The sequence below is a fragment of the Miscanthus floridulus genome, chromosome 9, assembly GCF_019320115.1.
Source record: "Miscanthus floridulus cultivar M001 chromosome 9, ASM1932011v1, whole genome shotgun sequence".
Classification (NCBI taxonomy): domain Eukaryota; kingdom Viridiplantae; phylum Streptophyta; class Magnoliopsida; order Poales; family Poaceae; genus Miscanthus; species Miscanthus floridulus.
In genome coordinates, this window is record NC_089588.1 from 3,655,712 (window position 1) to 3,716,659 (window position 60,948).

The 60,948-nt window shown below is 46.4% G+C and overlaps 1 protein-coding gene and 1 pseudogene across 1 annotated transcript; one reads left to right on the plus strand and one right to left on the minus strand.

The window, feature by feature from the left end:
- The first annotated feature begins 36,921 nt into the window (after nt 1-36,921).
- Nucleotides 36,922-38,999, plus strand: LOC136479077 (scarecrow-like protein 3). The gene is made up of 2 exons (XM_066477057.1): nt 36,922-37,347; nt 37,938-38,999. The coding sequence occupies exons 1-2, from the start codon at nt 36,922-36,924 to the stop codon at nt 38,997-38,999; spliced, it is 1,488 nt and encodes a 495-aa protein (XP_066333154.1).
- A 20,096-nt stretch (nt 39,000-59,095) lies between these two features.
- On the minus strand, nt 59,096-60,487 carry LOC136479078 (metacaspase-9-like; annotated as a pseudogene).
- Nucleotides 60,488-60,948: the final 461 nt, after the last annotated feature.

Consider the following 60,948-nt stretch of genomic DNA (forward strand, 5'->3'; position numbering starts at 1 on the left):
ACCCTCTTCCGAAGTCTTGTACTGTACAAACTCATCCCAATAGGGCCTCTGCTTTGAGATCGGGCCTGGGACAGTAAAATCTGGTGCTATGTTCTTCTTGACATACGTCGTGTATAGGTGTTTCTTCCAAGTCTGAAACTGGGTGGCCATCTTCTTCATTGCCCAATCCCTAACTCGCTCCTTCAATTCATCACCATCTATTATATCATCATAACCATCTGTTTGGAGCGTGAAATGTACCAAGACATCTTTCCAAATTAACGCCTTGTCACGATCGGAGACAAAACTGATATGAGGAGCATTGGTCTTCTTCTTCCATTAACGGGTACTAATCGGGAGCTGGTCCCGTACAAGGTAACCACAGTGGTGCACAAATTTCATTTTATTCGGCCCCCCGGTTCTCCTGTATCCACATTGAACTCCGAGATGATGAAGCGGCCCTCCAATGGCTTTTTGGGACCTCAAACATTTTTACTCTTCGTTGTAGTTGTTGATGTCGATCCAGAGGGCTACAAAACATAAACATTATTTTTAATGTCATGAGCACACATAAGACATATGATAATATATATAGCTAATAATAAAAAATATATACTTGGCCAATATGTTGTTGCTCATTTTGTTCAAGAGCTAAGTACTGACTCCCGTCATCTGCATCCTCTTGCACGTTATTTTTAGCACCATCATCGCCGGCAACTTGAGTGCCAGTGTTGATCAAATTCATCATCAACTCCTCCTCATCCATGTTTCTCGGGTTGGCCATCTAGCTTCAAAAAACAAAACCAATATATAGTACGTCAAATCTTTGCTTACATGCGTAAAATCTACGAACAATATGCATTATTAAATCTTGCCCCTCGGTCACGGACGCAATTCGCCACACTAGGGCGAACTGCGTCGGTACTAGGGCGAATTAGGGCTATACATAAATGGCCGAGGGCAAATTGCGTCGGTGACTAGGGCGAACCACGTCGGTGACATCAACAGCGCGGTTCGCCCTGGTGTGATTGTTTAGCATTAACGATAACGATAATACGAATGTTGATCAACTAGGCCACGAGAAAGGGCGGTGTGACAAGAGTAGCGGTGCTCCACTCCACCGTATATATGTCTGTACACATGGGTGAACGAGGGCGGCGGTGCTCCGCCGTATACATAGAAACGCATGGGCAAACGAGGGCGGCGGTGCTCCACGACGTATATATACATGCATATGAATACAAATGACGTATAAACCATGTGAACCATGTAGTCATTCATCATATGAGAAAATTCTATGCTGATAATGTAAGTATAAGTCATTATGAAATGTAAGTATATGTGTCTTATTGCTAATATAACCAGAGAGAATTACTCCCGAAGAGGTTCACAACAACATGCCAAAAATGATCGAACGAGGGCAGCGGAACCGGCCTAAACCCTAGGGCGAACGAGGGCGGCGGTGCTCCGCCGTATAAACCCTAAACCCTAGGACGAACGAGGGCGGCGGTGCTCCGCCGTATACATAGAAACGCAATAATGATAAACTAACATATATGCAATAATGTACCCCATTGGCTAAAAAGTACCTTATATTGTTTAGTCAAAATTAAATTGTTTTAAGTTTGATCAAATTTATAAAAAAAATACTTTGCTATTTATGATATCAAATTAGTATCATTCAGTTTATTATCATGTAATATAATTTCACAGTATAATCTATTTAGTATGATAAGTGATGATATTTTTCTCTATATGAACTTGGTCAAAATTATCATAGTTTTTTTAACTGAAATCATGGAGCATTGCTTCCCAGCACTTTATTAACCATAAACAAAATACAAGAAAGTTAGCGAAGTGCTAACTATTTCGACCAAACCTATAAGATCTTTCTTTTTATGATGGACATCACTGTTTTTTATGTTCATTGAAGTGAAATCTTCAATGATCAACTGCAGTCTGATCAAATGTGTTTGATCGGCGCGCGGATCCGAGATCGTGCAAGCTAGCACAGCGTGCTCCTCATCATGATCGATCTGTTGGTCACGGTGTAGCCTGGAGATGGAACGGAGCAAACAGCTAGCGTACCTTGGGAATGGAGGAGAGGAAGCCGCGCGCGTGCGTTGGCGGCCTTGTCGTCGCGCCGTGTCAACGCGGCGAGGGTACGTACGGTACCGGTGTGACCGCGCGTCTAGCGGGGGCGGCCGGGCAGTAGTGGCGCCGCGAGGTCGTCGGCGCGCGGGGTGGCGTGGGGACCGCGGACGCGCGCGTGGCGGTGGCGGTGACCGACGTCGGGCGGGGTGGCGGCGGCGTCCTCGGTGTGGCGGGCCGAGTGGCGTGGGCACAGGGGAGAGGAATCGGCGAAGAACGCAAGGAAGAAGATGGCAGTGGTATATATATTCCACGCCCCTTTACTCCCGGTGCCATCCCCCCACCGGGAGTAAAGGTCCTTTACTCTCGGTGCGTGTTACCAACCGGGAGTAAAGGTATACCTTTACTCCCGGTTGGTAACACGCACCGGGAGTAAAGGTTTACCTTTACTCCCGGTTGGTAACACGCACCAGGAGTAAAGGGTTTTTTTGGCGGGCCACGAAACTGCAGCCCACCTTTACTCCTGGGTGGGCTTCCCACCCGGGAGTAAAGGTGGCCTGCAGTTTCGTTTCCCGCCTGTTTTAAGCAATAGTCTTGTTAAATACAATAGAAATGCAATAGTTTTTGTTAAATACATAGTAAATTAAATAAAAGGCATAAAATTATTTTGTTAAAAATATGAATTTTCTTTTTGTTTATTGCACATAGGAAAAATCTATAACCTAACTTTTTTTATTTTTTGTTAGAATTATAAAACATAATGTAACTAATATTTATTATTTCGTTAATGCAAAAATATAGTGTTTAATTAAAATTATTAAAACTATTGGTTTTGGACAGGAAATTTGTTTTTACATCATTTTAACGTTAATATTTTAATTTTTCATCACTCAGTATCCTAATTTACCTTTTTGAGAGAGAAATCCCACCAAATCAAACATTGATTTAATTTGAAACATGACATAATAAACATCTGAATTCACAATTATTACATAATATCTCAAACACACACTATATTAAATCACTATATCATCAAGTGGGCACAGCAGTGAACTTCTTCTTTACGTATGTCCCTTGGTTATGATCGCTTCGTAACCATGGAGTGTCCTCATCATTTACCAAGATGCTAGGGTCTTTGTTCACTTTGAAGGGCGGAATTCGGTCATCCTTTTCATATTCTTCTGACATGTCCGACTTGTCCTCAATTCCCACGATGACTCTTTTCCCTGAAAGAACTATGTGGCGCTTTGGCTCTTTGGTTGAGTCATTATCGTTTTTCCCTCTTTTTGGTTTGGTAGACATATCATTGACATAGAACACCTGATTCACATCCTTGGCAAGGACGAATGGTTCGTCTTTGTACCCAATATTACTAAGGTCTACTGTTGTCATTCCATACTCGTTGTCTATTGTTACCCCACCTCCGGTCACCTTGACCCATTGGCACTTGAACAATGGGATATTCAAAGTAGGTGCATATTCTAGTTCCCATATTTCATCTATGCATCCATAATATGTCTGCTTATTCCCATTCGGGTCTATGGCATCTATGCGGACACCACTGTTTTGGTTGGTACTCCTTTTATCTTGGGCTACTGTGTAGAATATGTTCCCATTTATCTCATACCCTTTGTATGTGATGATATGCCATGATGGTTGCATAGCCAATAAATACAGTTGCTCATGGATGCTCTCATCAACTTGACATTTTTTTCGCAACCAACCGCCGAAAGTTTCCATGTGCTTATGCGTAATCCAAGCTTCAGTCTTCCCTAGAAACTCAGATCGTAAGAGATCCTTGTGTGTCTCAATATACGGATCTACCAAAGAGGAGTTCTGTAGAACTGTGTAGTGCGCTTTATTGAAATAATCATCATCCGTACCAATATATGTTTTCCTCCCTAGTGTCCCCTTTCCGCTTAGTCTCCCCTCATGTCTCGATTCAGGAACACCAATCGAGTCAAGGTCGGGAATAAAGTCAACACAGAACTCAATGACCTCTTCTGTTCCATAGCCCTTGGCGATGCTTTCTTCTGGGCGAGCACGGCTGTGAACATATTTCTTCAGGACTCCCATGAATCTCTCTAAGGGGAACATGTTGTGTAGGAACACAGGACCGAGAGTGAAAATCTCCTTGACTAGGTGAACTAGGAGGTGTGTCATAATATCAAAGAAGGAAGGAGGGAACACCAACTCAAAGCTGACGAGACATTGAACCACATCATTCTATAGTTTAGCTAGATCAGTTGGATCAATTGCCTTCTGAGAAATTGCATTGAGGAATGCACATAGCTTCACGGTGGCTAGACGTACATTTGGAGGTAGAATTCCTCTTAATGCAACTGGAAGTAATTGCGTCATGAGAATGTGACAGTCATGGGACTTTAAGTTACAGAATTTCTTCTCTGGCACATTTATAATACCCTTTATATTCGAGGAGAATCCAGATGGTACCTTGATGTTGTTTAAGCATTCAAACATGATTTCCTTCTCCTCTTTGCTTAGAGTGTAGCTAGCAGGACGTAAGTAATGGCGTCCATCATCTGTCTTCTCTGGATGTAGGTTGTCTCTTTCTCTCAAACAACGCAGGTCCTGTCGTGCTTCAAATGTGTCCTTAGGCTTTCCATACACACCCATAAAGCCTAGCAGGTTCACACAAAGATTCTTCGTCAGGTGCATCATGTCGATCGAGCTACGGACCTCCAGGACTTGCTAATAGGGTAGGTCCCAAAATATGGACTTCTTCTTCCACATGGGTGCGTGACCGTTAGCGTCTTTCGGAATAGGTTGGCTTCCATGTCCTTTTCCAAAGATGACTTTCACATCATTGACCATATCGAGTACATCCTCACTGGTTCGGTTGCGAGGCTTGGTCAGGTGGTCTGCCTTCCCTTTAAAATGCTTGCCTTTCTTTCTTACGGGGTGATTTGCAGGAAGAAATCGACGATGGCCAAGGTACACGACCTTTCGACATTTTTTCAAGAATACACCTCTAATATCACCGAAGCAGTGTGTGCATGCATTATATCCCTTGTTTGACTGTCCTAAAAGATTACTTAGAGCAGGCCAATCATTGATTGTTACGAACAACAATGCTCGCAGATCAAAGTATTCCTGTTTGTACTCATCCCACACACGTACACCTTCTTTATTCCACAAAATGAGAAGTTCGTCAATAAGTGGTCTCAGGTACACATCGATGTCATTGCCAGGTTGCTTCGGGCCTTGGATGAGCACATGCATCATAATGAACTTCCGCTTCATGCATAACCAAGGAGGAATGTTGTAGATACTTAGAGTAACAGGCCAAGTGCTATGACTACTGTTTTGCTCTCCAAAAGGATTGATACCATCTGTACTTAAAGCAAACCTTAAGTTTCTTGCGTCATTTGCAAACTCCGGGAATTCTCTATCGATTGCTCTCCACTGGGACCCATCAGCAGGGTGTCTCAACATATTGTCTACCTTACGGTCTTCTTTGTGCCATCGTAACAATTTTGCATGTTCTTTGTTTCTGAACAGACGTTTCAAGCGTGGTATTATAGGAGCATACCACATAACCTTGGTAGGGATTTTCTTACGCGGATGTTCGCCCTCAACATCACCAGGGTCATCTCGCCTGATCTTATACTGCGACGCATGGCATACCGGGCATGCATCCAATTTCTTGTACTCTTTGCCACGGTACAGGATGCAGTCATTAGGACATGCATGTATCTTCTCTATTTCTAGCCCCATAGGACAGACAACTTGTTTTGCTTCGTAGGTAGTGGCGGGCAATTCATTGTACTTCGGAAGCATCTTCTTTTGGATTTTTAGTAACTCTCCAAATCCCTTGTTAGATACACCATTCTTTGCCTTCCATTGCAGCAATTCTAGTGTGGTTCCCAACTTTTTCTGCCCTGCATCACAAGTTGGGTACAACAATTTCTTGTGATCTTCTAGCATCCGCTCGAACTTGATCTTCTCCTTTTCACTTTCACATTCTCTTTGTGCGTCACGAATGACCTGAGAAAGATCATCAGCCGGCTCATCTTCTGCGGCTACCTCTTCTTCAGCTTCTCCCATTGCAGTATCATTGAAGCACGCACCATCAGGAATAATATCATTGTCGTCCCATTGTTCTTCTTCACCTTCTTCCATTACAACACCGGTTTCTCCGTGCTTTGTCCAACAAATATAGTTTGGCATGAAACCCGACTTGAACAAGTGTGAATGAAGAGTCCTTGAGCAAGGATATTCCACTATATTCTTACATATGGCACATGGACAGCACATGAAACCGTCGCGTTTGTTTGCCTCGGCCGCACGTAACAAAGAATGTACGCCGTCAATGAACTCTTGGGAGCGGCGATCAGCATTATACATCCAATGACGGCTCATCTGCATTACATGACATAAATATCATATTAAAACCTAGATCATAATTAATTATTTATACAACATGCGTGCCACCACAAAAGATACAAATTTATGAAAGAATCGCTACAATGTAGATAATCCTAACTACCACTAAAAGAACTAAAGCTAAAATACATTTCAGGAGCACAAGGATTTCGCGACCAATCTCAACTAAAACAGACAGATCCCCCGATTGTGCAACATCTTTGGGCTTCTTCGGCTGGATCACTGCCTCATTAGCCGCCGTATCTGCCTGTTGTGCAAGATATTTTTGCACGAGTTCAACATACTCTTCCTCCCAGTAGAAGCCTGAACATCGTCCACTGCCATCCCACTGAAATTAAAACAAAAAATTAGAACTTTAATCACAACCATCATGAAAATAGGTATAAACTAACCATAATCATTAAATATGATAAAATAACTCACATTGCGATCCGGACACTTGTAGAAGATACGATCCTTGTTGGGACCCTCCTTCTTCACTCGGTACTCCATCACAATCTTCGTCTCATCACGACACTTGCCGCATGGAATGAGAGGAAGGCTCGGCCTAAGTCGCTTTGGAAACCCATGAGAGGCCGAGGACCCGGAAGCAGTTGCCATCTACTCTCTATACTCATTTTTTAATACACTATAAATTTCTCCTTTTATAAACAAATAAAATTAAGAAACTATAAAATTATCTAGATCTCTAAACAATGACATTTTTAATGGTCATTGTGTTATCGTCTTTTACTGCGGCAGGTAAGTAATTCACATGATATTTCCGCAAATTAACAGAAGAATGGGAGTGTACACACATAACAGACTACTGCGACGATATCGGGACGTGTGAATAAATAACCATCCGTACTAGTTGAACTTGCTTACGTGATCATCTCGGCGAGCATTTCTCCACCGGACGGCACCGTACTTGGTCAAGGAAGAGCTCCGATTCTACGAGGAAGGGAACACGGTCTTCCACGATCGTTGTCGCTCTCCCTCGTAGAATCAAAGCTCCTCCTTAACGTTCGTTACCGTTCGGCAGAGAACATGCTCGCCGACATGAACACGGTCCGCTAGTTCAACTAGTACGGATTTTCTATAATTTTCTAACTATTTTCTAAGTTTTTCATTTCATAGAAAGTTAAAATAAAAAGTACGGTGATTGACAGACTACTGCGACGATATCGGGACATGTGAATAAATAACCATCCGTACTAGTTGAACTTGCTTACGTGATCATCTCGGCGAGCATTTCTCCACCGGACGGCACCGTACTTGGTCAAGGAAGAGCTCCGATTCTACGAGGAAGGGAACACGGTCTTCCACGACCGTTGCCGCTCTCCCTCGTAGAATCAAAGCTCCTCCTTGACGTCCGTTACCGCTCGGCAGAGAACATGGTCGCCGAGATGAACATGGTCCGCAAGTTCAACTAGCTACTTTAACCTTCTTTCATGTAAATATGCAAGCTTGAAGTGATTTTGAGCTCAAATTGCTTACAAATGAAAAAACCCACAATAAAGAACCATATATATATAGTGAACAAAATGAGATAAGACAATGGTGAAAATGAGAGTATGAGATTGGTAACCTTTACAACTGAAGAATCGACGGAGAAATCGAAGAAATCGACGGAGGAATCAAAGAATGGATGGAGGAACAATGGGGGGAGGGAGGAAGCAAGAACACTACTGCAGTGAGCTTCAAAATATGCTGAGCTCGGGCTCGGGGAGGAAGGAGACGGCCGGGATATAAAGGGGAGACCTTTAGTCCCGGTTGGTGGCTCCAACCGGGACTAAAGGTAACTTTCCAACCCCGGGCGCAGCCACGGCCCGGGAGTAGACCTTTACTCCCGGTTGGAGCCACCAACCGGGAGTAAAAGTATACCTTTAGTCCCGGTTGGTGGCTTCAACCGGGACTAAAGGTCCCTGCCACCTCTGTCTGGCGCAGTAGCCATTGGGCAGGGACCTTTAGTCCCGGTTGGAGCCACCAACCGGGACTAAAGATATCTCTAGTCCCGGGCGCAAAAAATTCCGGGACTAGAGCCCATTTTGGTCGAGGATCAAAGGTATGTTCTCTACTAGTGAGTCCACCAGCTGCGGACCGATCGAGTACGGGCTGTCCGGGGTTGGTTGAGATCAGGGATGAAAACGGATCGGATACGGACGGATATCACCGATATTACATTTGTTTTCATATTTTTGTCCGGATTCGGATTCGAATACGGATAGTGTCAACTATATCGGATAGGATACGATTGGATATCGATATCATAAATATGCGATTTGAGTATTCGGATACGGATACGGTATCGGATGTTGGATATCCGGACTCGGATACGAACAGATCTCAACCCCTCTAAGGCCCTGTTTGGTTGGGCTTTTGGCTTTGGCTTTTGGCCCCAAAAGCCAAAAGCCCAACCAAAGGGGCTGCTTTTGGAGGGTGCTTTTTCAGAAGCAGCTGCTTTTCCGTAGTTCATTTTTGAAAGCTGGTTTGACACTGCTTTTGGCTTTTGGCTTTCTGCTTTTCGAAATTGGTGGAATAAAAAGCTCTTCCATAGTTGTTTTCAAGAGAGATAAAGATAAAAGGTATATTTTATACTTGTTTAACCAAACAGCTTTCAGCTTTTCTACAGCTCACAGCCCACAGCAGCTTTTCCACAGCTCACAGCCCACAGCAGCTTTTTCCCACAGCCACAGCTCAACCAAACACACCCTAAACGGATTCGGTTTCGAATACGGTCGGAAAATATCCGTACCGTTTTCATCCCTAGTTGAGATACGATTTGAGAACACACATATAACCATGCATATATATGGCCGGCCAACAACACACATACTGCTGGAGCTAGCTGGATCGGTCGGCCGGTCGATCGGTCGTTGCTGCTACGGCGACTAGATAGCTGGTACTAGTAGGGATGAAAACGATACGGATATTTTCCGACCGTATTCGAAACCGAATCTGTTTAGAGGGGTTGAGATCTGTCCGTATTCGAGTCCGGATATCCAACATCTGATACTGTATCCGTATCTGAATAATCAAATCGCATATTTATGATGTCGATATCCAATCGTAGCCTATCCGACATAGTCGACACTATCCATATTCGAATCTGAATCCGGACAGAAATATGAAAACAAATGTAATATCGGTGATATCCGTTCGTATCCGATCCGTTTTCATCCCTATATACTAGTAGTAGCTCGATCGATCGCTGTGCTTGTGCCTGCTGTGTGGGCTAGCTGTGGCGCGGCCGGCGCGGGACTGTGGCTAAAAGGCGCGTACACTGACTGCGCCGATGCACAGCTGAGACCACCACCACCGCGGCGCCGTAACTGTACATGAGCCCCACCCCGGCGGCCCGGCCACTGCATCGGCCGGCCCACGGTGCTAGTGGTACTATGCGCGAGACTGTACGTTGAAAACATCTCACAATCAAGGCGCGGTCTCCCTCCCTCCTCGTCCCCAGTACTCCCAGACGAGACTGTTGCTGCGATTGGCGGATTGGGGATTCCACTGTTCGGCCGGCCGGTCATCACAGCGCTGTCGCCGGCCGTCGATCGTCCGCTAGCTTCTACCTGATCCGTCCGTCTCCATTATCACCGGCGGGCCGGCGGCGGCCAACGATCGAGCAGCATGTGTGTGTAATAATGTGCTTTATTTCTCTGTTTATTGCTGCATGCGTGCACGGCCGGCCTCTCTGTTGTACAACAGTTCATGTGTGCCTGCTGTTTAGTGGTTACAGGTTACTACTACCCTCTGCTCTCTTCATCATTTCATGCACAGTCGTCGCCTGTACATTGCTTCATTTCCTTCTTTGGGTTACTGTAATCATCCTGATTCCAGCTGAATGTGTGTTTGTGTTGTGCGTGTACAATGCAATGCAAACAAGCAGATCAGATATTCAGATGAATCGAGTTGATTGATCTTCTCTTCTTTTTTTGTCTCCTGCGTTGTGGTCGTCCCCGGGCGCTTCAGGATTGCTGGTAGCCTGGTACCACTGGCTGGCTACTGGTGGATCGGTAAGCATGCATGCATGCACATGCTCCACCAAATAGTTGGCGCGTCACGGAACATTGTATTGTATTGTTTTCAGGAGCAGCGACAACGCATGCATGCATGCATGATGGGTCGTTTTGTGTCCAGTCAGTCAGCTGCCACTGCAATCCTGCGTGCGTGCGCATCCATGGTCCATGCATGCATCTATTTCCTTCAGGTAGTGGAGGAGGAGGAAGACAGTGGTACGTAGGCGCTGTCGTCATCTCCGGGCTTCGGCCATGCATGCACGCCGAGGAGAATCTTTACAGTGATCCAACGTCCCATCACCTCAATTCCGGCCCTGCCCCTGCTGTCTCAACTCTCAACTCTCAAGCAAGCAAGGGCTGTTATATTATTTAATTAATTTGTACATATATTCAATTCCATGCATGGATGGTCTCTGCCTGCCTGCTGTGCCATCTCCATTATGTGCATGCAAAAGCAAGTGTGTGTTTGTGTTGTTGCCAAGCAAAGGACCCACCGGCAGGCAGGCAGGCAGGGGAGTAGTGCCGTAGTACACACCACGGCACAGTACAGTACAGTGCTAGTATCCCATCCCCCAAAACCCAGCTCTGCTGCTGCTGCTGTTGCATGCTATGCTGCTCCCAACAGCTACTTCCCTCACTTTGCACACAAACAGGGCCGCATGGCACGGATGCCGGCCCCTTTTGTTCAAGCATGCATGCCCAAGGAACAACGGGAATGCATATGCATGCATGGATCTCCATACAAAAGCAATATTTACACTTGCGTGTTCCATGGATGCCGGATCGATGAATGGCTATGTCCAGAGCTCTTTTGGCGTATATATGCATATACAAATTTATTTTGAAGCCCGCCCGCCTGCCTGCCTGCCTGCCTGCCTTTTGACCTGCTGACTGACTACCCATACGCATGCATCGGCCATGGCTGGCCTATGAAATGAATGAATTTTTTCTCGAATACCCAAAAGATTTGCGTATCATTGGCCCCGTTCGCTTAGCTGAATTTGGCTGGAAAACACTGTTCCGGCTGAATTGTTACGAGAGAAAAACACCGTTCCAGCTGAAAAAAGAAGCCGAACAAGCTAAAACTTAAGGTCAGCCGAATGAGCCCATTGTATTAAGAAGAATAGTTTGAACAAACATACAACGCGCTTCTAACAAGCGTCGAAGGAGGTCGACCTAACACAGCCAAAGCTGGACCATCCTAGCAAACGACCTCATGTTTCGATATTACATAAAAGGAAACAACCAATATCGACGCAGCTTTGTGACCCAGGAGGTGGCCTTGCGTCTTCGCGGCTGCCTGGACGATGCCTTTCTAACGGCCGGAAAGAGCTCGTCCAGCGCCTCGGCTTCTTGCCATCGAAGAGCCTATCGAAGGTCTCCAACTCCGAAGCGGATGGCACAGATGGACCCTTGGTGTGGCCCATACGCTGCATGATCAACACCTCACTTCGCTTGAAAGCTGGCACTCAAGAGATGCTCTGAGCCGCCAACCGCCTGCTCCGCCACGGCAGCACCGGCTTAGCAGGAGGCTGCTTGGGAGGGTCACGAATCAACAGAGAGTCCCTCTTACGCGTGACATTGTTGATGAAGCTATCGAGGCGTCGTTTGGCAGAGTCGTCGTTGTCCGCAGCCTGGTGGATAGCCCCCGGTGTAAACTGGGAGGGCCATCCACCATGAGGTCGACCGTGTGTGTCTTCGACGAGTCAACTGCCCACTGAATGGGGCGCAGGGGGTGGTATCCGTAGCTCACAGGACACCACCACCGGGTCCACATCCTTCAGCAGGGGCCTCATCCGGAGGCTGGGGGTCGCTGAAATAGACGGGAGGCGCTAGGGAAGGCCACACGTCGATGGGGCTACTGATGAGCGAGGCAACAAACTCCTCAACCATCAGGTCCTCCGAGATGTCGCAATCATGCGTGGCGCCCGGGTATAGCTTGAGTGTTAACGGGTCGAGCTCAACGATGCTCGTCACGTTGGTCGTCCCACCATGCCATGCCTGAGCTCCAGCATTGACCGAGGTGAAGTCAGGTGTCTCTTGGGCGACCCCTATCGACCGCCCGTGACTCTTGGTGGCGACACTCGTTGCCGCAGCGGTGTCGTCCCCCTTCCGTCGGCGCCGTCGTCTCCTACATCTCCGCCATCTCCACCCACCGCCGCCACGTGTGGTCGCACCTGGTACAGGTGTAGCTACAGCCGGCACAGCTCCAGCCGCGCTCGACTTGCCGCCCTAGGTACTCTACCGGTTGCCCAAGATACGTTCTCGGACAGGGCGCCGTTGCTGACCATCTGGGGCACCAACTGTGCCGGGGTTGGAAAGAGGCACCTTCCGCGTGCTGCTTATAGTCCCGCATGAGATGTTGGAACCCCTTGCAACAGAGGCAGCGTGGGCGCAGCGTGCAGGCTGCCACCCTGTGCACGGTGGAGAGACAGTTGATGCTCTTCCTGTGAAGATCCACCGGATAGCGGGTAGGGGGCCGCTGGTTCGCCGATGCAGTGCGGGCAGGGCGTGCCCCTCTAGCACCACTTAATGACCCCTACGTCAAGACCTCACGCCAGCCATCGACAACTGGAGCGGAGATGCGCTGGTGGGCAGAGCCCCGTCCGCGACGTCCGAGGCGCTACCGGGCGGGGACGCGGCCATCCACGGGCCGAGCAGGCAGACTGTGCACCAGCACATGCATAGTGCCAGCACCAGTAGCACTGTCGTGCGTGCCTTCGGCTAGTGAGACCTGCGGTTGCGTCGCCTGTGCACAGTGCCAGCACCAGTAGCACTGTCGTGCGTGCCTTCGACGACGTTGGCTGGCTAGGCTCCCTCAGCCAGGGGGGCACTTGCCCTGCTCAGCAGCATCATTGCCGCCAGAGCCTCCAACGATGAGGCGCGGCTTGGCACGGTCCAGCAAAGGCGATGTCCGGAGCTGCGACCCTGGTGGACTACGTCGAGGTAGGAGGTTGGGGAGCTGACCGGCGACCTCTCCGCGTCGGAGTCGTCAAGGTTCTCATCAGCTCAACAACGAGCCTTGGAACGCCCATCGAGCCATCCCCGGGGTGGAAGGGGGAGGCGAGGGGGATAGAGAGGACGATGGGCTAGGCGCATAGGGGTGGACGAGGAAGGTGTCGAGCCCCGACGCCGAAGTAGTCTGCCATGGCAAGTTGGGTGCCGAGCACTACGTAAGAAACGTTTTTAGGGGCGGCTCGTAATCCTTTGCAGGGGCGGTTTTGCCAGCCGCCCCTATGAAGGGGTGGCTACAAATCGCTGATTTGTAGAGGCGGTTCCCAGACCGCCCCTACAAATCGATTTGTAGGGGCGGCTGGATATTGAGCCACCCCTACAAAACAATTTTCAGAAATCATGAAAAAGGGGCAAAAATAGCAATTTTTTTTAATCCGAGGAGGTCTCCACCGACAGCCACACACACCCACTCTATCGTTGCAACATTTTTTCACGATTTTTGCACACTTTGCGTGGGCCAGGTTTCGAACCCGCAACCTCTCGCTCTCGCGTAAACTCCTCTACCACTGCACCTCACAATCACTTGTGTCTATATTCCATTTTGGTTCCCCACATATTATACAAAACTGAGCATAAATTGATTATTTGAGACCCTAAACTAATTCAAATGAAAAAGTTGTCAACTATAAAGTCTCATAACTTTTTGAGATCTACAACTTTAATTTTGGTAGTTTCTCCATCCGAGGTCACTTATAAAATTTGAATTTCAAAATAGAGAAATTCGAACATAGTTTTCCATGACAAGATGATTTCAAATGAGAAAGTTATCAACTACAAAGTTTCATAACTTTTCAAGATCTACAACTTTCATTTTTACTGTTTGTCCATCCGAGGTCGTTTAAAAATTTCAAATTTCAAATTTTTGAAAATTCAAACATAGTTTTCCTTGACAAGATGATTTTAAATCAAAAAGTTGTCAACTACAAAGTTTCATAACTTTTCGAGATCTACAACTTTTATTTTTGTTGTTTCTCCATCCGATGTTGTTTACAAAATTTAAATTTTAGTGCATAATTTTTAATACTCGGCTATTTATAGGGGCACTTCAATATTGAGCCGCTCCTACTAATCCGATTTGTAGAGGCGGCTAGATATAGAGCCGCCCCTACAAATTAGGCCATTTGTAGGGGCGGCTGATAACACCGGCCACCCCTACAAATTCATTTGTAAGAGCGGCTCATTTGACAACCATTTATAGGGGCGGCTCAATATAGAGCCGCCCCTACAAAGAAAGGAAGGCGTTGCTACAAATTGTTTTTGTAGTAGTAGAGGCATCCTCGTCATCCAGGACGTCCTCGACGAGGACCAGCTCCCCGTCCTCCGATGAGAGGGTGAAGGAGCTTCCGACGCCGTCGAGGCCACCCGGAGGCGGGGCTGAGCTGCCGAGCGTTAGATCTGCGTGCGGGTCGGCCGCGGCGGCCAACTCCGACGCTGCCGCCGACGAGGTAGGAAGGGGAGAGAGGGGAGGCGAGAGAGTGGCAGGCGCTGGCGCCAGGGCGGCAGCCGGCGGGCAGGGGCCAAAGGGGTCTGGGGGCTAGGGAAGCGACTACTGCTGTCTACAGTAGTAGCAACGGAGATAAAAAAGAACACCGGAACACGCACGCGTGGCAAGTACTGTAGATAGAAGTTTGTGTATGTATATATACATGAAATATTTCATGGAATGAAATATATGGACTTGGGGGGTGTACAGTAGCGCACCATACATCGTCAGTAGGCTCGTCACGGATACCATGCATGCTTCCTTCTGCAGTTGGTCTGCGAGACTGAAATTAATAAAGTGCTTTTGTCATGCATGCCGATCGAGCAACTATCAATGGCGCGAGATCCGTCTCACAGGCATAGTCATGTATACAGACTCTCATGTATTGGCCAGCGTACCCTGTTCTCATGTATACTATATGTTTCTCAAAATAAATCAACTGCTAAAGTTCTCCTAATTTCAAATCTTATAAATTTATAGAATTCATAAAATAGAACCAACATTATTTGTGATACAAACTAGTATTTTTAGATTGGATACATCATAAAATATACTTTTGTAGTATACTTTGGTGCCATAGATGTTAATACTCTTTTCTATAAATTTGGTTAAACTTAGGACCTATTTGGAACTGCTCCACCAAATCTGCTCCACAAACTCCACCATAGATCATCTCTAAAAAAATGAGAGCTTCTAGAGAATCCCTTTAGCTCAACTCCACATTTTTTTTCCTGGAGCAGAGTCTGTGGAGTACGTGCACCTATTTGGCTGAAAAACATGGAGCAGCCTGTTTGGGATTCCTCCACAAACTCCATCATAGAGCAGCTCTTACAACTCCACCGTTTTTCTAGAACAGAGTTTATGGACCTACACCTATTTGGCTGAAAAACGTGGAACAGAACAATCCCAAACAAACCCTTAAAATAGTTTGGCTTCGGATAACTCTAAAAGTTGGTTTATTTGGCAATGAAAGGAATATTCATGCATGCCGTCGTCCTCATACCAGTATATATATACTTACTACCTCAGTCCCAAAAAGATTAATTCTAGTTTTAGTCAAAGTTAATTGTCTTAACTTTAACTAAATTTATATAAAATATTGTCAACATATATGACTCCAAAAATAGACTACTAAATACAAATATATTTTATGATGGATATATTAATACTTATTTATTTTTTGTATAATAAATATCATTATATTATATATATATTTAGTTAAATTTAAAATTATTTAATTTAATACTATTCTAGAATCATGTTTTTTTAGGAAGGAGAAAGTGCACAAGGAATCTCTCTACTGCTGCACCCCAGGCCGCACTGCTAGCTATTGTCTTTGTTGCCTACTAGCTCAGGATATTGCACGTTGGATACTTGCAAACCGATTGCCCGTCCAAAGTAAAGAAAGAAATGTCAAGTTTGGAGAATTAATAAACCATTATTTATATAACGATCTACTTTATTAGTACGAAATAAAAGATGCAACTGTCTCAGGAGAATTATGTGGGTGCCAAAAAAATATTTGTATATATATATATATATATATATATATATATATATATATATATATATATATATATATATATATATATATATATATATATATATATATATATATATATATATATACTGCTGCTGGTACTACTAGGAGCTCCTTAGGGGGTGTTTGGTTCTTTAGGGCTCATTTGGCACGGCTCCCGTCGGCTCCGGCTCCGCTACGGTAGCATTACTGTAGCACGGAGCCGGAGGAGCCCGAAATCGTGGCTTCTCTGGCTCCTCCTCTTCCCAATTCATTTTCTGCCTCGATTTTCGAAACGGCTCCTGCTACAGTGTCCAAAACAGTGTCGCTTCAGTGCACGGAGGAGGAGCCGGAGCACCCAGGAGCTACGCCAAAGAGGGCCTTAGTCGCTCCTAAAATTTATGTTACATCGAATGTTTAGATACTAATAAAGAGCATTAAATATAGATTAATTACAAAATCAATTGCATAAATAGAGGCTAATTTGGGAGATGATTTTTTAAGTCTAATTAATCTATCATTATCACATGTTTACTGTAGCACCACGTTGTCAAATCATAGACTAATTAGGCTTAAAAGATTCGTCTCGTAATTTAGTCGTAAGTTGTGTAATTAGTTTTATAATTAGTCTATATTTAATACTTCATGCATGTGTCTAAACATTCGATGACAGGAATTTTAGGAGGATGCGTAGAAACCAAACGCCCCCTAGTCACATCGCACGCTCATCATCATGCGTTCAGCGTTCGTGCAGTAAAGCTGCTAAACTCTCTCATCTCAGCTCTGCCCGATTAACGAACCAATAATTCGGAGCAGAGGTTGCAGCTGATCTGATGCGAGGCAGGCAGGCATCCTGCTGCATCAACCCTGGGCTGCGGCTGGTAGCTAGCTAGCCTGCCTGATAGCCGCTGCTGCAGGCATCAAGCAGGCAGGGCAGGAGAAGAGGAAGTGTCACATCAAGACAGGCATGAGCCCATGACTTTTCCTCCCCTTTGTAGTAGCTCAGGTAGCTAGCTTGCTGCTTTGGCGAGACTTTTCCTCCCCTTTGTGTCAGCTGTCGCCGCGCTCCATCTGCATGCATGCTGCCTGCACCGCCGCTCGTCGGCCATCTCGGCATGCAGCGTCTGCAAGACAGCAAGAAGGGAAGGCACTACTGCTGCTGCTGCTGCTTTTGATATTTAGGCTTTGTGTAGGATCAGCGAAAAGCTCCATGCTTAGGGTAGTAGTTAGTAGTGCTGCTACCTAATTGGAGAGGTAAGAATGGAAGAGAGACCATGCTCAATTTAAGCAGGTTCGAGGGAGTTGAATCGAACCTGAAACAACAGCAGTAGGACAGTTTATTGTATATTCAGGTTCCATTTGCAAACTGTAAAACTTAGCAAGAATTAGGAATTCTAGACACTTCCCTGTGCATACTGCATACAGCTTGTCTTTGAAGCTCACCTGTGGAGGTTGGACCGTTGGACTGCCGGGGATAGGCTATATGAACAAGAAAAAAATTTGCTGTGGCTGCAAATTAAACTGTTTTACCATGAACATTGTCTACTTAATTAAGAAATTAGGAGAGTGGAGGCGGTTGCCCCCTTTACTCTCAATGTAGCTCTGCCGGCGTTGTGCCTCAGGAGTTACTGCTAGTGATCATCTTATTAGACATTAGTAATGTAAAGTTAAGGTTTAGAATTTTTTTGGGTTCTTTAGCATTAAAAGAACCTCGTTTTTAGAAAATACCACCGAAAAGACTTACACTATGTAATAACATTGAAATTAACATTATGTCATGTTTGGTGTGGAAACACAGTGAAATCCCATCCACCTTCGTACACCTAAGAAAGGGAAAAAAAATCAAGAGCTCAGCACCGCCGCCAATGGCGTGACCTTAGCGTAGAGTCCCCGCTCGTCGCTATCGTAACCTCTCTGTCAAACCCGTCTGCCACACACGCGACCTCTCCACATGAGCTTCTAGGCCCCTCAGGTAAGTGGTTTTGGTGGTTAATGCTAACCTTACTTTTTTTATTAATATGCGTGTTTTAGAGAAACAAATTTTACAATAGCATAGAAATGGTTTTCACTGACACCACCTATTACAGTGTGTATGACCAAGAACCTCTAGTAGAAATTCATTTGTAGCGGTGGTCTATATAACATGATAGCCGGTAGAAATAGATATTTTCACTGACGATATAGCTTATATTAACTGATAGTATAAATAGCCTATTTGTAGAGGCGGTTGGCTACCGCCACTATAAATCAATTTATAGTGATGGTTGCTTAAATTGGAGGAAGACAAATGTTATATCAAAATCGTATACTTCGATGAGATCTAAAACTTTGTAGTTGAAAACTTCTTCGTTTTAAATCATTTTAGGTATCAAAATATTTGTTAAAAGTTCTTAGAAGTGGTTGCTTAAGTCAACCGCCCTTGAAATGATTTGTACTTGTGGTACTTAAGAAAACCTCCACTACAAATAGCTTCGATAGATGGGTCAAAAGGTACGATTCTTTTATTGCTATCAGTAGCACCTGTGTAGTGGGATGGTAATAAGAAAAGTGTGTAGTGGGATGGTAATAAGAAAAGCGCGAGGGCTGAGTTCTTGGATTCGAATTCTAGAAGAGAACACTCAAATTCGTATTTATAAGGAAAAAATCATGTAACGTGGTAGGCGAGCATAGCCAGCGGGTTCGGGCCTAGCTATGCACTTTTGTATTTTTATACATTGTTTTTTTAATTTCTATTGACAGTAGTTTGAGAGGATCGTTAGTAAAAATATTTTTCTATTACTAGTGTTATATTAGGTCAAAAATCATGAAGATGTCTCAAATGTCGATGAAAAAAGCTAGTCAATAACAACTTAATTTGGATGTGTCACTACCGGAAACAGTGACTTTGCCGTGTGCCACAGGCACTCGGCAAAGACCAAAAAACACTCAGCAAAGGCTTTGCCGAGTGTAACACTCGGCAAACAGCACACGACATCTATAGTGTCGGCAAACAGCTATTTGTCGAGTGTTTTTTATCGCGCACTCGGCAAATGGTTTGCCGAGTGTCAAATTTGACACTCGGCAAAAAAAAAGGTGGTTTGCCGAGTGTTTTTCAAAATACACTCGGCAAACCTATTTTCCAAAGAAAAAAAATTGTCCGGACAGCAAGGAAATCAGCCCTGTGGATGCAAACCAATAATCATTCATCCAAGACAAATCAGCCAGCCGTGTAGGGAGCGGCCGCGCCGCTGGGGCCGATGCCGCTTGACGGCCGCCGGGGTCAGTGAGGATGGAGGTGGCGCGACTAGAGGAGGCCGAATCCGCCGAGGCCGGTGCCACTCGACCGCCGCCGGAGTCGGTGAGGACGGAGGTGGCGTGACTGGAAGAGGCCGAATCCGCCGAAGCTGGTGCTGCTCGCCGTTGGGGCTCCGTCGAGGTGGTTGTGCTCGCCCGAGGCGACGCTCCGGGGAGGAGGCAGAGCACGCCCACGGCAGTGGTTCCTCGTGACGTGAGATCCGTGAGAGGGAGGGACGCTGGGGAAGAGAAGGGCGGGGTGCTCGGTAGGGGCGTTGGGCCGGTTTATTAAGTGGATTTTGTCCTTTGCCGAGTGTCCTAGATCTGGGCACTCGACAAAGTTTTTTTTATTTATTTTTGGTTTTTTCCTAGAAAAAAAAGATTTTATTTCTTTGCTGAGTGTCCTAGATCTAGGCACTCGATAAATTTTTTTTTTATTTTTTTTCTTCTTTCCCAGAAAAAATATTTTATTTCTTTGCCAAGTGTTCTAGATCTGGGCACTCGGTAAAGTTTTTTTTCATTTTTTCTCCTTTTTCCCAGAAAAAAGATTTTATTTCTTTACCGAGTGTGTCGACGAAATATGGTCGGCAGTCTACCTAGGGGCAGTGTTTTCCTAAACGCTAAACGGTAAACAGTCGGTCACCTACCGTTTAGCTATTATTCGGGCTAAACGGTCAATTAAACGGGCTAAACGGTCAATTAAACGGGGTAAACGGACGATTAAACGGAAACGGACGGAAACGGCGCACCACCGTGTAGCGTGTACACGGCGTGTACACGGGCTACACGGCCGTGTAGGCGAACAGTGCCTAGGGGTATGCCCAAGGTAGTAGATTATCGGCAGACAGATGCGCAAGCCACAAACAAGACGGTGACGCAAGACAGACACGAGATTTTATCCAGATTCGGCCGCCAAGAAGGCGTAATACCTACGTCCCGCGTCTGATTGTATTGCTGTATGTCAATGAGAGATGTTTTTTAGAGGGGTCCCCTGCCCGTCTTATATAGTCCGGGGGGCAGGGTTACAGATCTGGAAACTAATCCTAGCCAGTTACAATTGCCATAGGTGGCCGGATAAGGATTTCTATTCTAACCGACCAGGATCTTGCTTGATCGCCAAATCTTTCTTGACTCCTTGCGCGGGACTCCGAACAGGTTGGCCGGGCCGCGCGTCATCTTTTGGTGGACCGGACCCTCTGATCTGGGCCGGCCCAAGCTTAGCCGTAAGGGTATAGGGGTTAATACCCCCACAGCTAGTCCCCGAGCACCATGTATTATGCTGCGACACGCCATTTTAACCTTCTCCGAACAGTGAGGCTTGAGTTCTTGACATCTCAGACCACCGTTGTAACCGGAGAAGTTGGTTGTCCAAGGAATGTATGGTGCTCTTACGAAAAAAAGAAAAAGATTTCCGTCCTAGGAAGTGTGCCCACTTGTATTTCTGAAAAGAAATGTAAGTGCGTCTTGAAGCGTAGCATCCATGATCAGCAGAGGCGTAGGGGTCAAAAAACAAATACATTCACCGCAAGGTGAAGTGTGCCCACTTAGTCCCCGAGCCTGGTAGTAGGTGACGCAGGCACGCGGTGCCAGGGTCTAAAAAGAATTCTCAGTCAAGTCAAAAATCCAATCATAATATAAGTCATATGAGATGCACCGGAAGGTGCATCGTACCGATGTAGTCCCCGAGCTTGCTGGAAGGCAAAGTATAAGCCTTATAGCAAGTTCTAAATAAATGTCTCTCAACTGTATGTGAATACAAATCACATGTAGCCGAGGAGAGCGGTCTCCGAGCAGTGGTCGGGACAGTTCCCGAGCACGATAGTAATCCTGACAATCAGTCAAAGCATAGGGGTCGATTAAATAAACACATTCACCGCAAGGTGAAGTGTGCCCACTTAGTCCCCGAGCCTGGTAGTAGGTGACGTAGGCACGTGGTGCCAGGGTCTAAAAAGAATTTCTACTGGAGTTAAGAATCCAATCGTCGTACAATCAATACGAGATGCACCGGCAGGTGCATCGTACCGATGTAGTTCCCGAGCTTGCTGGAAGACAAAATATAAGTCTTGTAGCAAGGTCTAAATAGATGTCTCTCAATTGTATGTGAGTACAAATCACATGTAGCCAAGGAGAGCAATCGCCGAGCATTCTTCGGAACAGTCCCCGAGCACGGTAGCGGTCGGGACAGTCCCCGAGCACGGCAGTGGTCTAGGAAGTCCCCGAGCACGGTAGTGGTCGGAGCAGTCCTTGAGCACGGTAGTGGTCGAAGCAGTCCCCGAGCACGGTAGTGGTCGAAGCAGTCCCGAGCACGGTAGTGGTCGAAGCAGTCCCCGAGCACGGTAGTGGTCTGGACCATCCCTGAGCACGAGACATGCAGCGAAGAAACGAACGCCGCTTGTACTATTATTTGGTGTATTTATTTATCTTCTTACTCTGTCAAGTCCAATCTGACACGTCTGGTCAAAAAAGCGGACGGGTATAGCACGCCATACTGCCTTCTTGTCCTTTCAAGCAAACAGTCGCTTGGCACCTGTAAAGAGGTGCGTCAGTGTGGGCCCTCTCACACTAGCAATGAAGAGGCGCGTACACTGGTAACGAAGGGGCGCGTATATTGGCATAGATCTCGAGGTTGTGAAAACAACCGTCTGCGGCGCGTGCGCACGTCTCCCAAGAATCTCGGGCGGACGAAACGGCGGAACTCTTGGTTATTTATAATATAGAACTGGTAAGTTACTTTTTACCGATCCCCATTACCATTCGCCGCCGCAGCCTTCTTCTTCCTCTTGCCAACCCTAATACCTCCGAAATCATCTCCAATCACCCCTCCACCATATCCACCTCCATCAACAAGGGTGGATTCATGGCGAAGAGTGACGCTCAGAAGAAAGCCAGAGTCATGGCGAAGGAGTGGTGGAAGTCAAGAAGCAACGAGCAGACCATCGAAGACCTCGTCATCATGGGAGTACTCCACAACAAGGCACTCACAGGATGGCGTGCGCCGGAAGGAGAAGGGTACCCCGATCCACAACCAGGTGAGATTGTGGTTTTTGAAGATTTCTTCAAGCGGGGTTTTGGGGTTCCAGTGCACCCTTTCCTTTAGGGGCTCTGTTTGTATTACGAGATTGGGATTTGCAATCTGCATCCCAACTCGATTCTTCTTGTCTCCACCTTCATCCATCTTTGCGAAGCGTATGGTGGCTTCCAGCCCCATTTCAACTTCTTTCGCCATCTTTTCTGTCTACGGAAGAAAGGAAGCGGCGGCTCGAAGATAGCCGGAGGTGTGTACCTCAATCTACGTGATGGGATGAAGGCCCAGTACTTGCACTGCCCTTGGAACACATCGTTGGACGACTGGTACAAGAAGTGGTTCTACATCCATGAAGAGCCGAACATGATCACATTGTGCGACGTGGGGTTCATTCCGGAGAAGAAGAACAGCTGGTCGGAGAAGCCCGAGCACTTGGAATAGATCTCAGAACTTCTTGAGATGATCCCATAGAAGAAACTGGATGGTCCGAGCGTGGTCGAGAACTTCATCAGCCGAAGGATCCAGCCTTGCCAGAGGAGGGTACATCCCGGCTACGAGTACCAAGGTAGCGCAGACCCAACTAGGACCAGGCAAGAGGCGCTTGACAAGATAGAAGTCAAAGCCAGGATTGGAGAGCTATTCAACCTTTCTGATCCAAATTATGTCAGGTTGAGCGACATCGAGCACGCTTTCAAGCTGGCCTGACCTCCCCCAAAGGTAAATTATGCTGCCTTGTACCCGTAAAGTTGTGTTGTAACAGAACCTTACTGTGTTGTCGCCTTTATGTTTCCCAGAGTAATGGTCGTGACAGAGCAGCAGTGTTCGTGTCTCCACCCCCTGGTGTGGATTGGCCGCAAGTTGCTGGCCTAACCGCCTAGACCAGCTCCAGGATCGAAGACATCGACTGGGCCGTACTCGGGGTTGGGGAGGTGGTAACGGTCAGGGCTGCTGGCAAGCGGCCGGCGGCCAGCAAGCATCGTTAGGCCATCTTTACATTGATAGATGATGAAACAGAAGATGCAGACATCTTCCGACTCATCCCTCGAAAGAGGAGGAGACAACTGGAGTCGACAGAGCAGGGTGGCTCCTCTGTGCCAGTGGGACTCGCATCACCGACCACTGCAATGTAGAGGACAAGCGGCAAAGGGGTCGAGCATCAAGCCTCGGCACCGGCACTGGTCGTGGAAAGAGACCCAGTGGCACCCGCAGAGCACGTGGAGCAAGCACGGACGAAGAGACGTGCCTTCGCCATCTCATTCCGTGCTTCCAAGCTGTAAGTATTTGTAACCTTGATGTAAGCTTACAATTTATATTGAATACTGTTGTCTTCTGAACTTATCTCTGATATATTAGGTCGGCATCCACCGAAAATCCCGACCAACTAGCCGGGTGCGGCATGGCTCCGCCAGCAATGGCGGAGAAAACTACCCAACAGCCGGCTATGGAGGAACCTGTAGCAGAAAGTCCGCCGAAGCCTCAGCAGACGAGCGGCCAGACGACAGTCCCTGAGCAGCTGGTCGAGGGGAGAGCCGAGCCAAGTACAAGTGCTCTGAGCACTAACCCTGCTGAGGGGGATACTTTGGCGCCAAGGGTATCAGACCAAACCAAGGAGCAGTAGCCGGAGGTGGCACAGAGCACGTTTGCCGATGCTACGGCCCGTGGGAAAGCCATAGTGATCGCAGAGACTGCAAACTCCAGACCAGCGCCGCTACCCAAACAAGAGGCCAAAGAGGACGAAGTAGAAGAGGTCCTGGGCCATCCCCAGGACAAGCGACAACATGTATATGTGTCGCGCTGGTGGAACAACCAATGGATTATGCATGAGGAAATCCCAGAGGTCGAAGAGACCATGAAAGTTGAACGAGCAGCAAAACGTCTGGTGATAGAAGTCCAGGTATGTTTGGCTTGACCACTTGATCCTGCTATCCCGTCACACTGTCTGACTTAACTTTTTTACATACAGGACTTGATGAAGACCGCAAGGTACCGAAAGAAGTGCTTCGACCAGATTGAGGGGATCACAGCAAGCAATAGAGAACTAGCGGCCGAGGTGGAATGCTTGCGCCACCAACTTGAAGCCACTGACCAGGAGAGGACGTAGCAAGAGGCATAGAACCAGAACCTGGTCGTCCAGCTCAGTAACAAAGAGCAGGAAAAAAACAAGTAAGTTGTCACTTTATCATAGCAAGTGCATGACACGTGTTGTTGCTTTGTTGGTAATAACAGCTGTAGTGCAGGCTTAGAAGCCGAAGTAGTCTGTCTCCATGAGAAGAATAGCCGTGTGGCCGTAGAGTGTGGTCGCCTGAAGGAGGACAACAAGAAACTGGCGCACGACCAATCGCAACTTCGGGACCGCACAACCAAGATGAAGGAGGAACTGAAAAGTAAGTGTTCCAGACCACCTTGCTCATTCTGTTGCCCACGTTATCTTGTCGTGGCGTGACATTTTAATATCTTGTGCGGTTTGCAGTTTTGAAAGTCAATGCCAAGAAGCATCTGGAAACCATGATGAAAGATCATGATGGCTGGAAGGCGCGATGCCTAGAGATCACCGAGGATCGGGACACATGGAAGAACCGGTGCCAGGAAGTGGCAACTGGCATTTTGCCCGTCCTCAACCTTATCGACCCAGCACTTACAGAGGAAGCGCCAAGGACGCCGCAGCTCGGACTGGTCGAGAGATGCCGAAAGGCATGGGAATGGTTCCAAGAGTTCGTGAAGGAGGCGGGTGAGTACACAGGCGCACATGTGCTAAGCATGGTGCATGCCCACTACCCCCTGATCGATCTCAAGCGCCTAGAGGCTGGGTACCCGAAGGAGGTAAATCTAGACAAGGCTGAGGAGCTTCGGATGACCCAGCTGGACCTGTCTTCAAAGATAATTGGCGACATTAACCTGTGTGGAGGTGGGACAACACCTGTACAGGGTACGCCATCAACAAGCTAGCTGGAAACGCCATCAGTTGTGAGCCAACTGGCGAAGCCTACGGTCTCGACCAGCCAGGCATCGGCGGGGCCATCCTCTTCAGCTCGACCAGTACAAGAGTCCCCGAGACTCGAGCGGGATGTCAGAAGTAGCGAGTAGCAGGTGCCGCATGCCCCGACCAGCCAACATGATAGGCTAGAGCTATAGAAGAAGGATGTAGTTGTGTTATTGTAAACTTGTGCCTCTTCAGGCAAGCTTGTGATAACGTAACTGTATATCATTATAAGCTTATTTGTTTTGTATAAAATGTATTTAAGCTTGAAACTCGTGTTGGCGTAACTAAGTGAGAACATGTTAGCGTTCTGTTTAGTTGTACCAGTTTACTCGACACGTCATCCTGAAAAGTTTGTACAGCCCTGATTTGGCATGTGGTCAGAGTGTGAGGTGCGTGACCTGTGCACACGTAGACGTGAACAAGTCAAACCAGGGGGGACATGTCGATCACCCGTAGCGTAGAGAGCGGATCCCATGCACGTGTTGAGAGGAACCAGAGATAGGGCCTGCTCTAAAAACCCATGAAGGAATGGAGGTCAGCTTTGACTGGCTAAGTTAGAATAACCGTAAAATTCGAAGTGACTCAATCATAGTGGTCGGAGAAATCATAATAGCTTTATTGAATTAAATCGAAAGTACAAGAGGAGTACATATCTCAGTAGTTAAGCATAGAAACGCCTAAGCTTGTCGATGTGCCATGAATTTGGTACGTCCATGCCGTCCAGGTGAGCTAACCTGTAAGACGTTGGTCGTGTGACTTCCTTGATCATGAAGGGCCCCTCCCACGGAGTTGCGAGTTTATGGACACCAGCCTGATTCATCTTCCACTTCAGGACTAGGTCCCCGACCACGAAGAACCACTCTTTAATGTTCTTGTTGTAGTACCTGTGCAAAACAGCAAGGTATTTGGCTGTACGTACGCAAGAATCGAGCCGCTTCTCTTATGCACTATTCACTTCTAGCTCCCGTACTTCATTGACCTTGCCTTCGTCAAAGTTCTCTACCCGTGTTGATCTGAAAGCTATATCTGCTGGGAGGACTGCCTCAGCGCCGTAAACCATAAAGTATGGTGAGACGTCGGTGTTACGACTGGGCTGAGTTCTGAGACCCCAGACCATGGCTGGTAACTCTTTGAGCCATCTCCTAGGAGCTTTGTTATTTTCTCTGTACATCCTCTTCTTCAATGCGTCCAAAATCATACCGTCCGCCCGCTCGACCTGTCCATTAGCTCTAGGGTGCGCCATCGAGACGTATTTTACTACTATACTCCTTTCATCGTAGAAGTCCCAAAAAGCATTCCTGGTGAACTGAGTACCCAGATCAGTGATGATGTTGTTGGGTATGCCGAAGCGGTGGACGACCTGGTCGAGGAACATAATAGCCTTTTCTGAGGATGCCTGTACCAGAGGCATGTACTCTATCCACTTAGAAAATTTGTCGATCAGCACAAAGACACATGTAAATTTCCCAAGAGCCGGTTTGAAGGGCCCGATCATATCCAGTCCCCAGCATGTGAAGGGCCAAGAGGCTGGTATTGTCTGGATCTCATGTGCTGGTACGTGGATTCTCTTGGCGAAGAACTGACAACCCTCACAGTGCCGGACTAGCTTCTCTGCATCAGCTATCGCTGACGGCCAATAGAACCCTGCTCGGAAAGCCTTGCCGACCAGCGTTCTCAAGGCTGCGTGGTTGCCGCAGGAGCCGGAGTGGATTTGGTCCAGGAGATGTTTGCCATCCTCCCGGGTTATACACTTCATCAAGATTTCTTCCTTTGCGTTCTTGCGCCATAACTTGCCATCGACGAGCAGATACTGCTTATTGCGACGCATCAGGCGCTCGTTTTCTGTCCAATCAGTGTAACCGCTGCCATCTATCAGGTACTTGATGAAAGGTTCTCTCTAGTCAGGCTCATGCATGGCCGGAGGTGGCTCAGTGGTGCTCGACGCCGGAACCGTAGCCACCAATTGCTTGTCTAGAGGCTTGTCGACCGTGGGATCTTCCTCCTCGATGGAAGGCGTGAGCAGGTCTTGGACGAATACGCCATGTGAGACTTTGGCTCAGGATGATCCTAACTTTGACAGCGCATCTGCTATTTGATTTTTGTCCTGGACCATGTTGTGTACTTGATGCCATAAAACCCGCCTTCCAGCTTTCTGATCGATTTGCAGTATGCATCCATCCTTTCACTGGTCGTGTCCCAGTCCTTGTTGAGTTGGTTGATGACCAGAGCCGAGTCTCCGTAGACATAGAGATGTTTAACACCGAACTCGATCGCAATGCGCAAACCATGTAGGCATGCTTCATATTCGGCGGCATTATTAGACGCTGGGAAATAAATCCTGAGGACATACCGGAGCTGCTCCTTGGATGGTGACACGAAAAGGACTCCTTCTCCTGCGCCATCGATGTTGAGAGAACCGTCGAAGTACATCTTCCAATACTCGTCGGGCCCCTAAGAGGTAGGCGTGCTTAAGTCTGTCTACTCGACGATGAAATCGACGAGTGCTTGAGACTTGATTGTAGTATGGCTTGCGAATTCCAAGGAGAAGGGGCATAGCTCCATTGCCCACTTAACGATGCGTGCGTTCGCATCCTTGTTGCTAATGATGTCTCGCAGAGGGTACTCAGTTATGACCACCACACAATATCCGTCGAAGTAATGTTTCAACTTTCAGGATGTTATCAGTATGGCATAGATCAATTTCTGGATCTATGGGTACCTGGTCTTGGATTCATTGAGCACCTCACTGATGAAATAGATTGGTCGTTGTACCTTGTAGATGTGTCCAGGCTCGTCGCGCTCGACCACCATGGCAGTGGAGACCACTCGATTAGTCGCCACAATGTAAAGCAGGAGTGTTTCGTCTTCTCTGGGAGTAGTGAGGACCAGAGGTGACGTAAGGTATTGTTTCAGCTGTGTGAAGGCAGCGTCTGCTTCCTCCGACCACTCAAACTTCTCGGATGCTTTGAGCAGTTTAAAGAACGGTAATCCCTTTTCGCCTAATCTTGATATGAAACGGCTAAGAGCGGCCATGCATCCGGTAAGCTTCTGAACATCCTTCAACTTTTTGGGCGGCTTCATGTCCAAGACAGCTTTGACTTTCTCCGGGTTAGGGCGTATGCCATCGTGACTGACGACGTTGCCAAGTAGTATGTCAGAAGGAACACCAAAGATACACTTCTTTGGGTTTAATTTCCATTGGAATGTGTTAAGGGTTGCAAAGGTGTGTTCCAGGTTGTCAACAAGGGTATGTGCTTCCTTGGTTTCGACAACTACATCATCAACATAAGCCTCAACAAGGTCGTCTTTTATCTCGTCTTTGAGGCAGGCCTGTATAGCGTGTTGGTAGGTAGCCCCAGTGTTCTTGAGCCCAAACGACATGGTCGTGTAGCAGTAGGCGCCGAAAGGCGTGATAAAAGATGTCTTGATCTGGTCGTCCTTTTTTAGAGCGATCTGGTGATAACTAGAGTAGCAATTGAGAAAGGAAAGCAGCTCGCAATTGGCAGTTGAATCTACGACCTCGTCTATGAGAGGTAAGCTGAAGGGGTCCTTAGGGCAGTGTTTGTTGAGATCAGTGTAATCAACGCACATTCTCCATTCATTATTCTTTTTGCGTACAAGAACCGGGTTGGCTAACCACTCTGGATGATACACTTCTTTGATAAATTCGGCTGCCAAAAGCCGTGTAACTTCTACCCTAATTGTCTCCTTCTTGTCACGAGCGAACCGTCGTAGCTTCTGCTTGATAGGTTTGGCCTTGCCGTTGACATTCAAGGAGTGCTCGATCAAATTCCGAGGTACACCGGGCATGTCAGTAGGTTTCCATGCGAACACATCGACGTTGCTCCTCAAGAACCTGACGAGCGCGTCTTCCTATTTGGGATCAAGGTTGGCCCCGATAAGGGCCGTTTTGCTGGGATCGCCGTCGACCAACTGGATCACCTTGTGCTCCTTGGACTTGGCGTTCTTGCATGGAGCCTCGAGCTTTAGGATCTCCAGGTGGTCGGCCGAGGTCTTCTTGGCGTCGAGCATGGTCGCGGCCATGCGAATAGAGAGGTCGTGAGCCTCTGCTATTTTAAAGCTGTCGTCTTCGCAGGTATAAGCTGCATATACGTTCCCCTGAGGGTTAGAACTCCTTTCTCGGTAGGCATCTTGAGCACCAGATACCTATAATGAGGTATGGCCATGAACTTAGTGAGCGATGGTGGACCAAGGATAGCATGGTAGGTGCCGTCGAAGTCAACGACCACGAAGTTGACATAGACGGTGCGGAAGTGGTCCAGGGTCCCAAACTACACAGGTAGCGTGATCTGCCCGAAAGGTGTAGAGCTCTGTCCGGGGAGAACACCCCAAAACTGTGCCTCATATGGCTTGAGATCCGCCTGGGTTATCTTCAGGGCCGGCAGACTGTTCTTGAACAGTATATCGATGGAGCTGCCGCCGTCAATCAGCATCTGTCGAATTGAACTTTGTTGATACAAGGATCGAGGACCAGGGGAAAACGTCCTGGTTCAGGTATTGCGGCCCATTGGTCTTTTCTACTGAAGGAGATCTCGCGGTGAGACCAAGGAGGGAGCCGTGGATTGGCGATGAGGTTGTCCGTGTTGGCCACGTTCAAGCAAGCGCGGGCGAGCAGCTTGCGTTCTCGTTTGGTCTTGATTGACACTTTGCCTCCAATGACGGTGTGCATGTGATCGGTTGGCTTGACATACTTGTGGCGGGGATCTACGTCTTCATCGTCGTTGTCCTCGTTGCGCTGTTCCCCTGCGTCGTTAGGCTTGTCGGACGTATCCGGAGCCTGTTGACGCGTGTAGATAGACTTGAGAACGCGACAGTTCTCCATGGTGTGGTTTGACTTGGGACGGAGCTGGTAGGGCCCTTTCAATGCTTTGGCGTAGTCTTCTTCGTAGTTGCGACGTCCACCACCTTTTTTAACGGTGTTGACCTCGCCGTCATCTTCCTGAGCATGCTTGCCCCTGTAATCGTCACGGTGGTTACGCCGCTGATTACGTTGGTCGCGGTGATCGTGGGAGTCATTGCGCTGGTTGCGGTGGTCGAAATTGTCGTTTCGATCATGGTTACTGCGGTAGTCGTCACGGTGTGGGGGGTGGTCGGAGCGTGGAACCCTTGCTGCTTCTTCGATAATTATCTTTTTAGCGTCGTCGGTGTCCGCATATTTCTTAGCAGTGGCCAGAAGCGCTGTAACTGATTTTGGTCTCTTGCGGAGGAGCTTATCCCTTAGGGCGTCGTGGAAGCGTAGGCCAGTGATGAAAGCCTCGATCACCTCGTTGTCGGAGATTGATGAGACCTTGATGCGCATCTCCGACAAATGCCGGACATACTCTCGCAGTGGCTCATCCTTCTGATCTCGGATCCGCTGCAGATCATATTTGTTGCCGGGTTGCTCGCAAGTAGCAATGAAGTTGTCGATGAAGGCTTTCTTGAGCACTTGCCAAGAATCAAAACAGTTCGCCGGCAAGCTAACCAGCCATTGGTGACCTACATGGCCAACTGCGACTAGAAAGTAGTTCGACATGACGTGCTCGTCAGCCATGGCTGATCTGCACGCAGTTTCATAGAGCATGACCCATAATTCGGGGTTCTCCTTGCCGTCGTACTTCTAAAGTTTTTTGAGCTTGAAGTTCTTGGGCCATATGACTTGGCGAAGGTGTGGAGTAAACTGCTTCAAACCCGGCGGGCCGTGGGTAGTATCATATTCCATACGGCGATAGCTTTCATGGGATGCACGATCATTGGCTCTCTGGTTGATGCGATCGCGCAGATCACGTCTTCTGAGGTAATGGCGGAGATCGTTATTGCCATCGCGGCTATCTTGGTTGCCATCTAGATTGGCCCTGCGACCGTGGTTATCATGGCGATTATCGCGGTTGTCTCGGCGGTTATCGTCCTGGACGTTGCGGCGGTTGTCCTCCCGACGGCGGTTATCATCTCGACCACCATCATGGCCACCATTTCTGCCTTGATGGTTGTCTGATGGGTCATTGTTGCGCGAGCCACGTTGGTTGGGTGGCTGTGAGCGACTTGAGTACTGGCGGCTATGGCTTGACTCGACTGAGACGGATGGAGCCCGGGCTTGATTTACAATCTCTGTGGTCTGGGCCATAGCAGCCGTCAGATAGGCTTGTATTTCATCGCGAACTGCCTGAGTTTCTGGGGTATTGGGTAGCCGTTGCATTGTCGCCATAGCAACGGCTACGTTGGCGCTTGGAGTCCTGAAGACCTGTTTGTCCCCCACCCTGTCGAAGGCATTGTTAAGGTCACGTGGCTGGACCCTTATGCGTCGTGCCTCCTCTTCTGCTTCGGCTTCGATTTGTCGGCGATTAAACCGGTCAATATTGTGTGCTTCGCATGCAATCCTTTCTTGTTCTGTTTCACCGACTGCTGGTGGTTCGTCATTACTGACAACATTGATCAAATCCCCTCGCCTTGGTGGAAAAGACGGGAATTGTGGGAACCCCGAGGCGTGGTCTGGGATATCCAGATCGTATTCGGCGCCTGCATCATCGTGATGCTGGAGCTCAGTGTGAACGGAGGCATTAGATGCGGTGCCAGACGAGGAGCTGGAGTCACCCTCTTGGACTGTGTGGATGGATCCTTCTTGATAATCCTCAATCCGGATCATGTTGACGAAGTTGCGTGGCTTCGGCCGGGGTCGATGTATAAAACACAGATCCGAGCGGCGTTGTATATTGTACCCGTAGTTGGAGGCAGCGTTTCGTAGGCCGTAGGGTTGGGCCTAGTAGTTCTTCGTCGAGGCTTCGTACTCGGAGAGCCGGAGACCCGTCGCGGAGGCTGGCCGGCGACGAGCGGAGCGCCCTTCAGGAGTAGATATGACCACGAGATCTATACCAAGTCGCGCAGGACGACTGGCCCGAGCTAGTCGGGTAGATTTGTTGTGGGGAACGGTTACCTGCTCATTAGGTTGACTTTGAATTGAACTTACCAGAGCTAGGGTTTCAGCGAGTTTGGTGCCGACCCGATCGATGGAGTCGAGCAGGTCGGTGTTGTCGATCTGCTTCCCTTTGTAGCGGGGAAGCGGACGACGGGTGGTCGGCGTGGCTGAAGATGACGCGGGCGTGGTCGGAGCCAGATATACCGTGGTCGGAGCCGTATCCACCGTGGTCGGAGCCGTATCCACCGTGGTCGGAGACGTAGCCGATGCAGGTCCGCGCCTCCTCTGTGGTCATGGCGATGAAGTCATCGGAGCCGGTGGTCCAGGTGATCTGACCGATGGTGAACGTGAGGCCGTTTGGTGTAGCCATGGAGCCGGGGATGATGACCGTCTTGTTCGCTTGGAGAGCAGTACGCACACCCCCTACCTGGCGCGCCGCTGTTGACGAAATATGGTCGGCAGTCTACCTAGGGGTATGCCCAAGGTAGTAGATTATCGGCAGACAGATGCGCAAGCCACAAACAAGACGGTGACGCAAGACAGCCACGAGATTTTATCCAGGTTCGGCCGTCAAGAAGGCGTAATACCTACGTCCTGCGTCTGATTGTATTGTTGTATGTCAATGAGAGATGTTTTTTAGAGGGGTTCCCTATCCGCCTTATATAGTCCGGGGGGCAGGGTTACAGATCTGGAAACTAATCCTAGCCAGTTACAATTGCCATAGGTGGCCGGATAAGGATTCCTATTCTAACCGACCAGGATCTTGCTTGATCGCCAAATCTGTCTTGACTCCTTGCGCGGGACTCCGAACAGGTTGGTCAGGCCGCGCGTCGTCTTTTGGTGGACCGGACCCTCTGATCTGGGCCGGCCCAAGCTTAGCCGTAAGGGTATAGGGGTTAATACCCCCACAGAGTGCAAAAAAGAAAACACTCGGCAAACCACCCTCTTTGCAGAGTGTTTTTTTTACACTCAAACCCTCTCTTTGCCGAGTGTTTTTTTTTCCGAGTGTTTTTAGCGCAGCACTCGACAAAAAGGACTTATTCGCCGAGTGCCCGAGGAAATACACTCGGCAAATATAAAAACACTCGACAAATTTGACGTTTCCGGTAGCGTGTGGTTAACCTATGTTTTAATGAAACGAATGATAACCGTGCGGAGTACCGGCGTGGTCCGCATGGACACAGCTGAGTCCCGGTGCTTCCTTCTGTCGCCCGAAGTCCCTAGGCCTACGGCCTACTGCCACTACTGATGTAGCAATGGGCCGGGCCACACTGAGACTTTGCATGGTCACTCTACGTTTCACCATGGACCAATGATCCTTGCGTTGGGTTGGGCTGCCACACCCCACTTTCCACTTTTATGAACGCGCACAAAGATCATACTACCCCTTTAGCTAAAAAAAAACAAAGATCATACCCCTATAAATACGTTCGTGAGATGGACATGGACTCGGCATATTTTTTAAATCAACAAAGTTTATTGTAGGCACCAGCTTATTGACAGGAACATGACCTAGGCACCTCCTACTTCTATGTAATTAAGAGCATGTTTAGAGGGGCTCCAGCTCCGGGTACCGTAGCATCACTGTGGAGGAGCCATCGAAGCCTCCAAATCACGGCTCATCCGGCTCCATTGGTTTCGTAGTGCAATTTGGAGGGAGCCGGAGCCCTGCTGGGGCCGCTAGCTACACACGCCAACAGTGTCTAACAGGACCAAAGCAGGAGGAGCCAGAGCCACGCCAAACACTGCCTAAGTTGCAGCGCTGCTAGCACGTCCGTCAGACGGTTTAATTGCAAAGATAAAAAAACTCCCACCAAAGTATATTGTCTCTATATGCTGCGTGTATTGCGCGCAACATCTTTCAGTCTACAAATGCATAACATGGGGAGTTCGCATGACCACTGAGGTACTCCATCCATTTCAAACCATAAGTCGTTTTGATTTTTCTAGATACGTAGTTTTTATCATGCACTTATACACTACATCTAGATATATAGTCAAAATAATGTATCGACAAAAACTAAACCGTCTTATAATTTGGGACAGAGGAAGTAAGAAAAAAGGAAAGTGCTTGTAACATGTAAAATCGTCCTATGCAGGATTACAAATTGCCTATTGCAACATACAACACACAACCAACGTGCAACATCCATCCAAAAGTCAAACTCATTATCTAAAAAAAACAGCCACAAGTCAACTAATGGAAACCCTAAAGTAGAGGGGGAAAAAGGAAAACTACTTACAACATGTAAAATCGTCTTACAATATCACAAATTGCAGGTTGCAACGTACAATACAACAGTTATCTCCAAGATTACGGAAATCCACATGCAACACATCCAATAGTCAACTAGTGAAAACCATTGAAGTAGGAAAAAATAAAATACTTGTAGAATGTAGAAGCGTGTTATGGCAACATCTCAAATTGCCTATTACAACATAGAACACTAAAAAATATTTCCAAAATCACAAAAATCAACAACATCCAAAAGTCAACTAACAAAACATCTCAATTACCCTTGAGCAATATCGAAGATTTATTTATCACCGCAAACACTACGAAATGATCTTTTATATATAACATCTCTAAATCAACGGTGCAACATCACAAAATTCAATGAAATATGGATTTGAAACGTTTCTACAAGAATCTAAAAGCCTACTAAACACATGCACAAATGCCACAAAGAGACAAACGTTTCAAGAGAATCACTTGTAACCGATTCTTGTTTTTTACTAGTTCAGAGAAACACCCAAAACCATGTTTCTCCCAATTCTTTCTTTTTTTTTTTTGAAAAAAAATTAGCAGGAGCACTGCTATACCACATAAGAAGAAGAGCAAATCTGGAGTCTTACATATTAATGCTACATATAAGAAAGGGCACGCGCACACACAAACACTAAGATGGAGGATCATTTGGGGTTAAAGGAAATCTGGTAGCACTTGTCATAAGTCTTATTTCTTCTTTGATTAGGCCCAGCACTTGGAGTGTTGATCATGCCGATTGCGTCAATCCTTCAAAGGTCCTTTGATTGTGCTTTTTTCAAATGTTCCAAGACAAGTACGCATGAGGATTGCTGATATTGTTCTCTGTTTCGTTGCATCCTGTCCTTGAAGCCAGCCAAACATATTTGTGAATCCAACGAGTTTTTGTCCAATTTCTAGTTTCAAGAATCTAACAAGATATTCAAATAGTTTCATGAAGTAATTCTAATTTACCAGAGAAATTAAACGCTTCCGAAGAATGTCCAGATTCATAACGTTTCTACGAGAATATGGAATCCTGCCAAACGCATCTAGTCAAGTTGCATGTGAATTGGATGCATGGAGTTTGCATGTCCCTGACTTACGCATCACTATGCAGCAGGATCCAGGACGAAGTTCTCCAAGCATGGCCGCCACCAGGTACGGTGTATGGATACTTCTTCTCTGAAACTACGATGTACAAGGACGAAATTCCAGTTATAAACTAGTTTTAACTCCATAGTCCTAGGAGGATGACCACAAAGTAAATTTGTCCGTTGCTTCCAAATGGATACGAAAAACACAAGATGTACGGAATTATCCTCATCTCCAATGCCAGCAACTTAGGATATCCTGTACTCCCTCCGCTCCAGAACGAAAGTCGTTATGGGATGCGTATAAATCAAACTTTCTTAACTTTAGCTAGGTTTGTAAAAATATGTGCAACATTTACATATCTCCAAATAAGTTTATTATAAAAGTATATTCAACTATCTATCTAATTATACTAATTATGTATTATAAATATTAATATTCTTTTATATGTAATTGGTCAAAGTTTTAAAAAATTGATTTCTGAGAAACGAGAATAACTTCTGTCCTGCAATGTCCGAGAGCATTGCATTGCTACTACTAGTCTACTACGACGAAGCTAAGCTACTTGCTTGTCTGCATCTACCTCTCCTAGTTTGCTCAGATGCTTGGTTCAGTACGTCCAAATCCCTACCATCAACCCCAAGAAAAAGCCCTAGAATTTCTTGTTCTCGTCGGCGCTGCCTTTGCATTGTTGCATGCATGCATCCGTACAACACAAGCATCCCCATGTACGTATCACCTGTGTATAAATACGGCATGAGCGTGAACTTGCAGTCCCTGCTCCCAGTCCAACTACTCACTGTAGCGTGTAGGTGATCGAGCTCGAGCTAGCTTATACACACACTGCATGTACACAGTGCACACAACGACGTCGCCATCGTCGTCGTCTGCCATGCATCGTCCTACTCCTATCCCTACCGAGAACGACGACGACGACGTGTCAATGTGCGTGCCGGCGCCGGCGCCGCCGTCGCAGCAGGAGCACCTGGTGCAGGACCTGTGCGGGTGCGCGGGCCACGTGGAGGCGGGCGCCATCGAGCGGGCCGGCCGCTGCCTGGCGCGCGCCACCGGCCTCGCCGCCGCGTTGGGCGACGGCCCGCTGCGGCGCCTCGCCGTGCCCATGGCCGACGCCCTGGCGCGCCGCCTCATCCGCCTCATGGTCCCGGCCGTCGCCGACGCGCTCATCGACCCCTCCGACCACCTCGACCCGCGCTGCGTCCGCGCGGCGCGGCGCAGCTTCTTCGAGCTCAGCCCGTTCCCCAGGGCCGCCGTCGCCGTCGCCAACCGAGCCATCCTTGAGGCCATGGAGAACGAAAAGGTTCTGCCTTGGCTTGTGTACTGTGCTAGTCCACCGATCGAAGAACAGAGCTACTCCTATACTAAAGATAATTAACGGTCTTGTGCTAAAACCCTAGCAAAAACTGGAATTAGTTTAAAAGATGGATCAGTGGCACTATTTGTGTGAAGAAAATAGTGCTAAGTACAGTACTTGCTAACCTTTCGTTTTACGGTAACCCTAGCAAAAACTAGAATTTAGATTAAAATATGGATCACATGCTATTTCGCCGTGTTTTACTGTTTGTCTTTTATGTGAATATTCATATATTATTGGTACAACTAGTCAGAAAAATATGGCATGCTTAGGAAATACGTATAAAAAATGTACTTACTGTTTTGGATATGAAAGTAGTCACAATCTTAATAGAAATTATAATAAAATTATTTGGCAAATATTTTTTAAAAACGACTTCTACTCCAACAAAGCAAACACAGCCCAAGCTATTTTAAGAGGAGACGGTGCCTGCCAAACTAGCTCTCAGTCAAAGTTATCATTTTTAACAGAGGGCATTCAGATTTATTTATTTATATATAACAGTAACAAAATTGTTTCACTTTCACGGTGATCAGAATGTCCACATCATCGACTTTGCGGGGCCTACCGCGCAGCCATGCCAATGGATCAAGCTCCTACACGACTTCAACCGTCGCCCGGGAGGGCCGCCGCACCTGCGCCTCACCATCGTCCACGACGACGGGGACCTCCTTGCCAACATATCAGAGCTGCTCACGGACGAGGCCGAGCAGCTGGACGTGCCACTCCAGGTGCACCGCGTGGTCGGCCAGATCGAGGCACTGGATTCCACCGACCAGCACGGCGTGCTCGGGCTGAGGTCCGGCGAGGCGCGCGCGGTCGTCTGCACGCTGCAGCTGCACCGCCTCCTCGCGGGCGCCGACGACCCGGCGGGCACCTTCAGCGCCGGCCACCGCTTCAATCAGACGGCGAGCGTCGCGCGGCTGCAGCAGATGGCGTCCACCTCGTGCCCGCCGAGCGTGGGCTCGTGCGGTGGCCGTGGCGACGACGACGACAGCGACAGCAGCCCGGCCACGCCGATGGGCTTCGTCTCGCCGCCGCTATCTACGCCCCAGCTCCAGATGCCGCCGGCGCTGGCGAGCTTCCTGTCGGCGGCGCGCGCGCTGTCGCCCGAGGTGGTGGTGGTCACGGAGCAGGAGGCCAGCCACGGCGGCGTCTCGTTCCGGAAGCGCTTCGGCGAGGCGCTGGGGTACTACGCCGCCGTGTACGACAGCCTGGACGCGGCCGCCGAGGCGTACCGCCGGCCCGCCACCGAGCGGGCGGAGGTGGAGCGCGCGGTGCTCGGGGAGGAGATCCGGGACGTGCTGCTGCGCGAGGGCGCGCACCGGCGCGAGCGGCACGACCGGCTGCCGCGGTGGGCTGCGCGCATGGAGCTGGGCGGGTTCAGGAGCGTGCCGCTGAGCTACGTCACGATGAGGCAGGGGAACGACGTGCTCCACAGGTGCGGCCTGAGCGGGTGTGCGGCGCCGGCGAACAGCAGAGACCACGGCGGCTGCCTTCTCTTGTGCTGGAGCTCGTGGCCACTCTACTCGGTCTCGGCATGGCGGCCGGACGGACGCTCAGGTGCTCCCGGTCCCGGTCCCGGGACCTGCAGCTAACTAAGCACTGACAGCGCCGTGCCCAATGGAAGTGGTGGCTCCTGTGCGGCATAGTTTTGAGGAGAGCTGATGTGCTGATCGATGGCGATTCATTCGAGGGTCAGTGAATTTGGCTGTCAGGATCCAGGGTTAAAGTTTAGTTATGTCACATCGAACATTCATATGCTAATTAGGAGTACTAAACATAAGCTAAGGGGGTGTTTGGTTCTTTAGTCGCTCCTAAAATTTATGTCACATCAAATGTTTAGAGGCTAATAAGGAGCATTAAATATAAATTAATTACAAAACCAATTACATAGATGGAGGCTAATTTCCGAGGCGAATTTTTAAGCCTAATTAATCTATCATTAGCACATGCTTACTGTAGCACCACGTTGTCAAATCATGGACTAATTAGGCTTAAAAGATTCGTCTCGCAAATTAGTCGCAAGTTATGCAATTAGTTTCGTAATTAGTCTACATTTAATACTCCATGCATATGTCTAAACATTCGATGTGACAGGAATTTTAGGAGGAGAGAGAGGAACCAAACAGGCCCTAATTATAAAACTAATTGTATATGAGTAGACTAATTAGCGAGACGAATATATTAATCCTAATTAATCCATAATTAGTAAATGTTTACTTTAGTGCTACATTGTTAAATTATGCATTAATTAGACTTAATAGATTCGTCTCGATCTATGTAATTAGTTTTGTAATTAGTCTATGTTTAATTCTCCTAATTGGTATCAAAGATTCGACGTGGCATGAGTAAACTGTTGCACGAGGGAAACAAACACAGCCAAGGTAATTAAATTAATAGGTGTCACACTGACATGCATGGAGATGATTGATTGGAATTGGAACTGTAGTGTTTGACAACGTAAAAAGGAAAATCATATTTGCTACCATCAGCTCTAGGTGATCAGGCAAATCAGCAAGGGCTCTTTTAGCAGCATACCCGCGAAGAAGAATGCCATAGAAAGTTACATTAGGTTTTATGCCCTTCCTAATCGTAGAATAAAAAATCTTTTGGGCTCCGTGCATTTTCCATTCTTGCAAAGATAGTACAACAGCAGACCATAAGTAACAACATTTAGGTGAAGACCCCAAGCGTACATTTCTTCGACCCTTCGAACCACCTCTTTCCACTGTCTTGTAGAGAGGTATCCATGGATCAGACAAGTATATGTCTGGACTTCTGGCTTAACACCTTTATCAATCATCTGTTGAAAGACACCCTTCGCCTAGTCAACTGTCTGAGCTTTGCACATGCCATCAATGATCGTGTTGTATGTCACAACATCTGGCGAAATCCATCGATCAAGCATTTCAAGGAATAGGTGTAAGCTTTTTGTGAAATTTTCGTATTTTGGTCTTTTTTTAAAACAATTTTTAGAAAAATACCTACGCCAAAACATTTTCTAAAAATAGACTATTTTTAGGCGTCTTAGCACATGACGCCGAGATATGAGGCTCGGCGTCGTGTCACTCAACGCCGAGGTATTGCCACGTCACGGACGACCGGGGTCGTCGTCGACACGGTGGCGCGTGGGTCCGAGATGTCGGCGTCGTGTCAGCCGACGCCAAGTGCCCAACCTCGGCGTGGCTGGACTACGCGCCGAGCTACTGGACCCACCCGGAGCGCGGCCCAGGCGGCCCAACAAAGCATGGTGGCCCAGAAGCTCGGCGTTGGGTCACTTAGCGTCGAACCTCCCGACCTCGGCGTGGCCCGACTCAACGCCGAGGTCTGGTCCCTTTAGGCCGAGGCCCCCTTCTTCTTCTTCCCTCCCCTCCTCCATTCCCCCACGGCTCCCAAATTCTGAAGACCGCCGGCTCCCAAATTCCCCACGGCCCCCACGAAACTCTAACCTCCAAAATCGACCCCCGGTGCCCGGATCTTGTCTCCCGAAGCTTCCTCGAGGTAATGGTCCCTCCCCTCCTCCATTCTATCCGCGTAGATGTGCTTACATTGTCCCTAATCATGTGGAATCATGGTTGTATGGTGTTTTGGTATATTTGTGTTTGCATTTGCAAAATGTATGGCTTAGGATGATTGAGTGCATTGTTGTTTAACTGTTTTATGTGATGAACATGTTAGGTTAGTTTGGTTTCTAGTTATTTTGGTCATTAGGGTTCTTTGTTTATTATAGGTGTCATTAGGGTTAGTTATTTGTTGGTCATTAGGGTTACTATGTATTTTATTTATTTGTTGGTCATTACATTTCAATTTGTTATGACCAAGGCGTTTTGCCAAGGTACTCCTCTTTCCCCTCTTTCAATTCATCCATTTAGATTCGTTTGTTTTTGAACTTGGCATTATAGGTTTGGTTCATATTCATGGCATTCGTGCAATGTATGGTGGTTAAAATGATTGAATGACCCAAATGTATGGTTGTTGCTGTTGTCGTTGTATATGTTATGGTTTATAATCATTGAGTTAAATTTTGTGTTTGTTGGGATTCAAATTTGTTTAGGGTTTGTAATGAAAAGCTTATTTGGGAGGTATGGTGATTTAGTGTTAGTACCTTTACATTCGTTGCAAGGTACTTTGGATTGATTTTTTTTCTACGTAATGTTAGGATGCCAAGGCGTGGTAAAGCTCGTATTCCAAGGTAATCCCAATGTTTATTCTTTATCTGTGCAACAAATAGAAAACCCTAGGTTTAGGTTTGGTTCTCCGTTAATATGACTAAATTCTTTCAATTGTAGCTATGGTCGCCAGAGGGCAAATCCCTACGACCTAAAGCCTCTCCCTGAAGGTGTTCCTCGACCAATGTGCTTCGAATTTTGGGTCATTCAATCGTAGGGATTTGCCCTCTGACGACCTAAAGCCTTTCAATTCGAAGCACATTGGTCGAGGAACACCTTCAGGGAGAGGCTTTAGGTCGTAGGGATTTGCCCTCTGGCAACCATAGCTACAATTGAAAGAATTTAGTCATATTAACGGAGAACCAAACCTAAACCTAGGGTTTTCTATTTGTTGCACAGATAAAGAATAAACATTGGGATTACCTTAGAATACGAGCTTTACCACGCCTTGGCATCCTAACATTACGTAGAAAAAAAATCAATCCAAAGTACCTTGCAACGAATGTAAAGGTACTAACACTAAATCACCATACCTCCCAAATAAGCTTTTCATTACAAACCCTAAACAAATTCGAATCCCAACAAACACAAAATTTAACTCAATGATTATAAACCATAACATATACAACAACAACAACAGCAACAACCATACATTTGGGTCATTCAATCATTTGAACCACCATACATTGCACGAATGACATGAACATGAACCAAACCTATAATGCCAAGTTCAAAAACAAACGAATCTAAATGGATGAATTGAAAGAGGGGAAAGAGGAGTACCTTGGCAAAACGCCTTGGTCATAACAAATTGAAATGTAATGACCAACAAATAAATAAAATACATAGTAACCCTAATGACCAACAAATAACTAACCCTAATGACACCTACAATAAACAAAGAACCCTAATGACCAAAATAACTAGAAACCAAACTAACTTAACATGTTCATCACATAAAACAGTTAAACAACAATGCACTCAATCATCCTAAGCCATACATTTTGCAAATGCAAACACAAATATACCAAAACACCATACAACCATGATTCCACATGATTAGGGACAATGTAAGCACATCTACGCGGATAGAATGGAGGAGGGGAGGGACTATTACCTTGAGGAAGCTTCGGGAGCCGAGATCGTGGCACCAGGGGTCGATTTTGGAGCCTAGGGTTTGGTGGCGGCGCGGGGGAGAAGAGAAAGAGAGGGAGGCCGGCGGTTTCAGAATGGAGGGAGGAAGAAGAAGGGGCCTCGGCGCGGCCTAAAGGGACCAGACCTCGGCGTTGAGTCGGGCCACGCCGAGGTCTGGAGGCTCAGCGTTAAGTGACCCAATGCCGAGCTTCTGGGCCATCGTGCTTTGTTGGGCCGCCTGGGCCGCGCTCCGGGTGGGTCCAGTAGCTCGGCGCGCAGTCCAGCCGCGCCGAGGTTGGGCACTTGGCGTCGGCGAACACGACGCCGACATCTCGGACCCACGCGCCACCGTGTCGACGACGACCCCGGTCGTCCGTGACGTGGCAATACCTCGGCGTTGAGTGACGCGACGCCGAGCCTCATATCTCGGCGTCATGTGCTAAGACGCCTAAAAATTGTCTATTTTTAGAAAATGTTTTGGCGTAGGTATTTTTCAAAAAATTGTTTTAAAAAAAGACCAAAATACGAAAATTTCACAAGCTTTTTCCACCTGACCCTTGCCAAACAAACCATTGATAAGCGTGTTGCAAGAAACTGCATTCGGCATGCAGCCAAAGTCAGGCATTATTGGGAGCAGTATGTCCATGGCCTCGTCCACCCTCATGCATCACAGAGGCCCTTGAGCACTTGATTGATGACTACTTCATCCACCCTCCAGCCCGTCTTCAGGATGAGGCCAAAGGCAGCGAAGCCATCCTCCAGGTGACCCAAGTGTTGGTATATTTAACGCACACAGATAAATCCGTAAGTGCATGGATACCGCTGTAGCTTTCACCCGGAAGTTTCCAAGTATCGTATCTACACGGAAACGTGTGAGACAAACTACGATCTAACTTAAATAGGGGTAGCAACAAGGTTACGATAAATAGGAGCGTAGAGAGAAAAACTAAGGTTCTCTAGTTCTGACTTGGGTAAATATGTCTTCTACTATTCAACTAGGGACATTACTTAAGGAAAGACACCAGCAGAGGATGCTTCCCGTAGTAACCGCGTCCTACTTTCCCTACAAATAGGAGGTGGGCTACAGAGGATTCAATGAGGCTATAAGAGTCACCCTCGTGAGCTACCATCGATCCGGAATGCAGGATGCATCCACAAGTAACCAGAGTCTAAGCACCACGCTTACACTACAATTACTACTTTACTCTTCCCGGATAAAGAATAAAGCACTCAAACAAGCTGTGAACCTCATGAATAATATAAACAAGAAGCTTACTTAAATTAGAAGTTGATTACTAGAGAAATCTCATAGGCAAGCTCAGATAGAACTTGGATCCACCAAGTTACAAGCCGTAGAGAGCACCGACAGGCCGGCATCTCCTCCAAACTCTTCTCTCACTCTCAATCTCACTATTATTTACAAGACTAGATCCTATGAAGGACTAATCTTCTCTTGATAGCTGACTCTGATCCTGAAGATATGAATTAGGGTTTCCAAGATGGCTCTAGAGAGGGTGGCAGGGGCTGGTATGTATAGGCCGGAGCGTCCAACGTAAGCCATTGGATCAAACCAACTTCAAGAACGGCATAGAGACAACCTAAGAGGCGGTGGAGAACTAACATTGCGACGCGGAGGCTGACAGGTGGACCTAGGGGCTAGGCGTCCTGTAGGTGGGGCCGGCTGGTCCCACATGGTAGCCCCTCGAGGTCTGCTTCGGTGGAGAGCCTCCTGTAGTCTTCTAAAATCTTCCTACATTGTTTACGCAATGGAATTTTATAATTTCCTTTGACAAATAGGTCCCGAATGACAGTTTTCTGGATAAACCCTGCTGAAAATATAGATTCACCAAAACTCATGGAATAACCCCTATACCTATGTTTGGTGATGGAATTAAGTATAAATACAGGTTATGTTGATGGTTTATAATTGGTGTTAGTGACCGTCAACAAGCTCCCCCAAGCTTAACCTTTGCTAGTCTCTGAGCAAAGCTAAACTCAATAATGGATTATGAGTTGCTACAATGTTTTCACTCCTCAAAAGTACACATGCGTTCAATAAAAAATTCTCCTTCGGATTAGAATAAACTGATCTGACTTTCAAATTCCATTCACTTGGGTCTTGAGCAATTGAAAGACAGAACGATCAAGTCAAGCACTATGTCTCTAGTTCTTTGTTTCACTATCGTTCTAGAGTTTTTATAAGTTTTCAAAATAAAACTTAGAGATTCCATTGTATAACACTCTCAAGTGTATCAATATATGTGGTATTTGTGGATCCTCACCAAGGCAATAAAGATGTTATGCCTTTTCTCTTTCTACTACTAAGGCTTATGTGGAGTTCATAGGTAGGGAGAAGGCTAGAGCATACTTGCAATGCATATATTGTAAAGTCAAACAACGGATCCAAAGAGAGTTGAGTCATACAATCAAATTAGGATGTGCATGTGTGTGGATATATGGTGGATATAAATGGTGGCTAACCTAATTGTACTTTGCTCCTTGAAAACATATCTCTCTTTTGAAACTTAGAAACATTTGCTAGAGAGTAGGGGCTATCTTATTCATCTTTTTTTCAGGCGAACATCTAAGTACCCATTGTTTTAGATATCTCGGACACTTGTTCATTTTTTTCTCAATCTCTTTTTTTCTTTCTTTTTTTACTTTTGAATAACTTTTGCATAGCCCCATATCTCTTTTCTGTAACAAAACTTTGAGAGAGATATCAATAAGAACCTGGAGCATTTATTTGGAGGATAGAAAACCTAAGTATGTTTTTGGGTTCACTTCCAGTGTAGAAGTAGAACATTTTTGGGTGGATCTAGATGGAAAGGTATATTTTTACACCTACCCCCAGTGTAGGAGTAGTGCATATGTGGGTGGTGTGTACGTGATCTTGATTTTAAGAGCATGACAAATCTCTCATAAGGGTCAACAAAGCTTGACAAAACTCAATACAAAAGCAAGCAACATATATGTGAAAGTTTTCCTAGCCTAAATAACCTATATGGCTCTGGTGGGAATTTAAGTTTTGTCATACAAGAACTCATCATATAACATTTTTATGTTTTTCAAAAGATAATTGGAACTTTAGTGTCATTTGGAACAAGATAAACAACAGCTCAGACCGTCTCATATCATATCCGTCAATTACCTAGACTTAGATCAAGCATATGCTACCCACGAGTTTCAAGTTCAGAGTAAATTCTTATATCAAAACAATCTTATCCAAAACTCAGAAGAATTTAAGGCAGAAAATTAGGTACTTGAAAGAAATTACAACAGAGCAATTATTCATCATTTCTATTTTAAGAGATTACTCTGAGTTCTGTTTATTTTATTCAACTCTTAAAAATAAATTAAAGCAAACTAGACACACTTTTTTATTTTGTTTTCAATTTTACTAGATCACACATTATTACTGTAGATGACTAATGTAAAGATAAATTTTTATTTTGTTTTTCATTCATCATTTTTAACTATTAAAAAGAAACTAAAATTAAAACAAAAAGAGGAAAGAATACTTACCTGGATACACGGAAATGCTTCTCCCCTAAGCAAGCTCTTTCGGTGAGGGTTCGGTATTGTAAGTCCTTCGAACTGGACTTCTCCTTATGAAGTTCATTGATCAAGTACCTTGGTTTGCTCTGAAGATGAGAATTCTTGAGGTGGTGCCTCTAATGGTGATGTCCCCTTCTTCCACCAAACCTGTCTTGGTTTTGAGTTTTTATTTTGGTTTGACAGGTTTAGGACTTTCACTTGTAGAAATTAGGGAGTTGACTATCTTTCCCTTACACCTTGCTTGAAGTGTGTTCTGCTCATAAGACAAGGTAGAGATCAAGTGCATGGGCTCTGTTGGTGGGAAAACACCAACAAAGCTAAAAACTTTATTTATTCTTTTCTGACTTTAGGCACATGGGACAAGATGAAGTTGATGTTATGTACTTTGTTTAATTGTAACATGGGTGGTAAGATCAAAAGATTGATTATGAATATAGCATTTAAGTATATTTGGCCAAAAGGGTTAAATTGCCTAACTTACTAAAGGATTATCTTTTTCTACATAATGTATCGATCTTTACATGATTATGACTATCATCTTCTAGAGATAAGATATGCACTTTTTAACTCATTTGGTTAAGACTATGAGATCAAGAAAGTGGTGCTAGGAACAAACTTGAAGAACTAAACATGTTGAGTTAATTAGGTTAGATCAAGGAAGTGTAACCCAGTCATGTTTGTTTCTTATTTATATGCATACTAGAATCAAGGAAAAACTTTTTAAATAATGACCATTTACCTTAGGATGTTACCTTTGTCATTAGAGCGTGAAGACACCATATGACGAAGGGTAGATGACTCATGATGGTTCTTCCCTTTTGCTTGAAGTTTTCCTTGCTCGGCTAGTTTCACATCTTGAGCTATTCATGAGCTTCTTGTTTCCTAGATCGCACCTTTTCTTTCTCATCCTTTTGCCATGTCATCTTTTTGCTTCTTTGATCTTGCCACTTCGTTGGCCCTTCCGCCTCACCCTTTGTTTTATGCACTCGTCTTCTTCCTCTTTGTTCCTTAGTTGTAGTGGTGGCTAGGTTTGTAGATTCATGTCAAACCATGAACAGGCATAGCTCATATTCATTCATCCAGTTCTTTCATCCATCATGAATGAGTTGTGTCATCTTTGCACAATGTTACTGGAGTTCATCATGTGTCTGGCTTGATCTCCGGTTTGATTTCATCTCATGACTTACCAATATTGATGTGAGAGTTTCCTGTAGGGGTTAGTCCATAAAATATCCAGTGCCTATTAAAGCATGCTATCAGCTCAAAAATCAACCTAGACACCACGTCTAATTTAATTTAGGAAGGCATTTTAACCTAAGCACCATGCTTCATTTAAAAGCCTTTAGACATAAAATTAGCACACCTTTTGGTTCAAGAATTAGACTATACACCGTGCCTAATTTAATTTAGCGAAATAGTTTAAACTGAGCACCATGCCTAATTTAGAAGATGTAAGATCATACTCCAAACCTTAAGCATACTATAGTAAACAAAGGTAGCATGAAAGCATTATAGAGATTTATTCAAATAGAGATGAAAGAGAATGATTGTTATTTAGCAAATTGAGCATGGCTTAAAGGTAGAGACAACCAAGATGAATTAGCAACATGGCATAAGATTTTTTAGAGAACTTCATCCCCCACACTTGAATTTTGAAAGGCAAAATCAAGTTTGGATGGATGTGATTCAATGTTGCATGATGATTGGTTGGATATACCTTGAGTCGTCATTGTTCGTCCTTTTTGCTTTAAACCTAGAATGGTTAGTGACAATAATATCCGGAATATTTTCACAATTATGTTTCTATGCTCATTTCACAAGGGTATCACATCAGAAGATGAAAACTCATATTATCTTCCAAAAGTGTTTGTTTTAGGGCAGAAGCTCATCCTTGGGGAACCTTTCGAATTGTGTTTCTAATTGGTGAAGTGGTTTCCCCTCCAACACCAACCTTTGGGTGCCTATCTCAAGATTCATGCCAACGAGATTTGCAATATTTATGATAAAACATATGCATCTACAAGCACCCTCTCAAAGTCTTTATGAACAGAAAGTATGAGGGAGTTGAAGACCTCGTGTGTGGAAATGTTGGAAAGATCGATTGATTCAGGAGATTTCTCATGTGGGCATGGATTTGATGAGGTGTTTATGAAATAACTTCCATGCTCGTCGATGTTAACTTCCTTTTCAAGCTCCAGGGGTGTTTCTTCATGAATGTCTATAGGCAGAAACATTGTCTCTATCATTCCATGCCTATGACATTCATTAGATGTTTTATTGTCCAAGATTTTCTATGGATTGGTGGCTCTTGGGTTGATCTCATCTAAGGCCTCCTCCAAACTTGGATGAGTCTTGTTTATTAAAGAGATTGATTTAAGCTCCCCGTTTGGATCTAAGCTAAATTTGGATTCTACCATAAGGCTTTGTTCTTGTCCATCCATTCTTTAGCAATGACATATAAGTCCTTAATATATTCCAGCCATTGTCATTGCTCTTCTTGGTCATCCTTGTGGCCTTCATGACTCCTATACTTTGGGTGTCTTGGTTGATTTCTAGGATCATCATGAGACTTAGGAGAAAGAGCATAAAAGGGATCATCGGGGTCAAGGATGGGTCGAGAAATGGATTCTGATAAGACATCTAATGAGGTCATAGAAGGGAAGAAGATAGGATTGGCTAAATGACTTAGCTCTCCTTCTATAGCACAACTTGAATGTCACCCTTGAATTCTTCCCAATGTTCTATATAGAAATAAAGATGCTTTCTAAGAGATCCCTTCTTGAAAGGATTTGAATTATATTCGCTCGAAGGTCTCTTGTGAAACTGGAAGTTTAAACTTTTCCCAAAATGATCAAAAAGATCATCCTCATAAGAAATTTCAAAAGGTTGAATTTCTTTTTCCTTTGGAGGATTTATATTTTGGGGTATGGATGGTTTGGGACTGATAGCTAAACCTTGGGATTAAAGTGGTTGTGATTTGGCTATCAAAACTTTCTCCTCTTGTTTGGGAGATGATTCCTTCTTTTCCTCGAGGAGTTTATTATGATTGCTAGTGCAGGGAGTTTTTCCACTAATCTTAACAAGCATAAACCTTGCTTCACTAGCAGACAGATGAAGGAAAGCTTCTCTAGAGGCTGCATCAAGGGATTCTATGGAATGCTTGCTAAGACCCATGTAAAAATATTGAAGGAGCATTGGGTCTAAAATAGCAAGGTCTGGGCCAGTGATGATGAGGTCATTAAAACGATCCCACTATATGCCAAGAGATTCTTCTTCTAGTTGTCTAAAATTTAGAACCTCTTTTCGAAGGCTAACCACTTTAGAGATGGGAAAGAAACGTAAACAAAATTTAGAGCATAGCGTTTTCCAATCTCCTTGCATACTTCCTACGGTTTGACTGTACCATTGTTTAGCTCTTCCCGTCAAAGAGAACGAAAACAACTTCCATCTTAAGGTTTTGTCAGACATGCCAGCGATACGCAAGCATGCACAGGTCTGTTCAAACTCTTGTAGGTGTGAGTATGGGTTTTTGTTGTCTTCTCCTGAGAAGGATTGATCCTAAATCAATTTTATAAAACACAGGCGTAGCTCATAACCAGGTGTAAGGATAGGCTCTATAGATTTTAGTGGCTCTAGGCGCACGCTCGTTGGTGCATCATATAGGTAGATAGGAGTGGAATCCATGATAAAAAGGAAAAGAATAAAAGAAAGAAGATAAAAGATAAGAGATTAAGCTAGGCTCATAGTTAATTCAGCAACCGTTTCCCTGGTAACGGCGCTAGAAAGCTTGTTGGTATATTTAACGCACACAGATAAATCCGTAAGTGCACGGATACCGCTGTAGCTTTCACCTAGAAGTTTCCAAGTATCGTATCCACATAGAAACGTGTGAGACAAACTATGATCTAACTTAAATAGGGGTAGCAACAAGGTTATGATAAATAGGAGCGTAGAGAGAAAAACTAAGGTTCTCTAGTTCTGACTTGGGTAAACTATGTCTTCTACTATTCAACTGGGGACATTACTTAAGGAAAGACACCAGCAGAGGATGCTTCCTGTAGTAACCGTGTCCTACTTGCCCTACAAATGGGAGGTGGGCTACAGAGGATTCAAGGAGGCTATAAGAGTCATCCTCGTGATCTACCACCGATCCGGAATGCAGGATGCATCCACAAGTAACCAGAGTCTAAGCACCACGCTTACACTACAATTACTACTTTACTCTTCTCGGATAAAGAATAAGGCACTCAAACAAGTTGTGAACCTCATGAATAATATAAACAAGAAGCTTACTTGAATTAGAAGTTGATTACCAGAGAAATTTCAGAGGCAAGCTTAGATAGAACTTGGATCCGCCAAGGTACAAGTCATAGAGAGAGCACTAATAGACTGACATCTACTCCAAACTCTTCCATCACTCTCCATCTCACTATTATTTACAAGACTAGATCCTATGGAGGACTAATCTTCTCTTGATAGTTGGCTCTGATCTTGAAGATATGAATTAGGGTTTCCGAGATGGCTCTAGAGAGGGTGGCAGGGGCTAGTATATATAGGACAGAGCATCTAATATGAGTCCTTGGATCAATCCAACTTCAAGGATAGCCTAGATGCAACCTAAGAGGCGGTGGAGAACCAACATTATGACGCGAAGGCTGACAAGTGGACCTAGGGGCTAGGTGGCCTACAGGTGGGGCCGGCTGGCCCCACATGGCAGCCCCTCGAGGTCTGCTTCGGTGGAGAGCCTCCTGGAGTCTTCTAGAATCTTCCCACACTATTTATGCGGTGGAATTTGTAATTTCCTTTGATAAATAGGTCCCCCTTGATGGTTTTCTGGATAAACCCTGCTAAAAACACAGATTCACCAAAACTCATGGAATTTATTAGTTTAAATTCCTATACCTATGTTTGGTGATGGAATTAAGTATAAATACAGGTTATGTTGATGGTTTGTAATTGGTGTTAGTGACCTCAACACTGTGGCAGAACCGCCTACTCTAATGCCTCCTAGGAGTACTTGTCTTCCATTAGGCACAAAGTACTCAAGAGAGGACACTAAACTACGTAGTTCCGTCGAGCACACCCCAAGGGAAAACTTGAAAATCCACATTTTTTCATCAGGATCATAAATGATAGAATACATCTTACAACATTCTTGAGTCATTTCTTACATCACTTCATTACAGTAACAGAATATTACCTCAATTGATTATAACAATGGAATATAACAATATTATCAGAGTTATAGAGGAAGCAAAGATTAATTTAATGACATGGTGGAGCATTAACATAGTGGATATTTTTATACAAGAGATGCTAGCAGACTTTACATCTTTTCTTATAAAAATCTTTAGTGAGGGTCATAAATAAACACTATGGTCGTAGCGTGAAAGGAATCATCTCTGAGCCCATCAGGAGGTTTCCACACACAAAAGTCAGCTCTATGTATCATCCCGTCGCCTACAATAGGGGGAATAAAACCCTAAGTACTCGATTGTACTCAGCAAGACTTACCCGACAGGAGAAAAATAAAAGACTCCAAGGATATGCAAGGCTTATTTGGCTTGTGGGTTATTGCATCTGCGGAAGCATTGTTAAACGTGCGACCTTATATTAAATTTTATTAGCAGTCATCATTAGTTCATTAACTATACATTCTATGTAAGCTCCTATGCTACTTTCAAGCAGGTGGTGAGCAATCAGAACCATTTTACCATCTTTCAAATTCTAGTTCTTACTACGGTGCTAGACCATAGCCAAGTCGATACCGTCTCACAAAAACGGCGATTCGTGAATCAATGCATCCCAGCTGGGTACCCTGAAATACACGCCCCATTTGTACCCCAGGCACAAACAAGACCAACCCATTCCACTCCTGTCACGGGGTTCAGGTCCCTGTCCAAACTTGGGCTCCAAGCCCCCACACTTGAGACCCGGTCTCAATATGGTGCTTAGACCTCCTCCTTTCCCCACCTCCAATTAGTCAGTTTGGAAAGAGCCAGAACCCACGACAAGAGCATAACAAGCATTCCCGCTCCTATAAGCAAGTATGTGCTTAGGATAATAAGTCTATGACCTGACTACCATCCACAGCAATGGATGGTCCTCAATCGACACAGGCGGAACAAATGCAATCCAAGCCTCGCTCGAATGCCTAACCAAGTCTAGATCCAAAGTACCATTCTACCTGGTCGCCAATTATCATTCATATATATTCCATGTGATAGTAATATAATAACAACAATAATATCTTTCCTATCTCTCGCGAGTGACAGGTAATCACTCAACTTCTATCGGGTCCTATAGCAGAGCAATCTACACAATCCTGGCATACTAGTAGGACTCATAGGATAAGGATATATATATGCAAGTGGTTTCATTCAACTCCTTAAAACACAATGCACAAGCATAAAATAAAGTGCAGAATAATAGGGGTTATGCACTGGGGCTTAACTGGGTAAGATATAATCAAAAGTTAGCATTCCATCATGGTGACACGATCATCAAGGCACCATCCTTTCTGCTACTCTGATCATCACCATGATCCATCATTGTTCCTATTATGATATACGTGGATGCAACGCAGAGACGTAAATAATAAACAGCAACCGAAACTCTTAGAAATACGATTACGCCTCACAAGCTAACGTGATAGCTCTAATAACTAACATGCTAGGCTACATACCACATTGTCGAATAAGGCGTTGTTTCACATCAAGTGTTTTAGTTCTAAACTCTCAAGGTATTTCGACATTTTATTGATTAAATATATATTTTCAAACTAGGGCTCATTTAGCTATCTTATCAAACTAATTATTATAAAGCTACAAAAATTTCAATGAGCACCTAATAATGTTAGAAATTTACTGTGAAAGTTTCAGAGCCAACATTATTTCCAATTTATCACAAAAATTCCTACAAGTTTATATCTTACAATACTAAGCATCTAAATTTAATTAGATAACTCCTGAAAATATTATAAAACTACGTGAACAAAATATACTAGCAGATAGGTCATGATTTTAGGAACCGAACAAAATTAGTTTCATAATTTTTCGTTAACTACATAATTTTATACTGAATTTATAATTTTACCTTAGAAATTAAATTAAAAATTCATTAGAAAAAGAAAAGGGCCGGCAACAACCCATTCTGGCCCAGCGCGGGCGTGGCCTCGCACCGGTCACGATGGCCCAACATGGCCCAAGACCGGAAGGCCCGCGCGTGATGGCGGCTTTGCAGAAAAGCCCCCGTGCTTTTAGATAATAACATGACTACTATACGCACTATTCCTACCGTCAGTAATATTGCAACCAAACTCTCGGATGTTTTCACCTTTACCATGGGAAGGTCCCTGGGGATCCCCGCGCGCGCCGGCGCTGCGGCCGACGGCATAAGCCGGTTACACTGGGCAACCCAGGCATGCTATGAGGAAGTAAGGGGCCGACCACCATCTACAGCTAAACACACAAGGATGGGTGGCGATTAGGGTCTCGGAGGCGCACTGTCACGGGCTGCAATGGCGAGCGGCTATCCACGGCGGCGGCATGACTATTTCAACGGCCTAAGGTTCTATCGGGGTGGAAGAGATAGCGGGTAAGCACCAGTAGCTCACCGGAATTCATGCTACGGTGATGGTTGAGGCGAAGGAGTGCCGAGGTGGCCTGGCCACGTGCGAGTCGCCAGGGCAGCGGTGCTCCGGGATGGGCACCCATGCACGTCACCACATCTCCCACAAGCACCCTTACTCCAATTTCACTAGCACGGCAGCGCACCCGGCCGGTGGCGAGAAAAAACGCCAAATTGGCGACCAGTAGTGCTTGGTCGGGCATGGGGAAGATGGGGCGCCTAGTTGACTTCTTATTCCACCTACTGGTGCGAGGAATCGAAATGTGAAACCCTGAGCTGGGTGAATTGGAGGGCAGAAAGGCAGAGCTCAAGCCATGGTCATGCCATGGAGAGGCACACGAGTGAGCACGAGCGGATTAAGATGGGCGGCTCTAATTGATAGCTACAATACGAGCACATGCGCACAGGTGACGAGACAGTGGAGGACTTAGCGTGAGGTGCTTGAATTAGAGCGGCAAGACCCGAGCAGGGCTCACCGGCGTCGTCTAGTGGGGCAGGGCGAGGCAGGGAGGGGTCCCATCACCATTTTGACCGAGGTCATTGGCCCGAGCACGACGAGCAGTGGAACATGCTCGGGGGTTCGGCGCAGTAGGTGGATCAAAAGGTGAGGCGAGCGCCACATTGGCCAAGCAACGACCACCGCATCCTTGGCTTACCCTACGCACGGCATCGCGGTCAGCCACCCGAGCATGACGCACACGTAGCAGTGGGAGCCAGGCCATAGCCAGCTGGGATCAGCCAATGCCAGGCCGTAGGCGCTACGTGGCATCACCCGGGCGCACGAGCTGGCCAGTGGCAGCAACCCGGCCACGGCCTGAGCCCGGCATCAGCAGCACCCGCACGCGTGGTGTCGGTGCAGAAAGTGACCAACAAGTAAACATTTATAGTTTTGTCGTACGTTGTGATCGGAGGTGGCCTAGCACTCAATGACACAGGGTTTATACTGGTTCAAGCAACATGCCCTACGTCCATTTTGAGTCGATTAGTGACTTTATTCCTAAGCCCAGGTGCTCGAAGTTTGCAGTGGGGTTACAAACGAGAAGGAGAAAGATGGGGGGAACAGGAGGTCCGATCGGACTCCTGCCGGAAGGGCTGAGAGTGATGGGAGCCCCGCTATGAACTAAGTGTTCGAGCGTGTGTTCGTGGTTCGAACCTGGCGGTCCTATCCTAGTGAACTTGATTGATCTAATGAATCTGGGATGACTTGAATCTTTATGTTGGGAGAGAGCGCATCCCCTTTTATAGATGAAAGGGGTGGCCTTACAAGTGAGAGGGAGAGAGTATGTATGCTTCTAATCCTTGTTGCTCACGCCGACGGGTACAGGATGATGGTAGGCGCCCACAACACTATTGGGTATCAGATGCACGTTGGGGTTGCGTCGTCTTCTTCAGGTATGGCAGATGTCGGTACCTATTATACTATTGATGCCCAAAGACATGTGAGGGATTTTACCATGTTCGCCCGGTATGGTAAATGTCGGCGCCCACAACACTGTTGATGCCCAGAGGCATGTGGGGGAGCCTGCCCGTATGGGAGTTAATGGCGCCCACAATACCGTAGGGAAAAATGTTGGTGCCTACAACACTGTTTGGGCTCTATCATGCCAGAGAGGTTGCAGAGTATGGTTTCTACAGGTGTATAGGGTACGGTTCCCAGTATGGTTTGACTTGTGCGCCATGCCTTACTTTCTCCGCCCATTTCCTGGTCCTTACCGAGTGGGCGTCCCCGGTCGGTGGGTCCCGATCGGCTCTGATCATGCCAGTCGGAGAAGAGTAGTGGGCAGGGGTTCGACGCACCCCCGGTCGGAGATGCGGGTCGGAGTCGGAAGTGGCATTTGGCCAAGCCCTCTGGTCGGAGAGGCAGTCCAGAGGCGGGCTGGAGACCGAAGCGAGCGCTCCGGTCAGAGAGGCGGGCCTGAGTCAGAAACGAGCACCGTTCCTCCTCGGCCAGGCCTTCCGGTCGGTGATTGAATCGTCCTTCTGGACCATCGTTCAGGTACTTGGGCTGGCCTATGAGTTGCACATTTGTTTGCAACGTTGTTCGCTGGGCCGAGCTTTTGTTGGGAAGCCAGTCCATGAGGGACCCCAGGTTTATGAACCCGACACGCGGTGACCGTGAACTCAGGCCGAAAGGTAGCAACTGGTGACGTGCACGCATTTTAAAGTGAAGCAAAAGCTGCTAACGATCACGATCGAGGTTCAACTAATTCTCCTAACCTAAAGCCGATACTAACACCCAACTGGCGAAGCAAACCTCACATCCAGAGAGCGACCAGAGAGGAAGAAAGGGAGGTGCCAACATGAGTTCGTCACGCTGAACGCCGGTTGGCGAACCGAGCACCAAATCATGGTTCACAGCGCATTCTAAGGACGTTTGGGCAATTTTTACGAGAGCCCCGTGACACCCAACATAACAACCACATATGCCATGCTCAAGTACTCACTTTGATGCAATCAACAAAACCAAAGCATGCAGATAGTGTTTAAATATTTTAGCTAGAATTTAAATATCAAGATAGCATTGTCTTACTACTTTTCCCATACTTAGAAAAGTTAAGGTTCAATTCGAACAAACAGCCATTAACACTTTTGTTACAATTTTTAAAAGGCCTAAACCCTATTAACTGCTACCCACAACTATTCATGCAATAGTTCATACCTTATACTAACCCATAGGAGCAAAATATTTAAGCATCATTTAACTATTTTGCTCAATATAATTTGCCAAAAATGGTATTTTAAACAATAGTTCAAGTGTTTGCCGATTTAACGAAAAGAGCTTATCTTAACGTCAAATTTGATTTTTGAGCTCCCAAGAGCACTAGTTAATACTATTTATTTTGATTTTTTCCAACCACAAAAGTGAGTCACATAGAATTTGTTTATCATTTCATGTGCATTATAAATTTTTAAAACTCAAAAACTTATTTAGCTAATCCCTCTTGTACCTAAATCTCAATACTAAAAGCTCGTAACACCAGGGGTGTTACAAACACCGAGTGACAGAAACAACCAGTGAGAATGTTGTATGTGTACAGGTCTGGACGCACCTTGTTCGAGCAGGCACGAGCCATCCTCCGGTTGAAGATCAGGCTGAGGGGTATTGGGCGCGAGAGACGACGAACCGAGGCGGGCCTCGTGTTGGGCAGCAATTCATCGAACTGCCTGAGCGCGTCGTCGAGGCCGAGGCTCCCCGACCTGGCTCGGCCTCGGCCTGCGATGATGTGCTCCAGCACCAAGCACCGGCCGTTGCCGACCCGCGCGTGCGGCTACTGTCCTGGCGCGGAGAGGCACTGCCTTCGGATAGGTGAAGCAGAGCAGCTTAGGTGAGGTGGGCGGAGCCGCGAGTGCTGCGACGTGGAGGATGTGACTGTGAGCGTAGGAGCTGGAATACTGGCAAGCGGCGGCGCGGGGGCGCCCGGGTTGTTCGCCGGACGCAGGTGCCGGTGCCCCGGCCGTTGGCGGTATGGGCAAACAAACACCTTTGTCTTGTACTGTTTGTTTTTTCTTTTTCTTTTTGCCATCACATTCACATGACACTCCAGTTTAAAGTAATGGATTAAAAATTTTCTTCTGAGAAGCGAGTTGAAAAGTTAGGTATTTGTTTAAAAAGCAAATATTTTTTGAAAAGCTAGTCTTTTGCTATGATGGTCCAGCCACGGTTGTTTTAAATCGACCTACTTTGGTGCTCGATAGAAGCACGTTGTCTATATGTTTAAACTCTTCTACTTAATACAATCATACACAGATCTTTTGCGTATTCGAGAAAAAAAAATATTTATACCCACTACCGGACTCCTGTAGTTTGCCGAGTGTCCGAAACACTCGCAAATGGTAAAAAACACTCGGTAAATGGTTCGCCGAGTGTAACACTCGGCGTACAGCACTCGCCAAAACACAGTGACGGCAAAACCAACTTTGCCGAGTGTCTTTTATCGGGCACTCGGCAAAGCCTTTGCCGAGTGCCCGACACTCGGCAAAGTTGAAACAAAAACAAACCCCGAAAAAAATGGGATTTTTACAAAAAAATAGAATTTTTTTTTATCGATGGAGGCCCTCACCGGCCAACCTCCCGCTGTGCACGTACCTCCTCTACCACTACACCACACTCTCACTTGTGTCTGGATTCCGTTTTAGTTCCCAATATATTATACTAAACCGAGTGTAAATTGCATGTTTGAGGCCCTAAACGAATTCAAATAAAAATGTTGTAAACTACAAAGTTTCATAACTTTTCGAGATCTACACTTTTAGTTTAGGAAGTTTTTCCATCCGAGGTCGTTTATAAAATTTGAATTTTAAAATTTTGAAATTCAAACACAGTTTTGCATGACAAGATGTTTTCAAATCAAAAAGTTGTAAACTACAAAGTTTCATAACTTTTCGAGATCTACACTTTTAGTTTAGGAAGTTTTTCCATCCGAGTTCATTTACAAAATTTGAGTTTTAAAATTTTGAAATTCAAACATAGTTTTGCATGACAAAATGTTTTCAAATCAAAAAGTTGTCAACTACAATGTTTCATAACTTTTCGAGATCTACACTTTTAGTTTAGGAAGTTTTTTCATCCGAGGTCGTTTACAAAATTTGAATTTTAAAATTTTGAAATTCAAACACAGTTTTGCATGACAAAATGTTTTCAAATCAAAAAGTTGTCAACTACAATGTTTCATAACTTTTCGAGATCTACAGAGTTTATTTTGGTTGTTTGGTCATCTGTTCATCCGACATGGTCGTTCTAACATTGTTCACAAATCTTATATAGCTCTCTTGTAGTTTCATAAACTACCAGAGAGATATGTTAGATTTGTGAATAAATTTATTTTCACTTTATCGTATGAAGAAAAAACCAAAACAAACATTGTACATCTTGATGAGTTATACAACTTTGTAGTTGAAAACTTTTTGATTTGAATTAATTTACTGCTTCAAAATGTGCTTTGAAATTTTCTTTGCCGAGTGTCAAAAAAAAATAACACTCGACAAAGAAGCTCTTTGCAGAGTGTCAAAAAAAACACTCGGCAAAGAGCGTCTTTGCCGAGTGTTAAAAAAACACTCGGCAAAGAGCGTCTTTGCCGAGTGTTAAAAAAACACTCGGCAAAGAGCGTCTTTGCCGAGTGTCAAAAAAAAAACACTCGGTAAAGACGTCTTTGCCGAGTGTCCGAAAAAAAACACTCGGCAAAACACCTGACACTCGGCAACTTAGGCGTTTCCGGTAGTGACCTTTTGCCAGCATACAATTTTCCCCCTATTTCTTTACCCGTATATGCACACGTAGTTATTAATACAATAAATAATAATAAGCACACGCCACACGCTAGTTCTTTACTACTAATAATAAAATAAAATAATAATAAGAGCGTGGGCATGGCGGCCGCCTCCTTGGCTCCTTGCTCAGTTGCTCTTGGCTTTGGTGTCCTGCTGCCCCAGGAACGGCGCGTCGGCGTTGGCGTCGCTGCAGTAGAGGCAGGGGTGCTGCGTTCCGCTGCTCGCTCAGGCTCAGCACCTCCCTGGCACGGCGCACGACCTCCCGGTTACTCATCAGTGCCGGGTACACCTTGCCGCCGTCCCCTCGCACTTCCACCGACTGCTCGTCCTTCTGGCACCCGCTCAGTAGGATCCCGGCTTCGGCGTTGGCGTCGTCGGTGCGCGTGGCGTTGGCGTCGTCGGTGTTGGCGTGGAACTTGGCGCTGGCGTCGTCGCCGAATAGCGCCACGAGGTGGTCGGCGATGTCAGGCGACGCGCCCAGGCCCGACGCGGCCGACAGGTGGCCGAGCACCACGGAGTACGGGAGGAGCCCGCGGGCACGCGCGCCGGCATTGAGGTGAGGGTTGGCGGCGGCGGCTGGGCCGATCTGCTCCTTATCCTGGTCGATGAGGCCGCCGCGCTCTGGCACGAGTCGGACACCATGGTGAAGGTGGCGCCCGCCGGCACGCGGTGCACCAGCTCCCGGAAATACATGTCTGCCGTAACGACCACCGACGTCGCGTGCGTGCGTGCAAGCAAGCATGTCAGTACTCAGTCAGAGGTCAGAAACGAAACGACGACGACGACGTGCCATGGGAGTGCTTCCGGGATCTGTGATTATCTTGAGGTCGCAGGACACGATGACCTCGTCGGCGCAGCCGCCAGGGCCGGCGGCGAAGTCGGTGCGCATGCCGTGGCCGCTGAAGTGGAAGAAGAGAACGTCCCCGGGCAGCGCGTGCTTCACCATGTCATCCAGCGCGCCTTTGATGGCGTCGCGGGTCGGGAGCTTCTTGGGGTCGTCGTCGGTGAGCACGGTGACGTCAGCGGGCGCGAAGCCGAAGCGGTCGAGGAGGACGGCGCTCATGGCGTGGACGTCGTTGATGCAGCCCTGCAGCTCGAAGCCCTCCTTTGCGGCGTAGTTGCACCCCACCAGGGTGGCCAGCATCTTCTTCTTCCCCCCGGCCGCCGCCATTGCTGTCCTGTCTTCTTGCATTGTAGCTAGCTCTAGCTCTACCTCTGGTGCGGGCTTCAGTGAGATGAGGATATCGATCTCTGCCTGACTGCCTCCGTTATAAATAGGCTTCGTGATCACCTGCATGTGTTTCATTGAATACGCGCATTGCCATCGTTCAGTTGTTGCTTACCTTGTGGATGCAATGCAAGCAAGCTGAGGATCGACACGTTTGCCTTTAATTTGGACCACCTTGACCACCAATTATACATTTCTGGTGAAATAATTCATCGTACAGATTCTCGTGTGAACAAGGATGACTCGCTCGTGCCACCAGAAACAAATTTAGGCCTTATTCAGATGTAATCGGATTCATATTAATTCACATGTGTTGAGATGTATTGGAGTGGAATTTAAACTAACTTACGTCCTGATCCACCGCAACACACACGTGGATTGAGGTGAATTCAATAGCATCCAAACGAGACCTTAGAGTCCACTTCTCCACTCTCCTTTATTACTTCCCATTTCTCCCCTACTTATTAACATAATAAAGCCTAGCTCTACCACTAATGTGACAAGCGCCAGTATACGATTATTATGCTACTGAAATTTTATATTATTTTTTAAGCATTT

What these genes read in the sequence shown, in the direction of transcription:
- LOC136479077 (XM_066477057.1), top strand. Translation starts at nt 36,922, where the DNA reads ATGCATCGTCCTACTCCTATCCCTACCGAGAACGACGACGACGACGTG. An exon ending in AGGCCATGGAGAACGAAAAG is followed by an intron (nt 37,348 to 37,937) that starts GTTCTGCCTTGG and finishes CACGGTGATCAG; the next exon opens with AATGTCCACATCATCGACTT.